The sequence below is a fragment of the Schistocerca gregaria genome, chromosome 1 (genome assembly GCF_023897955.1).
Source record: "Schistocerca gregaria isolate iqSchGreg1 chromosome 1, iqSchGreg1.2, whole genome shotgun sequence".
Classification (NCBI taxonomy): domain Eukaryota; kingdom Metazoa; phylum Arthropoda; class Insecta; order Orthoptera; family Acrididae; genus Schistocerca; species Schistocerca gregaria.
The window spans coordinates 1,042,149,363-1,042,221,451 of record NC_064920.1 but is presented as its reverse complement, the minus strand read 5'-3'; the positions used below and the strand labels follow the sequence as shown (position 1 = coordinate 1,042,221,451).

The following is a 72,089-nucleotide window of genomic DNA, read 5'->3' as shown; positions in this document are numbered from 1 at the left end:
ACACTTTTTTGATTATGAGCCACATGTCCTGTGGATACACACTGTGTGTCTTCAGTGCATTGGTTCCATTGCTTCTGCGTTGATCATTGCTGATTCTTCAGGGTTGGCTTAATCGGCGAGCTTCACTCCTGTAGTTAATTGAAACGTAAATATCATGTTCCGACAAAGGCTGATTCACAATCTTCTCACCTTTACAGCAATAAAAAACAAAATCGAGAAATAAAAGGTATAAAATAAAATTTTAAATGTTCCTCCGACTCCATGTGCCGAGACGAAGATCATTGTGGTGCGCTAACCCTTCGTGATATATAACAAAACAGAAAGTGTGTTTCTTCACGAGTCAAATTTTATAAGCGAATATCTTGACGCGCTATTCTTCTTAAAACCATATGAAAGACGAAGGCCAAAACACAATTAGTGGCAGATGGACGAATTACAGTCCGTCATAAGAGTTCAAAGCTTGCGGCCTTACTTGGTTGGCAGAAGGAAAACAAAATATTGACTGGACGCTGTACAAACAATAACAATCGTTCTCGAACTAATTCGCCGCCAACTTATAACAAATAATCGTTTCCAAATCGTAAACACCTGACGGAAATTAGCATAACCTTGTAGCAGACGTCCTCGCTGACATTTCAATTAAATGTTCACCTCCTGAAGTGACATCCTGTTGTAAAATAAAATGTGCCTTAAATAAAGGAAATAAAAGTTTCTTCGACCTGTTCTACAGGTTCAGTCTTAGGCAGTGTCATTCCGTAAACAATCCGCCTATCCCCAATACACAAGGAGACGTGTATGGGGATGTGCAAGACACCAAGCAAGTCCAGAACACTCATAAGACAAGGCTGTGGGTGACTTCTTATGCCGGAACCTTTTGGCCAACCAGTGCTGATTATTATTCAAAATTTAAGCCATGGTGAGGTTAGAACCTGGGACCGAGAACGTGTTGATTTCTAATGAAAGACGCTACTCCCCTTTCTTTAATCTCATTTTGTTCGTTATTGTCTGTTGCATTCGTTCGGAGTGGGCATCCTGTCACACTCGTTCAAGCTAATCGTTGACTCATTGACTAAGTTTTTTAATCACAGAGAGCAGCTAATTCTCTGACCGAAAACTGAGCTGCCGTCCCGGAAGCCCCACACCACGTGTGTCCTGTATTTGCAGAATATATTTTCTAAATTAGTGACAGTTATGTAAATACTTGAACGTAAAATTGACAGTAAAATTTCCAATTTTTGTAGTTAGCAAATTAAAGAAATTGCTAAAATGGAAATAAAATAGAAAATGTAATAATTTTTGGTATTTAGGCTCCTTAATAATAAACACAACAGCAAAGCATTGAAATCAGAAAAATAATTGTTACAGTAAAAAGTGCTTGTAATGAAAGAAGACAACAAATAATGAAGAAGTTATTTATTAAGGAAAAGAAAAAATAATTTATATGGACATTCTTCCGCAATGTGATCCTATATGGAGGTGAAGGCAGGGTGCTGCTGAAGTCAAGAAGCGTTAAGAAATTATAGAAGTGTGGATTTGGTGAAGGCTAACGAGGACCAAATTACGAAATTGTCAAGAAGAAAAATCAGTGGTTTTAATAGAAATCAGTGACATATATCTGGTAGCAGTTATACAGAGTGAACATTAATGAAACCGACAAACTGCGGGTGTGAATTCCTGACAAAATTGAGGAAAAGAAAGGTCCGATAAACACGTATTCGGGAATGCATCGTTGCCACGGCAGGTGGCCCTGACGAACGGAACATCCTTTGACCACTTGCCGTGTGTTTCTTGTATCGAGAGGCAGCGGGTACCCTCACAGATACCAACCACATCACACAAAATTTCAAGCCATTTTTGGCGTTTGCGTGATCATGGGTCCTTTCAGACCCACGAACGTGCAGAGAGTCGGCGAACTCTGCGTACCCCAGATTTGGAGGACCGGTTTCTGCCTCTCGAATGTTCCCAGATGCTTGGCCATACAAAAACATCATCTCGGCTTATTCCTGACATGAATACCGGACCATTCTGCTGCCTACAGAATAATGCGTCAATCACACGGCCTGCAAAACACTATAAACACACGGCACGTGGTCAGAGGAACTTTTATTCGTCAGGCCATCCACCATGGCAACGAAGGATTTCCGGACACATGTTCATAGGATTCTTTTTCTTAGATTTCTACTCGGGAATCTGAGCCTGCAGTTTATCGGTTTTATTAATGTTCACACTGTATAAGAAAGAAAACGAATTTTTTTTAGTGTTTACTGACGTGCAATAAGAAATTAACAAATATATCTGAAGATAAATTTTTCGGAAAGAAAACAGAGAGAGACAAAAATAAAACACTAGGCTATACATATTGGATACACAACCAAATTTTCTAGGAATGAACAGTGTTGCACGAAATGCATATACGGCATTGCCTTTGGAAGGCGATGATGCTAATTTAAAATCTTACCTACCATATCCTTCCCTAAAACCTCTAGTATTTTTATACAAACTATAAGACACGCTGTATAGAGGTCAAAGATGTGTACAAATCTGGAGAACGATACTATCTATAACATGTAAATGAAAAGCGCTGATATGAAGTTGCAAGTGTATCTGTTGGTCGAGGGTGTGAAGAACTCCACCTAAGACTCCTTTGACCGTTACATCACACGGTACGCATCGACATGAAATATTCGTAGTTGGCTGGGATCTTCAAACGCACTGCTGGGAGTAGTGGAGATGTCCGTAATATCTCTGGACACTATTGCACGTGTAAGACTGTGAGCTGACATGTGGCTGAGGCGCTTTTATTTTACAAGGTGTGAAAACAGTTGCATGTTGTTTTTGAAGGCAATGGCTTCAGGTACCATTAAAGCTGTTTCACAGTTATCAACAGCACGTGTACTTCTTGTAAAGCCTATGTTGTTGTTTCAGTCGAACCTTTTCACTTTTAGAGTTTGTTTCGAAGGTAGTGCTCTATTTTTAATTGACTTTGTAAGTGACTCACTTTGTTACGAACTGGTCTACCAAGATAAGTAGTTACAATAAGCCCTGATTTATTGATCTCAAGTCTTGCTATACATATACATATAAAAGACTTATATCAACAGCTATTAGTATTTGTTGCAAGTATAAAAGAGAGTTCGCCGTAGCGAAGATGAACAAGTGCTAATAGCTACTAAAGCATGCTTTTTAGAGTCCAAGTTTACTGGACATTTTTTCTTGTTTGTTTCACATTCGCACCGTTGAAAGATTTTCGGCAATGTTCTTGTCCATTTTGTAGTATATAAGCTTCCCGGAGAGAAAGATAAATCAACTTTGGTTCTATTTCTTTGTGTTTAATTTTCGTTACTCCCACTTCCTTCATCCTTCGACAGTTTCGTTTATTGTCTTTCTGGATCTATGTTTTTCCATTCTCAGACCTCTTTCTTTCCTGAAATCCTGTCTTTTGTCTTCCTTCTCTAAAAAGTATTCTGCTATCGATTACATTCGTTCTAATTCTATTTTTTTCATATTTTTGTCACTTTTTGTTGAACATGTGGGTTTGGTTTTGTAGCAGTTTAGTAAGTTGGAGTTCTGTTTTGTTGATCTGTATATCTGTGCATAAAACTGCAGCCTTCTTTTCCTGATGACATCAGTTAGTTTTTCTATTTTCAAATAGAGCTATCTGTTTGCTCCGCGTTACTATTACATGTAGCTCCCAGAATTTTCTTTAGAATTCTTGTTTCAACTTTGTCCAGTTTTTCAAGATGCCCAGATCTTGTTAGTTTAAGTGTTTCTTTTGCATTCAGTATACAAAATGTTTCTGCCCTTACCATTTTTTTACACTGTTCCATATTGTGTTTCAGAATAAAAATTTTTTGTTACATACATTTTTGAGGTATGGAATGCCTCTACCATTTTATATACTCTGTTTTCTATTGCTGTCTTGTTTCTGCTGCTCGTCATCCATTCTTCTAAATATTTACAAAAGTTTGCTTTAAATATTGTGTTTTTATGAATTTTATATATATATATATATATATATATATATATATATATATATATATATGTGTGTGTATGTGTGTGTGTGTGTGTGTGTGTGTGTGTGTGTGTGTGTGTGTGTGTGTGTGTGAGAGAGAGAGAGAGAGAGAGAGAGAGAGAGAGAGAGAGAGAGAGAGAGAGAGAAGGAGGGAGGGAGAGGGTGTTGATGGAGCCATTATAGTAAAACTCGGTGCTGTGCGGTACAAGTAGTTGTGGTACAGCCTTCTCCACCTCAGCCTTGGTTTGGAAGTGACGTCCCGAGAGTGCGGCTTTCAACACAAAATGCAGGGAACTGATGACAATCCGGTGGGGCAAGATCGGAGCTGTAGGCCGGGTAACCCAATCTCTACCATCTGAAACGACGAATCTGATAAGTGTGAGCCTTGCTGAGTGTGGTTTTGCTTTGTCGTCCAAGGGTAAAACAACTTCACGCAAGAACCATGGCATCTTTAGTCGAATGGCGGACCTGAGTTGGATGAGGGTGTCTGCCATCATGATGTGTACTCGAAGAACCTAGGGCACGCCGGTCTCTTGCTACTCTCTCTTCTCGGGCACTCTGCGCAGGCCTCATCCCTCCTCTGGTGACGCCCCTTCCGCCGTTGAACCAGCACCTGGTGTGGATTCATATAGCGTTTGTTTGTGTCATCTGTTTTGTTTGAAAAACAATGACGAAACTTACTTTTCGAACGTCCCTCGTATACGAGGACTATTCGGAAACTGAGGTCCAATCGAACGCTGTAAAAATCAAAACATCCTTAATTTGCAACTATTAGCTACACCTTCCAGCTACTTCTCCAGGTAGTCGCAGCTCCGTCTTAGACATCTTTTGAACCAACTTTCCAATACCTTCGTAACAGAAGGCAACCGGCCGTGCTTTCCGCCAATTCTCTACACTGACCTGCAGTTCGCTGTCTGTGACAAAATGTTGTCTCCATAGCCAGTGGTTTATGCGAGCAGACATCAAGATCACAGAGAGTCCCGTCCTGGCAGTATAGTAGGTAAGCAAACACTTCCCATCGAAAACGCTGCAGGAGCGTCCTCATGGCCCCTCGTGGTGCGGCCAAGAATTGTCACGAAGAAGGATCTGCATGACAGTTACGTTATGTGAGGTTGAAAAACAGGCGAAATCTCATGGCAGGGACCCATACCTGGCGAGAGACACTATTCTCTAGGCGTATTCTGTGCTCAATGTGCGCTCAGAGGTGGAAAGAGTGGCGTGACGTACTAGAGACACTGCCCAATTCATCTGCACAAAGCTTAATCAGGTTTTGTGACATTACAGCCTTTATCACTGCGATTTTTAACATGTAAAAGTTTTTTTTTTTTTGTATTCGCGTCAGTATGTGCGAACTTTTAACATATACCAATGAATGTTGTAACCAGATATCTTTGCCGCGCTCCTGAAAAGCGCAGAATATCACGATAGCTATAAACTGTTATACGCTGCTATCGATCAGTAAAAAAACGACGCACCTATGTTTCAAAATAACAATTGCCAATTTTTACTTCTGCAGGGAACCGCGCCGCTCTCTAGCTGTTCTTCTGTGAATGTGTTGCGAGTCGGACGCAAAAGTATTGTGCTCCACACTGATATAATCATTTTATTGTAACTTTAAGAGTTTAAGTGATTAAAAATATATGTAGCCACAAACAAGCGAGAATGTGTATCATGAAAATTCGCTCCACCGCCACAATGGGTGATTAAAAATATATGTAGCCACAAACAAGCGAGAATGTGTATCATGAAAATTCGCTCCACCGCCACAATGGGTGATTAAAAATATATGTAGCCACAAACAAGCGAGAATGTGTATCATGAAAATTCGCTCCACCGCCACAATGGGTGGCCATGTTAATATAAGTTTCCGTTTCATAATATAATACTTGAAGCCCTGAAGTTTATTTAATTTCAAAGAAAATCTCTCAACCTTATTTTCATTAATTATACATGTGATAATCTTTTCTGTTTAAAAGATTTATGCAGCTTATGATCCAGCGCGTGTTCTGTCGGAACAGGAGGCTCTCGTGACGACATCGTTATAGTATTTATTCCAAGCTCTTTCAGTTCCGTTTAAAAATCCAATTAGTTGGTCCCTTAGGTTTCTTTCATGTAACTCCTGTCTGTTTTCTCCTCTCGATCTTCCTCCGAAAAAATTTCTGTTCATTTTTTAGTAATTTTCGATATCGCGAATGAGAAAAGATAGCCGCCTCCTGCTCCGCACGGAACACCACGACTTTTCTAACATCGGAGAGTACCGCACGAATGTTCCCCTAAAACGTAATAGAATTTCTTAAAGCTGGATCAATTACACATGTTGCTGCTGTTCTCCGACAAATTTGGTGTGATTAATAGTAATTTATTCTGTCACGACAAAAAGAACCAATTTTACTTTTACCAAAGCAACAAAGCTTTCAATTAAATTACTAAAAAAAAATCATACCAGAGTTTCCACTGTTGTTTCCATTTCGCGCCTGATCGTACCTTAATTTCCTAACAGCTCTCATGTACGAGTGTTCCCCATAAGAGCTGTCAGTCGCATTTTCTCTGTCATTTCGACAGATATTTGCAATTTCGCTTTTGTAATGTGTAGCTGGAGTCAGCTCACTGCCAGCGGAAAGCGACTTTTCGTTTCCCGTTACAAACAAAATTAAGTTTAAACTGAATCTTACATGCCCAGTGGACGTAGAAGTCCCCAATTAGTCTGTTTTATCGACATCTGTTAACAGTGACAGTAGAAGAGGAAGAATAACCAGTACTCCAATAGCGACAGCATAGCCCGTGCTGACTGCTGCAACCATGCAGCCGCGCTGCTCACTCGCTGCCAGGTTACTGGTCATTCTCAGCGTTTTAGACGTGGTCCCACAGAAGAAAGTTGAAGATCACGTGGACTGAAAACATAAGGAATGTGGAGGTTCTCTGCAGAACAGGTGAGAAACGGGAAACGGAAGATATGGAAAACACTGACAGGGGGGTTGGGGGGGGGACAAGATAACAGAACATGAGCCAAGGGCATCAGGAAGTAACTTCAATGGTAGCAGAGAGAGCTCCAGAGGTTGAAAGCTGTAGGGGACGACAGAGATTGGAATACACCCAACAATTAATTCAGAATTTATGATGCAAGAATCAGTCCAAAATGAAGAGGTTGGCGTAAGACCGGAATTGCTGGTGGGCCAAGTGTCACTCCAAGATGAAATGGTTGGCATAAGAGAGGAATTTGTGGTTGGCCGCATCAAACTAGTCAGAAGACTGAGGAGTTAAAAAATACTGGAAAGCCATAGGCAGAATTTGTGTTAATGAAACTGATCTGACAATAAAAAGGGGGAAACAATTGATGAGAATAGGGAACACTGTATTTACACGGGAGTGGAAATCGAAATAATAACTGTAACGAAAATGAAATTGAGTTTGGTTGGACATTCACCCAGACAAATGGACAATAGAGGTACACAAAGCTTCTTACTGTACTGCAGATAAGAAAAGTTGATAATTTAATGGACAGTGGATATTTATTTATTTATTTATTGTTCTGTGGGACCAAACTGAGGAGAAGTCTCCATGGTCATGGAAAGAGTGAATACATGAAATTATAACACCATAGTGCAAACAGATAAAATGAAATATAAGAAACATATTCAGGCGACAAGTCGAAAGTTTAAATATAGAAAATCAACAACGTAATACTGTAATTTGCTTAATTTTTTAGCTCTTCCAGGAGCTCCTCGACAGAATAGAAGGAGTGAGCCATGAGGAAACTCTTCAGTTTAGACTTAAAAGTGTTTGGGCTACTGCTAAGATTTTTGAGTTCTTGTGGTAGCTTATTGAAAATGGATGCAGCAGAATACTGCACTCCTTTCTGCACGAGAGTCACGGAAGTGCGGTCCACATGCAGATTTGATTTCTGCCTAGTAGTAAGTGTGTGAAAGCTGGCAACTCTTGGGAATAAGCTAATATTGCTAACAACAAACGACATTAAAGAAAATATATACTGTGAGGGCAATGTCAGAATTCCTAGACTATTGAATACAGGTCGACAAGAGGTTCTCGAACTTACACCACATATAGCTCGAACAGCCCGTTTTTGAGCCAAAAATACTCTTTTTGAATCAGAAGAATTACCCCAAAAAATAATACCACACGCCATAAGCGTATGAAAATATGCGAAGTAGATTACTTTTCGTGTTGAACTGTCACTTATTTCAGATACTGTTCTAATGGTGAATAAAGCAGCATTTTTTCTGAACAAGATCCTAAACATGGGCTTTCAACAACAGCTTACTATCTATCCGAACGCCTAGGAACTTGAACCGTTCCGTCTCGCTTATAATATGCCCATTCTGTCTGATCAAAATATCGTTTCTTGTTGAATCGTGAGTTAGAAACTGTAAAAACTGACTCTTACTGTGATTTAGCATCAAATTACTTTCCACAAGCCACGAACTTATTTCATGAACTACATTATTTGATACTGTTTCAATATTACACTACAAAGGTTGTGCCATCAACAAACAGAAATATTTTTACCACTCTCAATATTGCGGAGAATTACCTTCTGCTTTCTGTTCTTAAAGTAAGAGGCGAACCAATTGTAAGCTACTCCATTCACTCAATAATGGTCCAACTTCTGCAGTAATATTCTGTGGTCAACACAGTTAAAAGCCTTCGTTAAATCAAAGAAAACACCTAGCGTTCGCAACCTTTTATTTAATCCGTCCAAAACCTCCCCGAGAAAAAAGAATAAAGCATTTTCAGTTGTTAAACCATTTTAAAACCAAACAATTTAGGAAGTTTTCTGAGCAATATGGATGCCTATAGCTCAAGCGTTATAAGCTAAAAGGTTCTTTATGCAGCTACAGATGTAAAACATCTCGTGTTAATGAATTATCCTCTAAACGTAATAGTAACGCATAAAATTACACTGTGAGTTATGAAGCATATCCATTCCACGAAGCTGCAGTCAGATACAAGCACATAAATGATAATGAAAAATAAGACACTGGCAGAAAAATATGGTGAGAAAGGTAAAGAACAGTGAAGAAAAAGAAATCACTTTAAGAAACAACCGTGTTGTGAACTAGTTCACAGTGACTCGCTTCATCTTGAACCGCCCCCTTTTTATACCAGCATTGTGCTCGGGTTGTCGTCAGAAGATAAAAGGTCAGACGACACGCACGAAGGACCGCAAGACCCCCATGCCTGTTCCAGGAGCTGAGCTGCCCACTCGGAGAATGACCTCAGAGCGAGGTCAACCACGTTCACCGTACCGTGAGCAAACACGTTTCGTCGAAGCGTACCCGCAAACGTTAACGCTATCTTAACGCTAATTCTGTTGCCTGACGTCAGTAAGTTCGTCTTTGTCTGAAAACATTGACCAACACTGCCTAGCAGCCGCAAAGAAATGAAACATTTTCCCGTCTTAATACATGTTTCGCATAGATGCCTTCACGTTTTTCTCACACTGTTATTTCCATAAAGCAGGGAAAAGTTTAAAAAAAGATCAAAAATTCCGTTTTAATTGTGTAACGTGAAACAAACATTGTCGACAGTGTATAATACAGGACTAAGAAGATGAAAACAGTCACCCGCAAAGGAATATTTGTCCAGAGATAAAAGAACGTAGCTGAACTATAAAAAATGATTTGCCAGTTTTGTACAGCCAGTTAAAAAAATATTTCTCTGAACAACAATACAACAAATATAGTTTTGAGTAGTGCTAAATAGGGGAAAGTGGGGTAAGATCGGGTAATTAATCCTCCAAGAAACTTTGGAGTCAAACTATTTAACCTGCAAATTGTCAGAGTGAGTAAAACATAACCATTGTTTTATTGGATACAATATATTATTCCTAGAAAACGGTAGTTTCAGTAATTTTAATGACTCTCCTCTAGCGGGATAAGAGCAGGTACACATAGTATCTTTAGGGGAATATAGAAAAACAAGATTTTCAGGGGAAAAACAGCAGAAATGTTTAATGAAATACAATTTAACTAACAACATTATTCACAAAATTCGCATATCAGGTAACAAACATTATCAGCTGCACTGCATCTTTCGTCGGCCTAGCAAAGACATTTTCCGCAACTGACTCGAACCAGTTCGTTCTAGCCATCTTCGTTTCGTCGTTACGATTCCAATTGGTTGCAAGATCGTCTACTCATCTAAGGACATCTTTCAAGTTAAACTAGAAAGCATAAATAAATGATCAACTATTGTCTTTATTGTTGCTCTGAAAACACAATTTAGCATGGTCATAAAGGTCTTTTAATTGCTGCTTCCCTAGAAGTTAGTTAATTTGTTCTACCTTTTTTTAATCTTCTAAGGTACTTTGGGAACATTGAAGGTTCTCGCAGGTTGGTTTTAAAAACGAAACAAAAGTACGCTATTGTACGCTATTGTATGGTAGTGTGATGACTAAGAAACGATCGCAGTTTAAAACAAAAGAATATTAGTCAGTTGATACCCTTATCTTATGTATCTTCACAGTCATCGTAAGCTAAACTGCAACAACAAGCCAATATGGTCTCTCTTTCTTCTTGACTTGTGGAGTGTAGTAGACTACACGCCAATACATTACAAAACCGCCTCTAGCTTTCTTCAGGTATACCATTCCCAGCTGAAGCGATTAACTGTTGATTGGATCCCGCCGAGCTACCAAACTGTGGATGTGCTGTTTTCTCCATTTTACAAGCTGTTTGAAATAGCCTCAGACAGTTCCTATGGGATTAAGATCAGGTGACGTAACGCAAACTTGCAGGTTACGCTGTTGTATTTGAGGGGGAAGACTTGTATGATGACGTGACAGGAGAAGATAAAGGAATAGATTTAGAAGAGATAGGGGATCCTGTATTAGAATCAGAATTTATAAGGTCGTTGGAACATAATTTCGAAAAATGCAGAAAGGATAGATAACATTTTATTACAATTTCTAAAATCAGTTGGGAAAACTGCAACAAAATACCATTCACGTTGGTGTGTGGGGTAGAATGTATGAGACTGGAGGTATACCATCTGACTTTCGGGCGAACATCATCCACACAATTCCACAAGTAGCAAGAACCGACAAGTGCGAGAATTATCGCACAATCCCCTTAACAGCTCATGCATCCAAGCTGCTGGCAAAAATAATTTAGAGAAAAATAAAAAAGAAAAATTAGGATGTGTTAGATGACGACCAGTTTATCTTTAGGAAAGGCAAAAGGTACCAGAGAGGCTGTTCTGACCTTATGGCAAAAAGACTAAAGAAAGCTCAAAACACTTTCACAGGACATGTTGACCTCGAAAAGGCGCTCGACATAGTAAAATGGTGCAAGATATTCGAAATTCTTAGAGAAATAAGGGTAAGCCGTAGGGAAAGATGGGTGATATACAACATATACAAGAGCCAAGAGGGAATAATAAGGGTGGAAGATGAACAACGAAGTGCTCAGAGTGAAATCGATATAAGGCCTTTCGTCCTTACTGTTCAATCTATGCATCGAAGAAGCAATGAGGGATATAAAAGGAACGTTCAAGAGCAGGTTTAATGTTCAAGGTGAAGGGACATCAATGGTAAGATTCGCTGATGACATTGCTCTCTTCAATGAAAGTGAAGAAAAATTACAGGATCTGCTCAATGGAATGAACAGTCCAATGGGCACAGAATATGGACTGAGAGTAACTCGAAGAAAGACGGAAGTAACGAGATGTAGCGGAAATGAGAACGGCGAGAAACTTTACATTAGGATTGATGAAGTTAAGGAATTCTACTACCTAGACGATACAATATTTCATGACGGCCACAACAAGGACATAAGAAAACTGACCAGTACTGAATAAAACGGCATTCCTGGCCAAGAGAAGTCTACTAGTATCAAATATAGACCTTAATTTCAAGAATAAATTCCTGTGGATGTATGTTTGGAACAAAGCATTGTATGGTAGTGAAACATGTACTGTGGAAAAACTAGATAAGAAGCGAATCGAAGCGTCTGAGATGTGGTGCCACAGAAGTATGTTGAAAACTAGGTGGACTGATGCGGTAAGGAATGACGTTCTCCAGAGAATCGGCAAGGAAAGGAATATGTGGTAAACACTGACAAGAAGAGGGGACAGGATGGTAGGAAATCTGTTAAGACAACAAGAAATAATTTCCATGGTGCTAGGGGGAGCTGTAGAGGGTAAAAACTGTAGAGGAAGACAGAGCCTGGAATATATCCAGCAAATTGCTGAGGACGTAGGTTGCACGTGCTGCTCTGAGGTGAAGAGGTTGGTACTGAAGAGGAATTCGTGGCGGGCCGCATCAGCCCAGTCAGGTGACTGATGAATCAAAAAAGAAAAGAAAGTTTGACCAGGTGCGATACCTACCCAATGTGTGCAATACGTTGCAACCGCCAGTTGTGGACAGAACAGTGCTCTGTGTAGTCAGTGCATTGTATCGCAACTACGTGGGTTCGAACGTTGGCAGCATGATGTTGCTCATAAAGAGGGTCCATCTGTAACCAAGACAGCCGAAATATTTGGTGTTTCAAGAGGAACCAAACCGAATATTTATATCGCGTGCGGGAAAAAAAGGAAAAACATCATCCACTGAGCGACAACACGGACGAAAGTGTGTGCTGATTGATCGTGACAGACGGTCTTTGACGATCATTGTAACGAAAAGTGAGAAGATTATAGTTGAAAATGTCACTAGAGGACTAAATGATGCGCTCGCGAATCCTGTCAGCACCAAAACGACACGAAGGGAGCCCCGGAATCAAGGCAGTGCAGAGCGAGGTGGAGCTTGAAAATCACTCATCAGTGATGCAAATGCCTGCAACAAGAAAACGTGCTACTGAAGCCATAGAGCCAAGACTACGGAGCAATGGAAGAATGCCATTTGTCGGAAGAGTCTTGCTTCACATTGTTTTCAATACATGGCCGAGTTTGTGTCCTTAGAGTGAAACACGGCTGTGGTTCGGCGATGATTAGGGCAACCGTATAGTGGTAATGGATGGGCCTCATGGGAACATTGCAAGCTAGCATTTACTACCAAGGATTACGTGACCATTTTGGCTGATAGGGTCCATCCCATGACGCAATGTTTGTTTCCCAATGGCGATATGCTGTGTTCCAAGACTATAAGGTTCCCGTTCACACAGCTCGCCACGATCAGCACTGGTTTTATGAGCATAGGATGAAGTGTCGAAACTTTCCCAGGCACCGCAGTCACCATATCTCAATATCATTAATGTCACTGAGCTTTTGTCGTCTGCTTTGGAGAGAAGGACGCATGATCGCTGACCTGTACATGCCACATTGTGACAGGGAGAATGATATAATATTCCCTTGAAAACCACACAGGGCTGTATTTGTCCACTCACAGACCAGTGGAAGCTGTTTTGAATGCCAACGGTTTTCTGCACGTTATTAACTTCATGATGTGTTGTGTTTTTGGTGTTTCCGCAATTTTATTCTACTCCCCGTAGGTTTCCTAGCCAAGTCCGCACAAGTATGGGAAGTGGAGTATTATTAACGCTTGTTCCCGGGAGATGATTGCTTCTTGACTGTCTGTTGCTGTCAACGCGTTCCGCAATAGCTTCGCAAACGGTTGTGGCTGTCGACCGGGTCGCCGTTTTCTATCCACAAAGCCTCAACGAATATGTGTGCATTTGCCGTTTGTAAAAGGTTGAACATCATGCTTACGTTGCTATTGCATTAAAGATAAAGCGCCTTATTAGCCCGTCGGTGCACTTGACGCCTTACGTCACTTGGAAACAGGCAATATCGCGACTTGCTGGAGCACACTACCTGCCGACAGTCATCTGTTGTCCAATTTCTGCATCTTTTGGTCCACTGAAGTCGTGCAGCTGTATGTGCCGTTCTGAGCAACGATCAAATTCGAGTTACGCGACTCCAAATGTCTACATCTAAGTGATTGCTGTACAATTCACAATAAAGTGCCTGCCAGCTTTCACTCTGAAAGTAGTTGACATGGACCCGTATTCACTTGCAGTAGCATGACGTGTTGGGTTTGAAACTGACTGCCATTGACAACTCGTGACATTGGTTTCCAGGCCCTGGAAACAGGCAATATCGCGACTTGCTGGAGCACACTACCTGCCGACAGTCATCTGTTGTCCAATTTCTGCATCTTTTGGTCCACCGAAGTCGTGCAGCTGTATGTGCCGTTGTGAGCAACGATCAAATTCGAGTTACCCGACTCCAAATGTCTACATCTAAGTGATTGCTGTACAATTCACAATAAAGTGCCTGCCAGCTTTCACTCTGAAAGTAGTTGACATGGACCCGTATTCACTTGCAGTAGCATGACGTGTTGGGTTTGAAACTGACTGCCATTGACAACTCGTGACATTGGTTTCCAGGCCCTATCGGCAAAGATGTTATCACAAGCAGTGTTCTTACGTTGTGTTACTTTGATGCGACAGCTGCACTAAATCTTGTAGACACAACGGACAGTCCGCACTGGTACAACAAGAAATTGGGCTTCTTTATTCAGAGTGTCACCACGGACAACGTAAAAACACGAGAGTTCTTTATGTCGTTGTATCATACCTACACTTCAGTCCAGCTAACTCCGCTGATTCCATAAAAAGACACAACTTCATTGTCATGATTTACAGTGTGGTCGTGTGTTATGCGTTAATCATATTAAACCTAGTGCACCTATCGCTCAGGCGTTAAGAAATTAGACCTGTGGAATCACAGTTCTTCGAGGAAACATAAGGCTCACAATACTTTCAAAGGTACAACATATGATATATACACGCTGCCGCTTCTGAAGGCGAATTTTGATAGGTGACAATGGGTTCAATCTAACCTATAAATAACACAAACATGTCATATAATAAATTTCTGATCCTTAACTGAAAGTCATCTACGAATATAAGGATTCTATCTTGATCTGCAGATCAGTGAATCTGACCGCGTGTTTATGTTTGATTATCGGTACGTACTGAGCTGCTCGTTTACGTACCTAATCTTTTTATCAACTTTTCTGCAATGAGTGGTCGATAATTTCACCCTTGTCTAGCATACCGTAGTTTCCATAGCGCCGCAGTACTATTTTTTCCATTGTACGACATCAAATATTACAACCGTGGACCTCGATTTCTCTTGGTTGTACCTTCTGGATGGCGAACTATTGGTCAGAATCTGTTTCCTCAGTCTATGAAAAAGTGCTGAGAGAAACTGGAATATTATTCGGAACTTACTGGATAGAGGAATACTGTATGGAGACGGGAGGGCACGAAATGGAAGCTTTTTTGGAAAAATACTCATACTGACCTTACACCAGATCTTACAATGCGCATTTGATGTAGCAATAACTCCTCATACCAGATCTGCTCCATCTATGGGCAGACGGCCATACCCATCATCTTTATACAGAATTAAGAGCAAAGTAGATGACACCTGAGTGTCCGTTGCAACACCTCCGCCGCCTTCCACACACCGCCCCCCCCCCCCTCCCCCGCCACATTCCCGAGCTAATAATGCGCCGCAATTACTCCCAGACACAGTTTTTAGTAACTGCAGGTTTGCCACATTGCACGATACAAATTCCACTAAAATCTGTTTTCAGTTACGTACCTCCGTTTGTCTATGAGGTAGTGTAATACAAATTGTGATATCCTGCAATGTACTCACATTGGGGGCTTGGTTCAACTACTTTGTTATTTGGAACGTAAGGAGAAATATTCATAGTATTACATCCCGTCGATGACGAGATCATTAGAGACAGAACAGAAGCTTGGATTGTTGTGGAAATCGTCCTTTTCAAAGGAACTATCGTGTCGTATTCCTCAAGAGATTTACAGAAACGACGAGAAACCTAAATATGGGTGGTCGAACGAAGATAGGAACTGTCGTCCTCTCGAATGCAAGTGCAGCGTCTTATCACCACGCTCCGTGCCATATTTGACTCGTAGAGGACGTGCCAGACGCTTAGCTGTACTGTCTTCCTCGAGCTCTTCACTTCACAGCACGTCGTAATAACAAATCTTTCATTTACCTGTGTGCTGTACTGAAGCCACTACCTTAACCTGCATTCATTCTTGTCATTTTTCTTATACGAGTGCACTTTCTGAATACGTGTATACAAATTTGGCATCCATCGTTCACTCCTTTCCTTTAACATCCTCCACAATCGTCATCTCCAAGCGGTTACTATTTAGATTCGGGATTGAAGAAAACCACGCTGTGCCAAGTCTGGAGCAAATGGCAGGACGGTGAAATTAATTCGAACTCCAACTCGTGCACTGCTATCATTGCCACTAATGACTTCTAAGTAGGTTTACTTTAATTGTTCTTGACTTTTCCATAACTGCGACCTCTCACGGTGATGTGGAATGAGTCAGTTTTACAGCTTGAAACGTTCGTTGGATGATCTCAGAAAATACAGGAGACAAGAGTTACAAACGAAATACCTTTACTGACCTTCAAAGTAATCACCATTAGCCACAGCACACTTCTGACATCGGCTGTAAAGCTGCTGGAAACTGTCAGTAAACGCTTCTTGTAGAATTGCTCGAAGCAAGCAGTCACGCGTTGTTGGATACCCGCAACGTGTGCGAAGCGTAACCCTCTCAAGACTAATCTAAGGCGCCAGATCTGAAGGTTAAGAGGTTATTGAAGAACAGTCACCTTGCGTTCACCGAAAAAGTTGAGCACTCAGATCGTAGTGGACGAACGGGCGTCGTTGTGCAAGAATTCCATTGTCCACACCAACAAAGTTCCGGCCGAACAGCCGGACTCGGTGCAGCAGTTGTTTCAAAACTCCCTGGTAAACTTAGTTCAAAACTCTCTCATACATTTCCACGTTAACAGTTTGACGTTCGAGCAGAAATTCATGACGTATCAAGTCCTTGCTGTCGAATATGGCGATCAACACCGCGTTAGTCTTCAATTTTATCAGCCGGCTTCTTTCGGGGGGCAGAGAAGACTTTGAGCAGCATGCCATTGACTGTCGACCGGGCTCCGGCTCATATTGTTAGCACCAAGTCTCGTCTCCAATAAAGGTTCTTACCAAAGACTGCGGATTCCAGCCAGACATGCTGATGAAATCTCCAGATATTTCCATCCGAGTTTGCTTCTGATCGTGTGTCGGCGTGTGCGGTACAAACCGGGCACAAAACCGCCGTTTCAAATGTTCGCGAACAATAGCGCTTATACTGTCTCTGTTTATCTTCATCTCTTCTGCTATCATTCTCAAAGATAGCCGCCGATCATCTGCAAGCATCCGTCGAACTCCATTCACGTTGTCTGGGATTGGGTTTGTTAAAGGTTGACGCGAGCGCGGCTCATCGTCGACACCTTCCTTTCCGTCTGTAATGTTTTTAAGACACTCAGACACACCACTCATTGCTTTAATCACCATAAACTTGCACTAATATTCCATGAATCTTTGCAGGCGTTTCCCATAATTTGAAGGAAAACGTCATGTTAAAACGTTGCTCCACAAACTCTCACACTGAGTCCGTTATCTCGATCGCAGCGTGCACCACTGCCTCATGTCGTAATTTGTACGATAGGGGCCGCTTGTTGATGTGTCTCCCATGCGTATGCGCGGAGTCTTATCCTAACCATACCTTCCAGACGCACCTTTTACTACATTATCTCACTGAAAAAATACCGCGTGCTTGTAAATAAAGTGCAGCTACTCACAGAGGTCCTGTGTGTAGTTATCCTAATGGCAGCGAAAATTGGTGGACACTGTAAAGCGTTATTGCGGAACCAATTGACGCTGGAAAAAATTAGTTCCAACTCTGACCACCAGGTGCAAATCTAGAGCTGTGTACACAAGAAAGACATACAAAAATGTTCCCACATGTAATCGGTTAGAAACTGGACGTGGGCAGGAAAGGTCAAACAAGTGAGAAAGGCATAATGTTGATATTATTAACCCGCACTTAACACAATTTGTTCACTATGAGTACCGGAGACGTCGACGAGACGCTGTACAGCGCCAGATTTGCACCTCCTTGCCAAAATTGGAACTGATTTTTTTTTCAGCTTAAATCGATTCTACATCAATGCATTACAGTATCTAATAAGTTGTTCTGCCATACGATAATTATAGCCCACAGTTGACCTTCGTGAGTAGATGCAGTTTAATTACAACCACCTACTATAAACGCAAGCTGTCCATTTACATCATTGTCTTTTTTTATTCTTTTAAAACAAATATAGTGATTAATATTTCACTAATTTCAGTCTCTCTCGCTCTATTTCTCAAAAATACACAGACCTACACACATACTACCACAAATTCCGACATTCTTCCGTGTAGTAGAATGCGTTGTCAAGTGTTTTAAATTAAAGTGTTGTCAAGTGATTCAAGTTAATTTTATTAGCTGCTATCTACTAAACATTGCTAGGTAGCTAGTCAAAGATATTTAGGCTGAATATCTCACTATTCTGTGCTGCAATAAGACTGAGTGAAATATAATGTAAATCAATTCTTCCAGTATCATATTTATAAAAGTTACTGTTTTCGAATTATGACTCATCGTTAACAACGAACTTCTTAAAGGGAAAAAATGTACTCTGAAGTATATTATTCTGGAGCAAAGTCCCTGTTTTGCATGCGAATCTCTGTCGCTTTTGCTTCAGCGTTCTACATCTACATCCATACTCCGCAAGCCACCTGACGGTGTGTGGCGGAGGGTACCCTGAGGACCTCTATCGGTTCTCCCTTCTATTCTTTGTAAACGGTCCAGTAGCACTAGGTGATAACTGTTACAGTCCCATCCGTTCCCTTCACTCACTGTGATCGCTTTTAAGTACCTGCATCTAATCCCTATTATTTTTCCCAGTTGAAATTTCATCTTCATTAGCGCATTTTTTGATCTGAAATCACTCAGTAATAATCGATCCACGATTCGCACCTTCAGTGAAATAACGATGTCACAAATCGTTTAGAATATTCTTCAAACTTCCCAGACGTGAATCCGAATGCGGCCTGCAGCTTCCGCCAGCAACGTAACACTGTCAAGTCCCATTATGTTGCCATTTTTCCTGCACGAAGTGTTACGTCTGGCTTTACGCAAGTAGGAAATTTTCATAGTCGCAATAATTTCGCATGTTTAAGAGGAGACGTAACTCTGGCTCCAGTAGAATAGAGAGCAGATTTTTACTTGCATAGAGACACGTCAGAGATTTCGGAACTTTTATGTAGTTTTTATAGGAGATAGAGATAGAGAGAGGGGAGCCTGCAGTCAATATTTCTCGGAACATCGGACCTTAATTGTTAGTGATGCCAACTCATTTAAGCGAGAGTATAGCGCGATTTAGGTCTTGAGTCCACCAGCGCAGTGTGACTCCCTGAAGCAACTTCTTCATATTCAGAACATCATTCAGGATATCTCGTTCCCGTTAATTCAGTATGCCTCATTTCAACAGTCTCACAAAAATGAATTAAACAGTCTATTATAGTAATATCATGAAATTTATCGAGAATTTGTTCAGGAGGAATGCCCGGTGACATTTAAAGGGTGATCAAAAAGTTTCCTTTTAAAAGCGTTGATGCAGCGTATATGCAACTTATCACGGCTCCGATGCGGGTACATGAGCACCGACATATAGGGAAGTGATTAAAGTGGTATTTGTATCTTTCCGACGAGCGCGCAGTATATGCGTAAGCGTTCGCTATGGCGAAGTTATTGTCAAATGCGTCCAGACAGGAGGAGAAACGCCGTTAGATATACAGGGTGTCCGAAAAGACTTTCCCTGATTACATAAATTGATAACTCTGGCTAGAAGTAAGATACAAATATGAAACTTGTGTCGAATTGTTTACAACTATCAAAGTTTTTTTTTCTGTTTTAGGTTCGCAGTACGTAAGTAGTGGATGAGGTGCAGTGCCCAAGAAACCATGTTAACCAATCAGGAGAAGACACAGTGTGTCCTGTGGCACCATGAACACGATCACCAACCACAGTGCAGAGAGACTTCCAGACAACATCTGGAAGAAATCCACCTGATGTCAAGAGCATTAAAGCCTGGTATGAGAAGATCAAGATCACAGGATCGGGTTGCTGACCTTCCGAGGTCTGGTCGACCAAGAACCTCAGCAGACAGGGTGGAAGCTGTAAGGCAGTCTTTTCTGCGAAGTCCGAAGAAATCGGTGAGCAGGGCCTCACGTGGATTACAGATGCCAAAAAGCTTTCTCCATGACATTTTACGCAAACGTTTATTGTTTCGTGCATACAAAGTGCAAATAGTTCAGGCCTTGTTGCCCGGTGACAGTACACGTCGATATGACTCTGCGGTCGAAATGCTATCACGTATTGAGGACAATGATGGTTATCTCAGACGAATTGCCTTTACCGACGAAGCGACCTTTTTTGTCAGTGGAGTATTGAATCGCCATAATGTGCGCACTTGGGGTTCACAACCCCCTGGTGAGGTCATGGAGTGCACCAGAGGCAGTCCAAAGAGGAATGTTTGGTGCCCGCTATTGCAAAATCGAATTATCGGGCCATTCTTCTTCGCTGAGGCTACCATCACGTCTGCAGTGTATCTGGACATGTTTCAACTGTGTGCTGTTCTTCAGCTGCTTCAGTATCACCCCGATGTCTTGTTTCAGCAAAACAGTGCACCGCCTCATTGACGTTTGGACGTCCGTGCCTATCTCGATATGACCTTTCCTGGGCGATGGATTTGTCGTGATGGGCCAACGGTTTGGCCTCCACGCTCTCCTGACATAATCCCATTAGACTTCTTTTTATGGGGTTATGTCAAGGACGAGGTCTATGGAACACGTGTACCAGATCTTGAAACCCTGCGGCAACGGATAACACAGTCGTTGAATCGATCCTTCAAGTGATGTTGGCTATTGTGTGGACGGAAATTGAATATTGCCTAGATGTGCTACGTGCTACCAAGGGTGCTCATGTGGAAGTTTACTGATGCGTGAAAACAACTTTGATAGTTTGTTAACAAATAGACACCAGTTTCATATTTGTATCTTACTTTTAGCCTGAGTTATCAATTTATGTAATCAGGGAAAGACTTTTCGGACACCCTGTAAATATGAGAATGAAGAAAGTGTATGAGGCAGTATGTCTATCGGAAACTACCATTGTGGAAAACTGTGACAACGGATGCTGCTGCTTTCTGATAACGCAAGTCTTCATACCGCAAATGTCTTAGCGCAGTAGCTACACCACTTCAAGTGGGAGACATTCGAGCACCCGCCCTATAGCCCTGATCTCTCCCCATGCGATTGTCAGGCCGTCCGTTCCTTAAAGGGCTCGAAGGGTCGACGATTCGTGCCAGACGAGGATGAGCAGCAGCCAGTTAAGAACTTCGTCTCGTAGCAGGATACAGTCCTTTACCAAACGGGTGTCTTCAACCTGGTGAATCGGGGGATGAACGCTTTAATGCTCTCGGCGGCTTTGCTTGATTTGCATATCTATTCTGGAGAGTACGGACTTCGAACTAAAATTTATTGACAGCCTCTTATAGTCGAAATAGTCGAAAGACAACGTTTAAATTCATTTCCTTTTTGGCAAATTGTCTTTAGTACTGGTGCCGAGTCTCCACGAATGTGGGCAGATAGCCAACCGGTGTGGGCGAGCGGTTCTAGGCGCTTCAGTCTGGAACAGCGCGACTGCTACGGTCACAGGTTTGAATCCTGGCTCGAGCATGGGTATGTGTGATGTCCTTAGGTTAGTTAGGTTTAAGTAGTTCTACGTTCTAGGGGACTGGTGACATCAGATGTTAAGTCCCATAGTGCTCAGAACCATGTGAACTAATTTGGATAGACATCATCACAATAAGTGCACTATTCATCTGTATCAAAATTGAGTAGCACATCGCCACTCCGGTTAACAAGTACTTGTATTGCCTCGTAAAATGTCTCCATGCACCTTAGAAATTTACCTAACTTATCAATGTAACATCATGCGTAGTCATAAAACGAATGGTTACACATGTTTTCAAAAAATACTGATCGAAACTTTGAAAAAGAATAAAAATAAACAAAAACAAATACAATACACTGCCTTCCATTAAAGATCTGAACTACCATACGTATGAAACTCATAACCCGTAAAGAAGTTTTTTACACAGATATGTATATTGAAGATTACCATTCACACTCTTTATTTCTCCTTCTAACATGTAGAAAATGAAACTGACAGATCAGTGCAAAAGTTTCTACACTTAACGAAAATTACGCATTAGTAAACGTATCACTGTCAACTATTCGCCTAATGGCTGTTCCATTCAATTTGAATGCACTTCTTAACTACAACTACCTTGAAGGAATGAAGCTACTGGGATGATAGCACGCTTGAATAGCGGCATACAAAAAGTTGGTAAACTGATACATCAAGAAAAGAACATTTTATATGTACTTGATCCTGCTTCTACTTGGGAGGCGATCTGAAACTTTTGTTATTCTTGACGAATCAAAGTAGTCGAGATCGCTGGTAATTCTTTTTGTCACTATGACGCTTTCGACAGATCTACGCTGTCATCATGTTTCTTGTAGCATTATTAGTTGTTGCATGCCTATTAAAATACTGAAAGTCACACAGTGATATTGTGCCAAAATGTGGCAAGGAACATCAGATTGTCACAAATAAAATAACACAAAGTTAATACCCGTTTCGCCTGACACCACAACGGCCATGTAATAGTAATAAAAAGAACTGCTAGTGATCTTGTCAAACTTGATTAAAAAAGAACATGAGCCGAGTATGGCTGACGGTGGAGAATACTCAAACGTTGAGGACAGCACCATTCAGTTTCTGTATAAATGCTGAGGCTGAAAAATTAGAGCAAGTTTTTTTTATTAAAATCGTCTAGTTCACTTAACAGATGTCTTTATTTATAACGTCGTTTCGGCTGCTACCACCATCAAATTAAAAACTTAGGAAATACGAAAGTTTTCTGGATGGTGAACCGCGTCATATTGTAAATAAGTATCACTAATGAAATCAACATTTCGGCCACGCTTACAGTAGCCTTCTTCTGCGCCTACTAGGTGTTCATTGTAACCGTAGGCGAAATGTTGGTTTCATCAGTGACAGTTATTTACCAGACGACACCGTATCATACCCAGAAGATTCTCATGTTTTCTAAGGTTGGACCTGATTATGGCAGTAACCGAAACTACATTATAAATAAAGACATTAATTATCAGATCTTAATGGTTTTATTCACAAATTATTCACAATAATCGGGGACTCATACAGGAGATTTATTTCCTGTATTAATAAATTTGCAGAAAATTTTCCATCAATCACAGAGTGGTAGAACGTCCATGGGACTGAAAAGTAAGGCTACCTCGTGTGACAGTCATTCTGGTCTATGCTAGATGTGAAGGGCAGCAGCTTCACACGTGGAGAGGACAGTGTTGCAGTGCTAATACATGCTAACGAAAGAGGAAGTCACGGCTGTCTGGGATCCCAGAGAACAGCATCCGGCAAGCAAGGTCGCTCAAATTAACCGTAGGAGCAGCATGTGAATAGTTACAGTCTGAGGGAACCGTGCTGTCTCTCCAGTGTACAAGAAAATCTGTAACAAATACCAATATTATTTGTATAGTAATGGACGACATTAACATAGGTGATGAGTCACTATCAATACAGTTACACATAAATAGCATTAAACTGTAACTGTTTTGTGTGTCCTGTTTCGTATACAACTTTTTGTGTGTATGTATTGCAATGTGAACATTCTGTCGATGGAACAATGCAATGGTTTGTTTACACAACCGCTTTCGTTAAATCTGTGTCAAATGGTGTAACTATATTCCCATTAACTTTTAATGCAAACAATAAGAAAACCTAAAACTGCACACTAAAGAAGATATCCTTGGAACTCTGTATCGCGCATTACAGTGAACAGTGCTACAATGCGTGACGTCACAGTATGTGTATTGCAATTCCAACGTGCAAAACCAACCGAGTAAAACATCCTGCATAAAATGCTTGTACTAAAATGCCCCGCAAATTTATGAACCAAAACTAAGCAACTCTGAACATTAAATAACTTACAGGCGTATATGTAACACAGCACTGTGTAAGTAAGAATGTCTGACCAAAAAAATAAGTAAAATAAAATAAAATTAGATCTGAACTACACTTTAACTGAATGGATCCTGATGATAACTTTGAAACGTAATGCTTGAGCGTAAATAATCTTGTGTCCTAAGGGTGATGTTAAGCAGGCGTTAAATAATATTGTGTCCTAACGGTGATGTTAAGCCGGCGTTAACATATTTCGTCAATTATCTTGTGGCAACGGAAAACTCGGTACTGCTCGAAAGTAGTGAAAATGCAGCGCAGCAGCAAACCAGCTAAAGAAAAACCTTGCCCCAAGCATAATGCAAGGGAAAGCAACAAGGCTAAGAACATCACATTTTGAGCTTGAGCGACTGTTAACTGCATTGCACTTGGAGGGAACCGCCAAGTGCAACGCAGTGACACACGATTACAAAATAAAACTTTTGTAACCGGACGGTGGACGAAACAATACGTACTGAATGATATAAATGTGTTTAGCGTTTAAAAACTTCATTATGAAACTGACTTTTGTCTAGTACAACAATCTTTACCGTTTCCATTTAGTATATAAAGAAATATAGGTCTGCCGTGTAATTCGTTAACGAAATGGTAAAGGAGTGGTGAATCTGTAACTCTGAGCCCAAGCCATGTGAGCAGAAAATTTTGCTTAATCCTGTCTTATTAATCAGACTAGCCGACCCGACACAATAAAAAGAATCATATTGAAAATTTACCTTTCACAAACTCGTCATAAATTACGAGCGAGCAAGCACTACAACGACAACATTACACTTTTAAATCAATCTTTACAAAACCATATTTCCAAAAATCAGCATCCTGTGTGTTTGCTTTTCTGTGTCTTGCTAGTTATTCCCAGACCAACCCCACAGTCTTTCACTTGATGTCGCGAAAGCTACACAGGGAACAACAATACTGGTGAAACCCAAAGATCACATTTCTTCTACTCAGAACCTCTGTGGACATATCGACTACCAAAGATCTCTGTCTTCAAAAAATCCAGTGTAGAAGTATGACGTACGGCTCATCGAATAAAATGAGATCTCACAATACTTCATCGAATACTAAAAATAAGCTAGGAACCTTACAAAATGATCAGCTGTAAGTTATTATTATTCTAAATAAACCAACTCAAACCCAGCTGCCTCGGAATATTCTAAATCAGCTTTAGTCTACTTTCAGTATCATGCCGTTGCCTTTCACCAGTGTTACACAGCGAAATAGAACGGCAGCATATTGTTTACCAGATATTTTACTGAGACTCTGCAATTACACAGTTTTTAAAGCAAATTTCGCTTTAGTTGTACCAATGAATTCAAGTAAGTCAAAAATCTGTGCCAGGCTTTCCGTGATATTTTCTTCAAACGCTTCTCGACGTATTTACTGAGCATGAAAGATTTCTCAGAAAAGTGCCTATTGCGACACAAATTTTCTCCTGTGCCTAGAAAGGAGGTCGACCTTTACATTAAACGGATGAGCGAGCTTTCCCATAACACGCAAAGTACGATCGATAGCTTGACAGTTATCATGGCTTGTAGAATTTTTTTTTTCAATCAACATATTGTGAAACTGTGTATTTGTCATTTAAATCCTATTCAGAGGATGGTGTGTATAAAAATGGGTGTCAGCGCTAGGCAGTTTTTCTTTAAGAAGCACCAACTGATCACAGGAACCGATTTGACGAGTACGATCATCATACTTTCGCAATTAAATAGTAGTAGGGTGTCGAATACAACTAATTTACATGTAAACATGGTGCATATTTTTGGATCACGAGTCCAGCAATTTATGGTGTTTTAAAGGAACAACGTTTAGCAAAACAGAGGTGTCGGTTGGTTCACGGCGTGACGACAACGCTGTTGGAGTACAAAGAATAGACCGCTGATATGTAGAACGGAATAACATAGTCTTATGAGTCATCTTTCTCGTTGTATCCTACGACACAGTAAATTCCAGAACACGAACTGTTCGAATAATCTTATGATGAGAACCACATCCTTGTAGTTGCACGGCTCGACATCGGAACTGCTTCAGCATTATTCAGTATCAGACTCCTTTACTAAGAAATACATGGACACAGAAATATCGTAAAATGGATGAAGGATGGAGTGCTTCAGTCACAACTATTAAATAATAAAGACAATGGCAATGAACTTCATCCTGTCCGGAGTGTAATAAAACGTACCAGCATGAAAGTCTCTGAATCACTGTAACCCATTTTAGAGATCAGTATTAGATTATCTTTTCCCACTTCACAGTACCACCTGAGTGGCACACGTCCATTAGGAATGACAATATTAGTTTTCACGAATCGAAAGCAATGATAATTAGGAAAGGCAGAATTAATTTTATAAATTGAGCGTTATATCCTTGCAGCTGTCTATCGAAAATGTTGTCATTCCAAGAACAAAGAACAGGATGTCACTTTGATTTCTGCTCGTTACAGTAGTATACGTTAGGAATTGGGAATTTAAGGAGATGGGACCTGGATAAACTGACTAAACCAGAGGTTGTACAGAGTTTCAGGGACAGCATAAGGGAACGATTGACAGGAATGAGGGAAAGAAATACAGTACAAGACGAATGGGTAGCTCTGAGGGATGAAATAGTGAAGACAGCAGAGGAGCAACTAGGTAAAAAGACGAGGGCTAGTAGATATCCTAGGGCACAGAAGAATTATTGAATTTAATTGATGAAAGGAAAAAATATAAAAATGCAGTAAATGAAGCAGGCAAAAAGGAATACAAACGTCTCAAAAATGAGATCGACAGGAAGTGCAAAATGGCTAAGCAGGGATGGCTAGAGGACAAATGTAAGGAGATAGAGTCTTATCTCACTAGGGGTAAGATAGATACAGCCTTCAGGAAAATTAAAGAGACCGTTGGAGAAAAGAGATCCACTTGTATGAATATCAAGAGCTCAGATGGCAACCCAGTTCTAAGCAAAGAGGGGAAAGCAGAAAGGTGGAAGGAGTATATAGAGGGTCTATGCAAGTCGATGTACTTGAGGACAATATTACGGAAATGGAAGAGGATGTAGATGAAGATGAAATGGGAGATACGAGACTGCGCGAAGAGTTTGACAGAGCACTGAAAGACCTGAGTCGAAACAAGGCCCCGGGAGTAGACAACATTCCATTAGAACTACTGACGACCTTGGGAGAGCCAGTCTTGACAAAACTCTACCATCTGGTGAGCAAGATGTACGAGACAAGCGAAATACCCTCAGGCTTCAAGAAGAATGTAATAATTCCAATCCCAAAGAAAGCAAGTGTTGACAGATGTGAAAATTACCGAACTATCAGTTTAACAAGTCACAGCTGCAAAATACTAACGCGACTTATTTACAGGCGAATGGAAAAATTGGTAGAAGCCGACCTCGGCGAAGATCAGTTTGGATTCCGTAGAAATGATGGAACACGTGAGGCAATACTGACCTTACGACTTATCTTAGTGGAAAGTTTAAGGAATGGCAAACCTACGTTTCTACCTTTTGTAAACTTAGAGAAAGCTTTTGACGTTGTTGACTTTAATACTCTCTTTCAAATTCTAAAGGAAAGCGTTTCTGAAGATGAGAAATTTGTTAACATCGGATATAGATTTAAGTGTCAAAAAGTCGTTTCTGAAAGTATTTGTATGGAGTGTAGCCATTTATGGAAGTGAAACATGGACAATAAATAGTTTGGACAAGAAGAGAATAGCAGCTTTCGAAATGTGGTGTTACAGAAGAATGTTGAAGATTAGGTGGATAGATCAAGTAACTAATGAGGAGGTATTGAATAGGATTGGGGAGAACAGAAGTTTGTGGCACAATTTGACTAGAAGAAGGGATCGGTTGGTGGGACATGTCCTGAGACATCAAGGGATCACAAATTTATCATTGGAGGGCAGCGTGGAGGGTAAAAATCGTAGAGGGAGACCAAGAGATGAATACACTAAGCAGATTCAGAAGGATGTAGGTTACAGTAGGTACTGGGAGACGAAGGAGCTTGCACAGGATAGAGTAGCATGGAGAGGCGCATCAAACCAGTCTCAGGACTGAAGAGAACAACAACAACAACGTTAGGACACTATCTACTGCTTTCATATGCCGCGCGGGGTAGCCGTGCTGTCTAGGGCGCTTTGCCACGAATTGCGCGGCTCTACCCGTCGGAGGTTCGAGTCCTCCCTTGGGCATGGGTACGTGTGTAGTCCTTAGTATAAGTCAGATTAAGTAGTGTGTAAGCCTAGGGTCCTATGACCTTAGCAGTTTGGTCGCATAGAACGTACCACGAATTTTCAGTTTTTACTGCTTTCATATACCACTCTCTATTTGAAGTGTTGAGCAAATAAGTAAACAGAGAACAATTCAGTAAATGTTTATGTCGTTTCAAATAAGGAGAGTTTTACGTGAGTGGTATACTGTATACACAAAGCTGATGGTTCAAATGATTCAAATGGCTCTGAGCACTATAGGACTTAACATCTGAGGTCATCAGTCCACTAGAACTTAGAACTACTTAAACCTAACTAACCTAAGGACATCACACACATCCATGCCCGAGGCAGGATTTAAACCTGCGACCGTAGCGGTCGCGCAGTTCGAGACTAAAGCGCCTAGAAACGTTCGGCCACAGCGGCCGGTACACAAAGCTGATTGAGCATGAATTAATAGCTGCTGAACACTAAAGTATATAATGAATTACTTCAGCCACTCAGGAAAGTGAGAGGTGTATTTATCTGTAACAAATTAACATACAGCATTCTATGAGCAAGTTAAAAAAAATCTACGTTTAGATAGCGTACGCCGTAAGTCAAAACAATAAAGAAGAAACGGTGAACTTTAGTGAATCTCTACTTCCTTGGCATCAGTTAGTCCATAGAGTACATCGTCCAAGACAGGTACCTGAACACAACATGGTGCCTTTAAGTCCCTAGCAACAAAGAAAGAAATGGCTGACATCTAATGGTAATCATCCCATAGACAAGCATATATCACCTACACAAAGTTGTCCTGGTCGGATGAAGACGTCACAGGATACTGTGAACTGTTTCCCGGTAAGTAATCATAAACGCTGATATTTATTGCTAATAACCTAGAGGCTTTGAAGCCGCATCCGAAGAAAAACAACAGAAATGACTGCGGCAAGTGCTGCGACAATACGACGAAGCACACATACAAACCGTTAGCATTATGAAAGCAGATACCAACGAGCTAAGGTAAAAAGCGATACTACAAAACCCGTGTTTTCCCCCTTCCCTCCGCCTTTCACCGTTTGACTCTACTTATTTTCAAGGAAACTCCTTCTGGTATAGAGGGGCTCCCTTAAACTGAATTGGAAAAGTTCTTCCTTTTTAAACATGCATGTTTATTGTGACGTGAAACAGAGAGACCACAATGTTGACAGTTCGTCACGGATCTCAAAGTGAAATTTATCTGTGTTTAATGTTTGCACACTACTCGTACCAGATAAAACGTCATAGTAGATCACATTTTGCATTATCTCTTATAATTATTTATAGCTTATAGGAAAAGCCGACGCAAAGATAGGAAATAGTTGTAAGGAATTACTTTGTGCAATAATTATGTTGTTACTAAAAATATTTGTTACCATCTTTAATGTTACTGATTCGCCGTAGTGCCTGCCGATCGACAGTAACATTACAAATTGGGTCGAAAAAGGAACGACGAAAGAAACTTTCGCATGACATTTTTGGACCATACGTGAAAGGCACTGCTACAATATAGCGCAGTAGGCAACGGGAAGAACTACACAATGAGACGAAGAGAAATGACACTTTGGTTCAAAGAGAATAATTAAACTGAAGTCATCGCGTTTCTTGATGCCCCCTGGACATTACAAAAGGAGGGACATGGTTCTTAATAAGGTGTGTAACCACCACGGGAGGCAGTACTTGCTCTGCAACGTGCTCCCGTGCTGTGCACAATGTTAGTAAGGAGGTCTTGCGGTAACACAGTCCATCACTCCACCAGCGCTGTTGACAATTGCTGGATACGTCTCCCAACACAATCCACACGTGCTCGATCACATTTAAGTTGGGGAACTGGAAGGCCAGTCCGTGCGCCGGGTATCTTCTCGTTCCAATGACGCATTGTCATCAACAGAAATGAAGTCAGAGCCGTACGTGTCCCTAAAAAGACACACTTATGGAAGGAGCACAGTGTTTCAGTAACACTGAGAGATGACTGTACGTATTCCAAGACTGGGAGGTCAGTACGCCTAAGCAACATTATGCTTATCCACGCCATAATACCTGGACCACTAAAACGATCATGTTCCACAATGCCGGACATACCCTCACACGGCGAGAGTTGGGATTCACGGAATGCACCTAGGAACACTGTCTCATCTCGGAAATGGCGACATACTCAGAAAAACGGCAAAAAGTGACAAAAAGTGATAATGATGACAGTGATTATTATTGCTTCTCTTTTCACTCTCGGTCTTTTAAGGTGCGCCGTCAGATCCCAACCTAATTACCACTTCGGAAATCTCTACAGACCACAAAAAAACGCACACCATACACAACGTAATAATGTCTCACTGCAAATCAGAGTTAGTATATTTTTTTCGAAATAATCTTTTTCTTTTTTCCTGACCTTATTCCACTATTTTGGGAGTCGGCGTGGTATTGTGGATTTGGCAATGTTAGTAGGAGACGTTGGCCCGATGCCCTTCATGTCACAACCCCATCTGCTCCTAGTGCTATATCCTCTGAAAGTGCGAGAACGTTTTTATCGAAATGTTTGTGAATCCTGTAACTGAGGCGGGACGTGGGTACCAGCCCAGTATTCACATGATCGGCTGTGGTAAACAACCTAAAAATCACATCCACGTGGGTCGCCACACCGCCCCTCGTCGTTAATCCGCCGGGCGGGCTCAGTCCGGGGCCTGCATAGCTCCCCGAATCTCGGAAGGAGAGTGACAACGCGCGGCTATTCAGGTGAAATAACATCGCAGCAGACCCCGTTTACTTGACGTATTTTTCTCAAGAGGTGCTACATCGTCAATGATTCGAAACTGATTCTTAGATTATCAGGTCGACGCGCTACTAAAGCTTTGGTTTTCAGTGGTTGTCTCATAAAGAACACCGGATGTGAAAAGCCCTTTGTTTTGATTCATTGTTGTTGATAACATTATTTTTTCATGTTTTGTCATCAGTGATCATTGAGGTTATGTGTTGACATTGTGCTTTTGATTTCAAGATCAGTGTTTGTGACGTATCGGCATGGGAAGATACAATGCGGAATAGCGAGTGTCGATTGCGAAAACTCACTACAAGAATGGTGGAAGTTCGCGGAAACCGTCCGAAAAATCTGAGCTATTCTTGGACACAAGTGTGCATCTAAGGTATCCATTGATCGTAATTTGACCAAGATATCCGAAAAAATCGGTTCAACACTAAACGTCAAAATCCGTGGGACGCCCTCAAAGTGGCCGAAGTGACGCAAATGTTGCCGTGCGTGATCCTTCTACTGTGAGTCCGAAAAAATCAGGTCGCCCGTGTTCGAGAAATGCGCATGTGTCTAGCAACAATGTACAGAATTTTAAGATTTGCACTTACACCTGTGCAGCTTCCAGTTAACACAGGAACTTAAGCCAGCAGATGTGAAAAACGACGGCAGTTTGTTCAGTGGATCCTGGAAAAGGAACGAGACAGCCATGGTTTCACAAAGACCGTCGTTTTCTCAGGTGAATCTCACTTCCATTTAAATGGCTTTGTGAACAAGTATGACAGTCAAATACGAGAATCACAGAACTCCAGGAATTCACGAAAAGGCATGCATTCGCATCAGATTACGGTTTGATGTGGCATTTGGAGTGAGGGCTCAATCGGGCTTCACTTTTTGAAAGCGAACAAGGAATAACGATCTCGCTGCACGGAGTTCGTTACTGTGCGATGTTCATTGCTATCCGTTGGACCAGTCTGGGTCAAATGAACATCCCAAGACGGCACAGCTTGTCATACTTCACGGCCCATTCTCACAAAGTTCCCAGACAGTCTAATCTCGTTACGAGGAGACCGGATCTGCCCACCTCGATCTCGTGTCCTGCGACCTTGTGACTTTTTCGTGTAGGGATGCTCTCAGTCACCAGTTTACCAGGACAAAACACGTAATCTGTTACAACTCAAACAAGAAATTCGACGTGTCCTCGGCGAAGTTAACTCGGAAATGTGGCCGAGTGATGGTTAATTTCATTCACCAAGTGATCGCGTGTACGGTTATTAGGGAGGATCGTATTCCCGACATTAAGTTTCGCGTTTAAATTTCAGAATCTGATGAGAAAGGTGTGTTCAGTTTGCTTCCTTCAAATAAAGAAATTCGATTTACAGTAAAGGAGGTACCTGGTAGCGGGAAGTAGGGTTATGAGATGCATAGGACAGATTACATTTGGTGGGTGGAGTTGTTCAATCAGAGATATATGAAAAGCGAAGTTCTGAAGGTTGGTACTTGGGAAAGTAAGTAATGGGACTTCGTTGGCTTCAACAAAGCGTTCAAACCACTCATCCATGCTTTCAAACAAACGATCAATGTGGGAAAAGGGAAGCATTATGGTTACACGAGAAAGACTGTTGCATTTAAGGAAAAATAAAATAAAATACCTCACTATCGTCCTGCCTCAACTATTAGTATGATTTTGACGTAGCGAATCAAGAGCAACGAGATCATGCCATCACAAGATTTAAAAAATAAAATAAATTATGAAAGAAGTGCGAACAAGAGTACTCCTTTCAATATTGTTGTTGTTGTTGTTGTGGTCTTCAGTCCTGAGACTGGTTTGATGCAGCTCTCCATGCTACTCTATCCTGTGCAAACTTCTTCACCTCCCAGCACATACTGCAACCCACGTCCTTCTGAATCTGCTTAGTGTATTCATCTCTTGGTCTCCCTCTACGATTTTTACCTTCCACGCTGCCCTCCAATACTAAATTGGTGATCCCTTGATGCCGCAGAATATGTCCTACCAAGCGATCCCTTCTTCTAGTCAAGTTGTGCCACAAACTCCTCTTCTTCTCCATTCTATTCAGTACCTCCTCATTAGTTATGTGATCTACCCATATAATCTTCAGCATTCTTCTGTAGCACCACATTTCGAAAGCTTCTATTCCCTTTTTGTCCAAACTATAAGTCGTCCGTGTTTCACTTCATACATGACTACACTCCACACAAATATTTTCAGAAACGGCTTCTGACACTTAAATCTATATTCGATGTTAACAAATTTCTCTTCTTCAGAAAAGCTCCTTGCCATTGCCAGTCTACGTTTTATATCCTCTCTACTTCGATCATCATCAGTTATTTTGCTCCCCAAACAGCAAAACTCCTTTACTACTTTAAGTGTCTCATTTCCTAACCTAATTCCCTCAGCATCACCCGACTTAATTCGACTACATTCCATTATCCTCGTTTTGCTTTTGTTGATGTTCATCTTATATCCTCCCTTCAAGACACTGTCCATTCCATTCAACTGCTCTTCCAGGTCCTTTGCTGTCTCTGATAGAATTACAATGTCATCGGCGAACCTCAAAGTTTTTATTTCTTCTCCGTGGATTTTAATACCTACTCCGAATTTTTCTTTTGTTTCCTTTACTGCTTGCTCAATATACAGATTGAATGACATCGGGCCGGCAGGAGTGGCCGAGCGGTTTTAGGCGCTACAGTCTGGAACCGCGCGACCGCTAAGGTCGCAGGTTCGAATCCTGCCTCGGGCATGGATGTGTGTGATCTCCTTAGGTTTAAGTAGTTCTGAGTTCTAGGGGACTGATGACCTCAGAAGTTAAGTCCCATAGTGCTCAGAGCCTTTTGAACCATTCGAATAACATCGGGGAGAAGTTACAACCCTGTCTCACTTCCTTCCCAACCACTGCTTCCCTTTTTTCAATAGCAAATTCAAATTCGGTTTTCTTTTTAGTTGTCTTCTGTCACTCGGTACGGACCAATAATGAAGTTCAACAAATAAATTTCTATTATGTACATTTCTATATTTTCGATGGCCTATTCTATCTTTGTGATCACTAGTAAGCACCAACGGAGAGGTGCTACAGCGTCGGACTCGTGTAATCGTCGCCGATGTGTGGAGAGCGGAGAGGACAATGGATATTGGCAGGAGGCGTGTGATGTACGGCCGCCTCCCGGCTACGGCTCCGCCTCCCTCCCCAGTACCCCGAGTCGCTCACCCGGCCTTCGGCTCTCGTGCCGGCGCCGACGGATTCCGAGGAAACGCGGATGGGCTGCGCCAATTGTGATCGCACCGCCGACAATACATTACGTCGCCGTGACCTAACAGGTGGTTTTATTTGCAGCGAGCGCGGTGGTATCGGCCGGTATATATAGTGGCGCACGGCGGACCCGACGCCAGTGCAGACCGCGATGCGAATCCCGGTGGTGCCTCTGCTGGTGCTGGCGGCGCTGGTGGCTTTGGCCACCTGCCGACCCGGTGAGTAGCCCGCGGCCGCTGTCTGCTGCGATGCGTCTGCTCGACGACGCCATTCCACAGCTAGGCTAATCAGACGCTTATTCACTAGACTTCACACAAGGTGCAGTGATCTGTAAAAGCTATGACAGCAAACCACGAGTACTGTCAATGAACCTCCAACAGTGCACCGGCCCGAGTCTAATGTACAAATCATCTCCCATGTCGTACTTAATTGGCAGTCCATCTTCTTTCGTCACGGCCTTGTAGGACCAGCATCATCGATTGAAAATGGTTCAAATGGCTCTGAGCACTGTGGGACTTAACATCTGAGGTCATCAGTCCCCTAGAACTTAGAACCACTTAAACCTAACTAACCTAAGGACATCACACACACCCGTGCTCGAGGCAGGCTTCGAACCTGCGACCTCACCGATTGTATCTTGCACTTCTCCTCCCACAATTTCTTTATATTTTACTTACTCACTTACTCACTGGTCATACCGGACTCGAGAGTCCATTACCGCACCAACGTATTTTCGCCACCTGTCCCTGTCTTGGGCTATTTCCTTCCATTCACCTTCAGTACCTAGGCTCCTTAAATCAGCCTTCAAATTGTCCTACCATCAACGCCTCGGTCTCCGCACAGGACGTTTTCCCTCTAGGTGCCCTAACAGTACTCTGCGCGCTGCCCTGCCCTCATCCATTCGAGCGACGTGACCCGCCCATAGCAGCCTACGTGATTTAATAATACTGAGTATGTCAGGGCGTGAATAGAGTTCGTGAACCTCTTCGTTATGCAGTTTTCGCCACTCTCCGCTAGTATCATCCCTTTTTGCTCCGAAAATTTTCTCTATAATTTTGTTTTCAAGTACGCCAAACGTCTTTTCATTTTGCCCAGTGAGAGACCAAGTCTCACACCTATACAGCATAAGTGGTAGAATAATAGTTTTGTATATTCTAATCTTTAAATTGCTAGACAATATCCGTGATGAAAGTAATCTATTCAGTGAGAAGTAGTACGCATTTCCCGCCCGTAGTCTCTTCTTCAGTTCGGATTCAATCTCATTTCTCGAAGTGATATCCACGCCTAGATACTTAAATGTGTTCACTTTTTCAAACTGCATGTCTCCAACTCTTAACATTTCCTGATCTACTGCTGTTGCCATTCAAGTAGTAACCAGGTATTTAGTTTTGTCTTCACTTATCCTTACACCTACATCTTCACTAGCTTCGATTAACGCATTCGCATTTGCTGTTACAGATTCTTTCCTATCGCTAATGATGTTTAGATCATCTGCATACCCTAATATCTTAATATTTCCATTTAACTCCACACCCTCTGAATTATCTGCTGCCATCCGTACATTATATTCTAGGACTAAATTAAAAAGTAGCGGAGAAAGGGCATCTCCCTGCTTAAGTCCTTTCTTTATTACAAATTCTTCTGACTCCAATTTCCCCACGAGTACTCTACCTTTTGTGTTTTTCAAACTCGCTTCTGTAAGTCTAACATACTTCTTTGGTATTCCAAGTTCCTACCTACCTACCTAGTATTTCACCTACTCTTTTACTCTTCTTTCGAAGACTTGAGTACTCCCTTATCTTCTCAGCTCCACCGGTTCTCTCCATTCGTTTCTTGTACCATTCTCTGCCGTAGATCCGAGTCCTATAAGTCAGAATGAACTTGCTACTCCAGTTTTCTTTCCCTTTCACCTCGATCGCTAATGTCGAACAGTTCTTCCTGAGTTTAACAATCTAATTGGTTCCTATCTCTTCTCTTGCCGTAATCTTTCGGCCATCCTGTCTGTGTTAATCTTGATCATATGTCTCGCAGACCTTTCTTTTTCAATCTAATTGCTCTTGAAATTTTTGTCATGCTCTTGTACAGTTATTCCCTATGTATTCGCAACCATCTTCCGGAGTCTCCTTTGGGCGTCAGTATTCAGTATTTTCTCATTATTTTTCTCTCTTATTTCTATTAATTGTTCCGCACTATATATCATTCGCATATAGAACCTCATTCTCCACCGTTGCCTCGGCGTGTGAGATCCTTGCGTCCGTAGAAATGCAATTTTTACGGTGTATGTCTCTGCTGATACAGAAGACTGACGTTATCTTCTTTACCTGTCCATTACTGATTCCACTGCTACTGTTTCTTCACGTTATACTAGGCAGGTCAAATGCAAGGACTGCCCCAAACAGCTGTTGTGGAGGCCTACATTTGACGTTATTTTGCACTATGACACAACTTGTTTTCTTCCACGAATCTACTAAGTTTCAACGTGTTCGGAGAAAAAACTCGAGAGTCACAGCGAAAATATTTGAATTTAGAGTCCAACACATCACCATACCTCCCCATAACCGTCAAAAGTTGCATGCAACTTATTTTTTTAAATTAAAAAAAACAACAATTAAAATGACGCTTTCGAAATTTCGTTGAGACACAAACTGCATAATATTCTGTAATCTTTTTGTAGAATCCTCTGACTTAGGTTCCTACATCGATCCGATGATGATTGAGTGTCATGTTTGCTCTGATACTATGCTTTAAAGAAGAGTCACGGAAAAACTGCTGTGAGACGTTTTAGTTAATCAGCATGGGTGAGAGTACGACATTTATTCTGTACTGCAGGACAATACGTTAATTACCACGGCTTCAAGCACTCACCCTCCAGAACGCCCACCAGTTTATAAATCTCTGACGTTCGACTACTTGTGAAAAATGTGATTGTACAAACCTTGTACACAACGTTGCACACTCTTAATAACAAAAATTTTCTGTCAGATTTATTTACTTATTTGTAACAGTAGGCTTCCACCCGTCTTTGGACGTTCATAATTTGATTTTGTTCTATTAGTACACCAGTAGTATCTTGTTTTGCTTACACTGTAGCAAGTTGCAACTGAGAAGACTGCTGCATGGATGTTCTTCCAGAAAACGACGACTACAGCTTTCGTGGCGCACTGGTAGCAACCGCAACTAATCCAGTCTGGAGAGCAAGCGCTTTGGGCGTTTCTCCGTTCAAGGAATCCTCCAGAACCTCACTGCACGTGTCACTAAGCAAGGGGGCAGCTTTAGTATTCGCTACGAAACACAGTGTCAGTTAGTCAACAACAGGATTCGTAGCTCTCTGTCGTGTCGTGTGACTAGGGCCTCCCGTTAGGTAGACCGTTCGCCGGGTGCAAGTCTTTCGATTTGACGCCACTTCGGCGACTTGCACGTCGGTGGGAATGAAATGATGATGATTAGGACAACATAACACCCAGTCCCTGAGAGGAGAAAATCTGCGACCCAGCCGGGAATCGAACCCGGTCCCTTAGGGTTGACATTCTGTCGCGCTGACCACTCAGCTACCAGGGGCGGACGCTATCTGTTGCAGAACGAAAAGATGAGGTATACAAGGGAGGCCTTCTGGAATCTGGGAGGTATTGGTAGATACAAAGTGAATGTGTCAATGAGTAGGTAAGCCGTGTCTGCATAGTTCAGGCGATAGGAGCATTTCTTCGTTTCTCAATAATTGCACGGTCGCAGGTTCGAATCCTGCCTCGGGCATGGATGTGTGTGATGTCCTTAGGCTAGTTAGATTTAAGTAGTTCTAAGTTCTAGGGGACTGATGACCACACATGTTAAGGCCCATAGTGCTCAGAGCCATTTGAACCATCAATAATTGCAAATTCTCTGTCACCACTCAAAAAGCCGTGCACACTCACCAAAAGGTTGGGAGTTACCTCTTCAAATCATCTGACGCTTCGTCCTTGGAAGTCCATTGGGAAACACTACTTGGAACAAAAATCATACGCCACCTAGAAATAAATTTTTGAAACATTTCCTCAAGGATTTGACACTCGGAGCAAGTCTAGAGACATGGAACCTTTCCGTATTTCGCAACGGTACACGTATTTCTTAATCGCGATTTTCCTACTTTTCGCAGGCAACATCCATATCATTATACTATTTTAATACAACTATCACGATATATTCATTACTCTACAGATTCAGTATATCTGAACAAATTGTACAGACAGCGTGTCATGTCATTGGGTCTTCATTGACTTCATCTGTACCGATCATTCACTTGAGTACATTTAATTCGTTTTGTATATACAGCCGTTTTCAATATAAAAGCTATGTTTGGTTCACTTTTGTATGTCTCGCCGCCGTACATTAGCACAGACAGACAAAGCAAACAATACTTTCTCTGACTAACTATGGATAATTTACCACTCATGCACAAATATTGCCCGATTGTTCACATGAATTCCTAAGGTAACATTTCTGTCCACAGCGGAAGACAGCTCGGTGCACGATGCTGTCCATTCGCTGCTCCGAAAGAAGAGGACAGTCTGCAAAATTTGCATCTCCGGAGAAGGCGGGGGAGGCGGTGGATTCCCTAGCGGAGGCGGCGGAGGAGGAGGCTTCCCAAGCGGAGGAGGCGGCTTCGGTGGCGGCGGCGGCGGTCGTGGCGGAGGAGGATTTGGAGGTGGCGGGCACGGTGGAGGCGGCTTTCCTGGAGGCGGTGGAGGTGGTGGATTCCCAGGAGGCGGCGGTGGTGGATTTCATGGCGGCGGCGGAGGCGGATTTCCCGGAGGTGGCGGCGGCGGCAATTACATCGGAGGCGGTGGGGGCGGTTTCCCCAGCGGTGGTGGCGGGTTTGGTGGTGGAGGTGGAAAGTACCCTGGAGGCGGAGGCGGTGGATTTCCCGGTGGTGGTGGCGGCGGCGGCGGCTTCCCTGGCGGTGGCGGCGGCGGCGGCGGCTTCCCCGGCGGGGGTGGCAGCGGCGGCGGAGGTCGTGGCTGTTCCAGCTGCGGCGGCAATTCGGGGTCGTACAGCTCCTCCTCCAGCCAATCTTCCAGTTCCAGTTTCAGCGGAGGGTGAGCTCAATTCTTCTACTTCCTAGTCTCACAGTCCCATTGCAAGGGATCGGTTCTCGTAATCTTGAGGCGTTATTTGGTTTGTTGATATGCAGTTTTGTCGAACATACCCTTCTTCTTCATGACCTTTTGGGCAACTGACAGTCAGATGACGACATATCTGACTTTCGATCTATTAACTGTTGTGATGGGAAAGCTTTTCTTGACAGCGAAGTCATCTGTTTGCTTAAAGTGGTTATACGAGCCTGGGTTCTGCAATCTTATGTCTCATGGGGTCTATTTTGAAAATACCCCTTGTGAATTCATGGTGGGCTTTATCTGTAAAGGTGACTTTGTATTCTTTACTGAATGCAAGTTTTTCTCACGTCTATTCTTTGCTGTTTATTCCTCAGTACCATGCCTTACCTTTCGTTCAGTTGGGTATTTCCAATACTTCATTATGCATTCCAAAGTATGGTTACCCAACCTGCGTCAGTAGCTCTGTCACCTGCTTCTGTATAGGTGAAACTATTAAACGTTGGTAATCTAGTTCATTCGGCGCCTAAACGGAGAGTGTCCATAAGCGACAAGGGTACTATCAGGAATGCCCCAGGGAAATTTGATACAACTTACACAAAATTTCTGTTTGGTGTGATGAATGGCAGCTAGCTCTGAATGTAGAAAAATGTAAATTAATGCAGATAAATAGGAAAAAACAAATCCAAAATGATCGAATATGGTAATAGTAGCGCGCTGTTGACACAGTCACTTCGATTAAATATCTGTGCGTAACGTTTCCAAACGACTTGAAATGGGATGAGCATATAAGAAATGTATCAAGGAAGGTGAATGGTCGACCTTGATATATTGAGCGAATGTTAGGAAAGTGTGGTCCACCTTTAAAGATGATCGCTTTTAGGACTCTAGCGCTATCCATTGTTGGGTTCTGTTCGAGTATTTGGGATCCTCAAGAGGTGGGATTAAAGGAAGACATCAAAGCAATTAAAAGGCGGCTGCTAGATTTGTTACCGGTAGGTTCGAACAACGCGTGGGTATTACAGAGACGCTTCGGAAACTCAAAAGGGAATCACTGGAGCGAAGATGACGATCTTTTCGATGAGCACTATTGAGAAAATTTAGAGAATGCCATTTGAGGCTGACTACAGAGCGAGTCTACCGCCGCCAATGTACATTTCTCTTAAGGACCCCGAGTGTAAGATTGGAGAGACTAGGGCTCATACGAAGGCACAGACTCGTTTTCTCCTCGGTTTATTTGCGAGTGGAACAGAATGGGAAATTACTAGTAGTGGTACAGAATGCCCTCCGCCAAGGGCCATACGGTAGCTTGCGGAGTGGGTATGTGGATGTAGATGTAGATCATCGGGTACGTTGGGACTATGAACAGGGTTGCGATTCGTGGTTGTTCTGTTGTAGTTTAGATGATACGCATGAAAGGACCCCCTAATGTGATTTTCAATTATTACAAGCTTGCCTAGGGCCGAGTAACAAAAAAAGTATGAAACCCCACTCCCATCTGCGTAAGCTGTCAAGACTATCAAGAAGCGCGTGATTAATCGTTAGTGAGATTATCATGCCTTCCCCAATAAACAAAGAAACTGATTTGGATCGTGCTGGGTGCAGAAATAACGATGTATATTTTCATTGGTCCAAATAAGCTACAAAATGAGTTTCACAGCCTGATACTTTTAGGGTTCTTTATTGTTATAATTCAAGCAAATATTCTATTTAAATAAAAAAACTGTCATGTTTATCCCAAATATAAGGTTGGAGCTCTATAGTTTTTGTACCTACCTTTCCTTTTTAATTTTCTGGTGCCATTCGCGTAATATAGTAATTTATTTACATACTATCTGGTGCTCGTTCCCTGAAGATTTTTTTAGCCTTATAACACACAGATTTTCAAATGTTGTGAATATCTCTGTCATTAGTCATTGTAACCTCTTCTTCACTCGAGGTAGAATGCCTATGTATGTTCCGTCTTCACTGAAGCCTTCAGTTTCTCAGTCTGCCTATATCTCTCTTTACTAATGATCTATAAAATATTTGTTTAACCATTTAGTCTTGCCCCACCCGCTTGATAAAAGGTTTCTTTTTTATATATGCATGATTTTTTTCATTCATACGCTGAATACGATGTCCCTTCTATCTTGATCATCCCAAATAACTGTTTGCCTAGAAACAATCGACTTCAATTAAAGGTTACTGAGAGTACAAGGTACATCAAGGAAGAGAAGATCCAAATGCTCGTCATCCACAGAGATTGTAAGCTGACATAACAGTAATTGCAATAGTGTTTTCTTTGTGTTTCCAGTTGTTTATTGTTAGTTCCAGCAAGTGGTGGAGGTACGTTACTTCTCGTTCCTGCTCTGGAATCTCAGTCAGTTCTGTGTTGTGTTTTTAATAACTTCAAGTTTAGGTGAATGGTATTCTGCGATATGTTTTTAACAGATCTTGCGGAGACGAAGTGGATTATCGAACAAAAAGTATAGTGCACTATTTAAGAAAAGATCTACTACTGTTCATATCTAGGTAACGAACAAAGTTACGCGAAAGACAGCCATGTTGGTTAGTATCCCACTAGCAGCTAAACATCTGATTCATACGTTTTTAATTTGGTTCTCGACAAAAAATAACTTGGGGTGGTCATGGTAAAATGGATCCCCTGCATACTTACTTCTTCCCTTGTAATGTTGTTGTGCATTAATTTATCTCTGAAAGTACACTTCTTTACTTCCCGTAAAAAATCCATTTCATTGGACTGTTCTCTTTTCTAACATTTATTCAGTGTCCAGGATTACCATCCGTATGTTATTATAGGAGCATCCATTATTTACAATTTCTTAGTTTGTACCCTTTGTCTTATTATCTGTTCTGTGCATTGCCCCAGAAATCTTTTTAAACTTATTTATTACTGACGTCGTTTTGAAATGTCAGAGCTTCACATCTTAAACAGGCGGCACGCATTCTATTGGTTGTAAATCTATTGCTTTTTGGAATGTACTGGAGATTTTCCTTTAAAGGTTATCACTAGGTAACCATTTTTTGTTATTTTTTTTAACTGAAATTTTTAGATGATAGTTCTTACATGTTCGATGCAGGCAATGAATAGCAAACTGAAGGTCGTCTTCTGACATTTGTGCCATCATTAGGTCGTTAGCGAAGTATATTTGTGTGTGTGTGCGTGTGTGTCCTCTCATTCTTAAGGTGAGCTAAAAGTCTGAATACAAGTTTTAAAGTATTTACGTTTTGTTCTTTTTTAGCAGACGATAATATCTATAGAAATAGTAGAAAAACAACAGAAAATCTGAGATTTATAGGAAGGTGGACTAATATACAAACGAAGTTTTACAACGTTTCTTTCTTATTGGGATATGAACATCGATATCAGCAAAAACATATTAAACTTAAATAGCTGTGATATTGCAGAATAATCATCCTGTTGTTGAAAATCTTCAATTTATTTTATGAGAGTAGCGATGACTTAGTAAATGACAAACGTTAAATAAATAGGCGGGAGAGAGTTAGGGACTTGGTCTCTTGAAGAGAAACCGAAGTTTTAGAAAGTATATTTTCCAAACACAAAGTTATTTCGTAACCTGCACGTAGGTACTGCCATAGAACTTACACAGAGTATTATACAAAAAGGAGGAAGTAAACAGAACAGCCTAAATTCTCAAAAAAAAAAAAAAAAACATTAAATTTTCTTGTCTGAATAGGCTGTAATTTTAAGTCAGGCTAGAGTATCATCATATAATATTAACGCATAAAGCCCCGTTGGACTCGAAATCATAAAGTACAAAATCTACTTGAGATTAAGAAAGAATGAGTAGAAGCAAATAGCCACTGGGTTTTTAAAAAACCAGTCCGTAATATACACGAAGTGATTTAGGTGAGCCGTGGAAAGGTAAAGCTGGATGGCTCCACTGGAGTAAGACCGCTCCCCCGGAACGTGAGACCAGCGTCACTTCACTTTCTAGGTGTGTGATTGTATTTTTGTTGGCTGTAATTGAAGTCAGCCTGTATCTCCATTGTTAGTAAAACTGTTCGTAATTCGACTGAATCAACGTACAACTTTTTTATTTGGGCAGGATGTAATATATTACGCAATGTATCAACAAACCATTGGCCTACAAGTTGCACTACTTGTACTGTCGTAAAGAATAGTGAAGAATTCTAGTGCACGTGTATAGTGTGAGAACACTGGAGTTGGAATACTTACTCAGGGACAATTGTTTGTCAGTAACGCAGATCGACAGGAGACAGCGCCCAGAGACTGCGAATTACATCCATTTTACTTCTTTTATTTCACATATTATAGATTGTGGTCAAGAGAAACAGGCTAATCTAAGTTTTAGCAGTTTAATAATCAATGGAAAAGTACTATTTTTAATAATAATTTTATTTGTTTCTGTTTCAACAGGCATGGCTAACCAACAACTTCTGCACTAACGTCGAAGATGAAACGACAAAACATAAATTAAGGAATATTTTATTTGTCATCAGATAACGAGTAAAACAATACATAAACTGTCTGTAAATGAAATCAAAATTAAATAAAACTCCGATTTATACATTCATATTCAAACCGTAGTTATGAATAAATTACACTGATGCCAAAGCTCTTCTAAGAAAGTTGACTCTGGCCTGTGATGCATCCCCAAACTTACCCTTTCCACAATGTCATACCTATATTATCACATTCTTATTATTATTTCAAATAAAGATGCTGTCAAGAGCGGGAAGCTAAACTGGCCTGACATAAGACCATCTAAAAATTCAAGAACCACCTGAGGGTGATCATTGCTTTCTGGATCATAGCATCAGTCTACAATCAATACAGCGGAAATGTAACCCACTGAATCGTTCAGATAACTCAAAAATACTGCACGCGCAGTTATAAAATAAAGAGTACATTACTTAGCAAAATGGCCTCTTGAAGCATCTAGATTTCAAAACATGTAGAATGTGACTTTGAAGTCATATTCCAAAATGTGAAAGAAAATACAGCTACGAAATATGTGCAGTGTAATCTACAAGTCGAGACACATTGTTATGAGCACCTGCCAGATGGAACAGGAAGCATTGAAATTAAGCTGGGGTGAATACAGAAGAGGACAGACGGACTATCTGTATGCATTGCGATCACTGCCACCGTGGCCACAGGAAGAGATTCATGCGCATTGAAAAAATGGATAATTGTCAGCCTGCAAGTCGAGGGAAGGAGTATTACTCAACTGGTGAAGTTTGATTCTTTCCCGTGTGTTTATGTGGTGAAACTGAAGCGTGACTCCAGTAATGTCATCGTTGTATCAACTGCGGAAACTCACTTGGTATTCACGTGACGCATAAAACTTGGCTACAACGGTATGGGAAGGCCAGCTACCATACTTCAGTGGAACAGCTTACAGTCCATATATGGTAGGGATTAACCTGACACAAGTCTACTTTAACAATTTAGTAAAACTTGTAAATAAAGGTTCTACGATGCCCACACTCACGTTAATGATGCTGCATTGACGGATAGAATTGAAAGTGCTCGAAGATATAGTCTTATTTGTCGGTGAGGTGTAATATTGCCCCACTCAAGTTTGTTGCTTCATAGGATGGTTGGAAGAGGTAGGAGAACCAGCACTCGTATCCCTTTCTGATAGATCGTTAGGCGCTCAGGGCAGTGATATGGTCCAGAAAATGTTTAATGGCATTCTCAGGGTCCATGTGGAAGGCACTCTTGACTTATTAACAGACTGAGTGCATTCCATAAGAGTAATAGAATATAAGATGATGTGTTTTACGACGCTACCTCTATTACAGGCAACTGGCTGGAAGAGGACTCTCAACATTTCATACTACTTCGCTGTTGTCTGTGGGACCACGTACTAGCAGTATGAATCCTCCGCAACAGCCCGTCCCCCTTCCCCCCCTCCCCGCCCCACCCCCAAGTAGCTGTTGGAGGCGTTGCTACACAGCATAGTTCCACAGACCACTGCAGTCCTATCAGCACTACGTTGCTGAATGAAATTGTTAGGTTAGGTTAGGTTAGACTCTGAAACGGAGTGTGTGCTGATATGAAACTTCCTGGCAGATTAAAATTGTGTGCCGAACCGACTCGAATTCGGGACCTTTGCCTTTCGCGGGAGAGTGCTCTACCATCTGAGCTACCCAAGCACGACTCACGACCCGCTTCTGTGAAGTATGGAAAGTAGGAGACGAGGTACTGGAGGAAGTAAGGCTGCGAGGGCGATCGAGAGTCGTGCTTGGGTAGCTCAGTTGGTAGAGCACTTGCCCGCGAAAGGCAAAGGTCCCGAGTTCGAGTCTCGGTCCGGCAAACGGTTTTAATCTGCCAGGAAATTTCATTACCTTACTGATAATGCAAACGCTGTGTGAGCTGCAGACACCAGTTACTCCATTACTAGAAGATGATCGTAAGAATGTGACTCGGCGGCTTACTTTCACCAGCCAACATGCGGTAATTGAATGAAACTCCCGGGTCTCTGTTTGTCTTAACTACGAATGCGGATGGAGAGCTGAGCCCTGGTGTACCGACATCATATGGGCTGATGAATCGGCACCTACTGTCTCCTATCTCTTCCGTTGTCTCGTGTGGTCTTGCACTTGCCATCGACGCACGACACGCCAGAGACATGTCCAGCTGGGTCTACAGCAAACGAAGTGGAGGAATAGTGTGTTTCAGGTCTGTTGACCGAGGGTAGTCCTCCGCGGTCAGCCAGCGGTACAGTTGCAGCAGCCGGGGGCGGTCCTGATGCCTGTCCACCGCTTTTGTCGCCCACCTTGTGGCACTTGCCATCAGTGCAAGAGACGCCACTCACTTCCCCTTGCGGATTAACCAGGTACGACCCCGAGGACGTGTGCGCCGGAGAGCCCAGACGGTCAACCACCTCCTTGTGGGACACTATCGTCCCCCCGCCGGGAGAAGTAGACGACGAAATGGAGCTTCCGTGGAACTCTCCCTGGACGGGCGAGCCTCCACCCGCAGTTATGATGGAGCCTCCCGCTGCTGCCCCCGAGAACTGCGATGAGGAGGAATCGGGCACATGAACTGTCGGCGGACTTCCTGCTGGATGGTGGACGGGGAAGGCGGTGGCACTCTGCAGTGTCTGCGCGAGCCTGTTCTGCAGCTCCTGCAGTTTCATGCTCAGAGCCTGCAGGGTGTTCAGCACGTTGTTCAGCAGTTCTGACTGCACAGCCTTGCCGGTGAGGTAGCCGTTGCGATCCGCAGCGGCGCGCCGCCTGCGCTCCTTGAGACGCTCCTTCTTGCACTTTTCATCGTAGCAGCTGAAGCCCGAGAGTCCTCCCTTCCGGTCGAAGAAGTAGGTCCCCGAGGTCCTGTGAGGTGACGACCCCGTTTCTCCCGAGACCTCCTCGTGCGATAGTACACCCTCGCCGTCCGAAGACGTCGCTAGAAAGCTGCCCCTGTGGTAGGTTCCGTGGCCTAAACTTGCAAACCTCTCTCCCAGTTTCTCAATGTCGTCGAATGAAGGCTTGCCTAGGGACGGTAAGGAAGACAGTAGACTATGTATTTGCTTGCCTATGTTCTCAAAACTGGTATCTACTTTAGGGCTCTCTCTCTTGAATCTTAGTGGAGCAGGACGTCCCTCTACGGGGCCCCTCCTTCCGGCGAAACCTGAAACAAATATTGAAGATCATTTCACTCTGTAAGTAAGCACAGATAGTAAGCTTAAACGTTTATTTATCCTTAATGACGCCGGAATCCTCCGACACATATAGGGGAAGCACAGATAATCATGGTCTGGAACGACCAGGAGACAATGTTCGACGCAATATACGATGCATCAACAAAGTAAAATATCAATGTGAAGTAAAATGTAGCGACCTCTAGATTTAGGAACTTTTTAAACAAAACGCAGATACGGAAATCTAAAAGGAAAAAAGTATCCCTATTGTTGAAATAAGAATATTATTAATACTTTTTTGCAAATCAAACTGCCTTTTCCTGCTGCTACTTATTTTATTTATCCCATACTCGTTTCCTCTTCTCCTTTTCTAAGCTGATCTGCGTTTCCTCCCATCTGGTCTGGAGGTCGCACTACCACTTTTATCACTGTTCTATATTTACATCTTTGTATTTTCACCATCCACACATTGTTCACCATGTTTCTCACTCTTTCTTGTGGAGGACTATCGTTCTTCTGTCACTTTATACAAAAATTTCGTCGTACACTTATTTTCACGGCGTTAAAGGCAGTTTGATTTGCAAAACAAATATTGATATGCTTGCTGCGGAGGATGACCACACAAACAAACTTGTTAAGAATATTATTACATGCTGACTCTGGTATATCATCAACAGAAAACCAGACAGACGTAGAAGATTGTAGAGTGAACGAGAAAGCAGCAACTGGGAGAAAGGGTTTCTGGCTCTGTTTAAAGCGGAAACGGTAAGAATATGTTACGATATTAATTTTCCCATAACTTATGCAGCTGACATGACCAGAGCTATACAAAGTATGACTTATCAAAGGTCGGTGAGATTGGTACTGATGCGGCAGCACCATCGTCTGCTAATGAGGTTCTCTGTGTGGTAGACTCAGGCTCGACGTCCGAGGTAACACGTGAGAGAGGCTGCAGAAAAATAAAAAGTTCGATAACTATGAGAAGACACGGCTGACTCTAGTATGTGGCTTCTTATACTCATTGTGCTGAACGTCCTTGTGGTGCAAGAGGAGAAGAACAAAATACAGCTAAAGTTTCTAGCTTAGGAAAGGATAGCGTCAAGTAGAAGAAACGGCAAAGACTGCGACAGACGTAAGATGATTGCACGTGTAGATGCCTGCAACATAATTTGTAAACACCGCTCACTCATTAGGTCTAGGCGCTACAGTCTTGAACCGCGCGACCGCTACGGTCGCAGGTTCGAATCCTGCCTCGGGCATGGAAGTGTGTGATGTCCTTAGGTTAGTTAGGTTTAAGTAGTTCTAAGTTCAAGCGGACTCATGACCTCAGAAGGTAAGTCCCATAGTGCTCAGAGCCATTTGAACCATTTTGAACTGATTAGGTCTCAGGCCTGTTCCGTCTAGCCGCTTGCTGCCTCCGAGGAGCGATCTATGATTGTGTGACACGTGACCCTCCAGCCGTTACTGCCAGCAGATAAATTCTGATGCTGCTGACGCTTCTTTGTTCAAACAGCTGCCTGAATACCGTTCCAGACCTCCGTACCCCAGAAAAAATTGGAGGAGATACCGGGAACCGAAACCAGGTCCTTCCGCAATGAAGGCAGCAACGATAACCATTTTTTTTTCTGTACAGGTCTTATATCATTACTGAATTATTTACAAAATGGTTCAAATGGCTCTGAGCACTATGGGATTCAACTGCTGTGGTCATTAGTCCCCTAGAACTTAGAACTACTTAAACCTAACTAACCTAAGGACATCACACACATCCATGCCCGAGGCAGGATTCGAACCTGCGACCGTAGCAGTCGCACGGTTCTGGACTGCGCGCCTAGAACCGCAAGACCACCGCGGCCGGCTGAATTATTTACACAAAAATTATGTTAATTAAAGATGCAGTCTGCTTGTCAGACGCATGAAGACGAAGCATTCCTCTAGGTACGTATTCACACCTGTACCAGTTTATATTTTTTATGTTTTTTTTAAATATTTGTGACTACATTACACTGAAGAGAAAAACTGCAACACCAATAAGGAGCTGTGTGGCGTAAATTACAGCTGGCAGGCGTGTTTCTACATCACAATGCGATCTCTATTCAAATTTCGCACCAGTCACGTAAGAGTATCGCCAGTTGTGCCACAATGAGGAGGCAAATTAGGTTGCTTTAAATACACGTTGTAACGGTCGTGAGAGCTAGTTACATTTGAGACTGGATGTGGTGTGATGATGTTAGTCAGGAATGCCTTGAAGGCGAGAAAGACGCCATTATCAGACGCCGTTACCAACACCTCACTTAATCTGAACAAGGTCGTTTATGAGGCCTGCGATAATGCGGAAAGACTTGGCAGGAATGTTGCCACAGTACATGACTGCTGGCAACGGTGGTGACAAGACCGTACGGTCGCAAAAGACAGGGTTCCGGACGGCCACGTGGCACTGCCGAGAGGAAAGACCATTGTGTTCGGAGTAAGGCTCTGGTGCATCACTCTGCATCTGTAGCAGCAATCTGAGCAGCAATTGGCACCACAGTGACACAATGAACTGTTACAAATCGGTTACTGCAAGGACAGCTCAGCACCAGACGCCCTGTAGCGTGCATTCCACTGAGCCCAGACCACCGCCATCCGACGCCATCAGCGACTACAGTGAAGTCGGGCGAGAGCTCATTGGAGGACATCTCGCACATTGGAGAACAGAGTGAAGGTCTGTTTGGCTTTCTAATGGAAGCTGGTTGTGCCTTAGTGCCAATAATGGGGGTGTTTTTGTTAGGAGATCAGTTGACGAGCTGCAGCCAACCTGTCTGCATGCTAGTCACATGGGGTATGGTCTGGGGTGCGATTTCATATGAGAGCAGGAGCACAATCCTGGTGATCCCACTCACCCTGGCTGCAAATTTGTATGTCAGCCTGATGATTTGATCTTTTGTGCTTCAGTTCACTAGAGGTCTTTTCTCAAAGAATAACTACCGCTATTGTAGTCCAACATGCTCCACGGAGTGTCGACATGTTTCCTTGGCGTGCTCTATCACCATATCTTTCTCCAGTCAAGCACATCATCATACAACACCTCCAGCGTCGTCCACAAACACCATGACCGGCCAAGTACAACAGGCTTGGGACTTCATCCAACAAACTGACATCCGTTATCTGTACACCACAACACATTACAATGATCATTAATGTAACAGCATTACATATTTGTAATGGATTATCAAGAACCTACATTAACGTGTGATCTTGCAATTTTTTTTTTTTTCTAGTCAACAGTTTTCTGAGTGGTTTTATGCGGCCTGCCACGAATTCCTCTCCTGTGCCAACCTCTTCATCTCGGTCTCGGAGTAACATTTGTAACCTACGTCCCCATATATTTGCTGGATGTATTACAATTTCTGTCTTCTTCTACAGTTTTTGCCCTCTACAGCTCCCTCTAGTACCATGACGTCATTCCCTGATGTCTTAACAGATGTCCTATTAACCTGTTCTTTCTCCTTTTCAGTGTTTTCCACATATTCCTTTCCTCCACAATTTTGTGCAGAGCCTCCTCATTTCATACTGTTGTGGTTGGCAGGAGAGCCAACCGGGTTTTTCTAAAGGAGGCCGAAATGCACGCGTTTTTGCTCACGCAGGCTGGCGTGAGATCTGGAACATGACAAGGGAATTAGAAGTGAGAAAAAAGGACGTAGCTGGTGGAATACTTAACTTTAATCCATTAATGACGAACGTCGCTCTTTATGGTACATAATTCACAATATCAATACTACGGATACTGGCGCCTTGCTAGGTCGTAGCAAATAACGTAGCTGAAGGCTATGCTAACTATCGTCTCGGCAAATGAGAGCGTAGAAGTCAGTGAACCATCGCTAGCAAAGTCGGCTGTACAACTGGGGCGAGTGCTAGGAAGTCTCTCTAGACCTGCCGTGTGGCGGCGCTCGGTCTGCAATCACTGATAGTGGCGACACGCGGGTCCGACGTATACTACCGGACCGCGGACGATTTAAAGGCTACCACCTAGCAAGTCTGGTGTCTGGCGGTGACACCACACTTACCTTATCAGTCCACCTAATTTTCAGTATTCGTCTTGCTATGTTAACCATGTAAATACACTACTGGCCACTAAAATTGCTACACCACGAAGATGACGTGCTACAGACGAGAAATTTAACCGACAGGAAGAAGATGCTGTGATAAGCAAATGATTAACTTTTCAGAGCAGTCACACAAGGTTGGCGCCTGTGGCGACACCTACAACGTGATGACATGAGGAAAGTTTCCAACCGATTTCTCATACACAAACAGCAATTGACCGGTGTTGCCTGGTGAAACGTTGTTGTGATGCCTCGTGTAAGGAGGAGGAATGCGTACCATCACGTTTCCGACTTTGATAAACGTCGGATTGTAGCCATCGAGATTGAGGTTCATCGTATCGGGACGTTGCTGCTTCCGTTGGTCGAGATCCAATTACTGTTAACAGAATATGGAATCGATGGGTTCGGGAGAGTAATACGGAACGCCGTGCTGGATCCCAACGGCCTCGTATCACTAGCAGTCGAGATGACAGGCATCTTATCCGCATGGCTGTAACGGATCGTGCAGCCACGTTTCGATCCCTGAATCAACTGATGGGTACATTTGCAAGACAGCCGGCCGCGGTGGTCTCGCGGTTCTAGGCGCGCAGTCCGGAACCATGCGACTGCTACGGTCGCAGGTTCGAATCCTGCCTCGGGCATGAATGTGTGTGATGTCCTTAGGTTAGTTAGGTTTAAGTAGTTCTAAGTTCTAGGGGACTGATGACCACAGCAGTTGAGTCCCATAGTGCTCAGAGCCATTTGAACCATTTGAACCATTTGCAAGACAACAACCATCTGCACGAACAGGTCGACGATGTTTGCAGCAGCATGGACTATCAGTTCGGAGACCATGGCTGCGGTTACCCTTGACGCTGCATCACAGACAGGAGCTCCTGCTATGGTGTTCTCAACGACGAACCTGGGTGCACGAATGGCAAAACGTCATTTCTTTCGGATGAATCCAGGTTCTGTTTACAGCATCATGATGGTCACATCCGTGTTTGGCGACATCGCAGTGAACGCACATTGGAAGTGTGTATTCGTCATCACCATACTGGCGTATCACCCGTCGTGATGGTATGGGGTGCCATTGGTTACGCGTCTCGGACACCTCTTGTTCGCGTTGACGGCTGTACCCTTCATTCGATCCCTACGAAACCCTACATTTCAGCAGGATAATGCACGACCGCATGTTGCAGGTGCTGTACGGACCTTTCTGGATACAGAAATGTCCGACTGCTGCCCTGGCCAGCACAATCTCCAGATCTCTCACCAATTGAAAACGTCTGGTCAATGGTGGCCGAGCAACTGGCTAGTCACCATAAGCCAGTCACTACTCTTGCTGAACTGTGGTATCGTGCTGAAGCTGCTTGGGCAGCTGTACCTGTACACGCCATCCAATCTCTGTTTGACTCAATGCCCAGGCGTATCAAGGCCGTTATTACGGCTAGAGGTGGTTGTTCTGAGTACTGATTTCTCAGGATCTATGCACCGAAATTGCGTGAAAATGTAATCACATGTCAGTTCTAGTATAATATATTTGTCCAATGAATACCTGTTAATCATCTTTCATTTCTTCTTGGTGTAGCAATTTTAATGGCCAGTAGTGTATACTACCTACATAAATGTATCACCGAAATTTCATTATTCAGCATTAATTATTTTTTTGGTGTTTTGTTACACTAAATACTGTCGGCAGTAAATATCTGTTCCTTAGCTACAAGTAGATAAGCAGACTGTATAATGGCAGCCTAAGCAGTGGTGTAAGTGGTGCAGAGGTCGCCAGCTCTAGCTGGGCAGAGAGCACTTCTTTACTGTCTTGAGTTTCACATTCCCCACCTATTCTACACCACTTTCTTCACTCTGAGAAAATAGCACCATTTACAGGTCTGCGAAGATGTGAAGTTCGCCACTCTCCGGTGTCGAAACACCAACTGAAGTGAGTTAAGTAACTGCGACCTCTGTGTTACATTCGTGAGGCTTCGTTCGTTTTATTAACAGCTGATGAAGAGAAACGTGGCTCATATGATGCTTCAGAAACATATGTTTTTGTATGGACACCAGTTTTACACCGCCCCTCACTTTTGCTGATATTACCACTAGCTGGAAAGATGCCAGAAAGAAGTCACGAACGCTGCAGCTTAACGTCCCGTCGACGTCATACGAGGCAGATCATCGGCTCGGATAGGACGTCTATGTCGCAGGAAATCGACTACGAACTGTTATTGTAAGGAAGCACATTAGTATAAAGGACACCATGAGAAATATTGGACGGTAGAAAGAAGGTTCGAGCTCCGCTCCTTCCAAATATGACACTCGCGCTACGGTGGTGCTGGTTTAGACCCTTGTCCAACCATCATGAAGTAGATTTTCTGTGGTTTCCCTAAATCATTTCAGGAGAATTCCAGGGTGGTTCTTTTGGAAACTATATGGCTAATTCCATTTTCCAACCTCGTCCTACCTCAGTTCGTGCTCCGGTTCTAATAACATCGTCGTTGGCGGCGCGTTAAGCCCTTCTTGTCCTCACCCTTCCACCTTGCATCAGCAAATCGTCTTAGCCACTGCGCTATTCTCTTCACAGAAATAACAGGCACTGTATCAGAGGTCACAAATTTAGTAGACACTGTTATTGAAATAAATATTACAATAAAATTTTTCTTGGCATCAAAAAACAGCATCGTTAAGTAACTCCTTCAAAATAATTGTGTAACGACAAGTAACACGCAAGTTTCCAGAAAGAGATTTTCACTCTGTAGCGGAGTGTGCGTTGACATGAAACTTCCGCTCTGATTAAAACTGTGTACCGGACCGAGACTCGAACTCGGGACCTTTGCCTTTCGCGGACAAGTGCTCTACCATCTGAGTTACCCAAGCACGACTCACGCCACGTCCTCACAGCTTTACTTTTGCCAGTATCTCGTCTCCTACCTTCCGCACTTCACAGAAGCTCTTCTGCGAACCTTGGAGAAGTAGCACTCCTGGAAGAAAGGATATAGCGGACACTCGGCTTAGCCACAGCCTGGGGGAAGTTTTCAGAATGAGATTTTCACTCTGCAGCTGAGTGTGCGCTCATATGAAACTTCTGCAAGGTTCGCAGAAGAGCTTCTGTGAAGTCTGGAAGGTAGGAGACGAGATACTGGCAGAAGTAAAGCTGTTAGGAGGTGGCGTGAGTCGTGCTTGGATAGCTCAGATGGTAGATCACTTGCCCGCGAAAGGCAAAGGTCCCGAGTTCGAGTCTCGGTTCGGCACATTATTTTAATCTGCCAGGAAGTTTCAACACGCAAGTTAACTCCCTCCAGTCTATCTATGTCTGTGAACAATTATCTCTAAACAGAGATAAAGTCCTCAGTTCGAAAAGACAGCACGGGATGTCAAGCTTAGTTCTGCAAACTGTTTACTGCGAAAAGTCTGAAAATATTCTCATGAATTGTCGGCAAAAAAAAGGAACTGCCCGCTTCATTGTTATTGACGCAGAGAACAGCAGTGTAAATCTAGCACACGAAGAATGCTAAATAGCAACAGAACGAGGTCCTGCAAGCTACCAGTTATTTGGCAGCTCTTTTCCAACGCAGTGTCCGTACACTTTTGGCTGCATAGAGTAATAAGAGAGACTCTAGGTGCTGAAGTCTGAAGGGAAGTCCTCGAAATTTTCTAAATACTGACAGCACCACTTAACTGAATGAAAGTGATGATGTAGTAGTTGTAGCAAACATAGCACAAAAACAAACCTAAGTAAGACAAATAAGATTTCCTAACTCTTTTAAAAAATATGTGGAGCAAAATAAAATTTGAAAAGTAAGATTAAAGTTTAATGGCCTGTCGATGATTGTCTCACTGGAGACGGAGTACAAGATCGGGATGAGGAAAGACCGGAAAGCAAATCGGCCGTGCCCTTTACAAATGAACCATCCTTGTAACGCTCTTACAAGATTTAGGGAAACCGTGAGGAACGTAAATTTTCATCATTTTTTACTTGAAGGGTATCACAGCCGTAAATTTGTTAAAGGGCAGTGTCCTGTTTCACCTTGAATGTTGCCTAATTAACAATTATTTATTTTATTACGCTTCACATTATAGATAAATCTCAGCTTTACAGGCTGTCAAACGCTATAGGTACCAACCAACTGCTGTTATACATCCGACTACAAGCAGCGGACATGGTACATTCGACAGCGAGAACTTGCAAGTGCATACACCAAGTTTAACACAGAATATTTACTGAATACTGTGGTGGCCTTCGTTGCTACTGGCATGTTCCTAGGCGTTGTGTTTGCTGACTCCCGTGATGACAAAAAAAAAAAAAAAAGAACCTGGGCGAAATTGGAAATAAAGTAAATACTAGTCAATTAATCAACAGCCCTCGTGGGTCAATGACACTGTCCTTTAACTAAATCTGGAGGGCTGTGTGTGGATTTCAGTCGCTTCCCTCCCAAACCCCAGCCCAGTGCATTACTAAATGATTACGCCGTCAACCAAAGTGTCACCAAAAAAGCACAAATGTGAGAACTACACCCAAATCAGGGTGACCTGGCAGCTACTCTTGTGCCTAATAGCATTTCCTTGCCTTAATCATCGCAATACCTCAAGTGTCTACGAGACACAGCTGTGCAGAGCAGTTCACGATTTTAATTAGTTCCATATACATCAAAATATATAAGACTCTGATCGATTAGTCGGGACTAACGTACGGTTACGCACTGGATTCAGCTCTGCAGTGTCCTGTTGGCTGAGTTCAACAAGCGACACGTTGATGGTGATCCGGCTGCTCGGTGGAGGGATGTTAATCTTGGCAGCTCCCTTTGTGTTATTCGTGAACTGTAAGCTATGCGTCAGCAACAAGTTCCACCCTCTCGCTCCTCACAACATCAACAAAAATGCGACACTACGTCATGCATGTGCTCATCATCCCCAGTTATGTGAGAAACTTTCGCTAAAGATACTTGACATGAAGCCGCCCAAATACGCCAACTACACTGCGCAACAGAATTAGAGGATACTTTTTCCGAACACCATAATCGTCTCCCATTGAAACGCAGAAGTTTGAAATTTGGCTCAAGGATGGCTACAATCTCTCTCTGTAACAGTGCCATACCCCGGGCTCGGGGACGCTTCAGACTGTAATGTGTCGACTCAGGCGAAAACACGTCAGAACACAGAAGTCCATAAGGTGGGTTCATTATGTCACATTAGCACCATGCTTCACCACAATTCTGCCCAATGCTGCTGTGGACGTGTCATAGGAAGGGAATGACGTCACAGACCCTTTTACTCACATATCAGAATGTAGATGAAGATGAAATGGAAGATATGATACTGCGTGAAGAGTTTGACAGAGCACTGAAAGACCTGAGTTGAAACAAGATCCCGGGAGTAGACAACATTCAATTAGTACTACTGACAACCTTGGGAGAGTCAGTCCAGACAAAACTCTACCACATGGTGAGCAAGATGTATGAGACAGGCGAAATACCCTCAGACTTCAGGAAGAATATAATATTCCAATCACAAAGAAAGCAGGTGTTGACAGATGTGAAAATTACCGGACTGTCAGTTTAATGAGCCAAAGCTGCAAAATACTAACACGAATTCTTTAAAGACAAATGGAAAAACGGGTAGAAGCCGACCTCGGGGAAAATCAGTTTGGATTCCGTAGAAATGTTAGAACACGTGAGGCAAAACTGACCCTACGACTTACCTTAGAAGATAGGTTAAGGAAAGGCAAATCTACATTCCTAGCATTTTAGACTTAGGGAAAGATTTTGACAATGTTGACTGGAATACTCTCTTTCAAATTCTGAAGCTGGCAGGGGTAAAACACAGGGAGCGAAAGGCTATTTACAATTTGTACAGAAACCAGATGGCAGTTACAAGAGTAGAAGGGCATGAAAGGTAGGCAGTGGTTGGGAAGGGAGTGAGACAGGGTTGTAGCCTCTCCCCGATGCTATTCAATCTGTATATTGAGCAAGCAGTAAAGGAAAAAAAGAAAAATTTGAATAGGAATTAAAATCCATGGAGAAGAAATTAAAACTTTGGAGTTCGCCGATGACACTGTAATTCTGTCAGAGACAGAAAAGGACTTGGAAGAGCGGCTGAACGGAATGGGCACGGTGTTGAAAGGAGGATATAAGATGAGCATCAACAAAAGCAATACGAGGATAATGGAATATAGCCGAATTAAATCGGGTGATGCTGAGGGAATTAGAGTACGAAATGAGACACTTAAAATAGTAAATGAGTATTGCTATTTGGGGAGCAAAATAACTGATGATGGTCGAAGTAGAGAGGATATAAAATGTAGACTGGCAATGGCAAGGAAAGCATTTCTGAAGAAGAGAAATTTGTTAACATCGAGTATAGATTGAAGTGTCAGGAAGTCGTTTCTGAAAGTATTTGTATGGAGTGTAGCCATGTATGGAAGTGAAACACGGACGATAAATAGTTTAGACAAGAAGAGAATAGAAGCTTTCGAAATGCGGTGCTACAGAAGAATGCTGAAGATTATGTGGGTAGATCACATAACTAATGAGGAGGTATTGAATAGAATTGGAGAGAAGAGAAATTTGTGGCACAACTTGACTAGAAGAAGGGATCGGTTGGGTAGGGCATATTCTGAGGCATCAATGGATCACGAATTTAGTATTGGAGGGCAGCGTGGAGGGTAAAAGTTGCAGAGGGAGACCAAGAGATGAATACACTAAACAGATTCAGAAGAATGTAGGTTGCAGTAGGTACTGGGAGATGAAGAGGTTTGCACAGGTTAGAGTAGCGTGGAGAGCTGCAGCAAACCAGTCTCTGGACTGAAGACCATAACAACAACAACAACATTCCTTCTCTTGACGCGTCTGCGAGGGAGATCAGAACCGCGATTACCAGCGTTGAAGTCACGCGGTTTTCGTATGAGTGGACAAGGATAACATTTCAGTCACACTGCCGCTCAGAATCGACACATAAAGGCCTCAAGAGTAGCACAAAGGATGCATATGAAACCACAGCTTTCTTTGGCATGTTGATTCCCACACATTTCGCGGCTGAAAATAACAGCTGGCAGTGTGATTAGCCGCAGGACGAAGTTCTTGGTAACCTTTGACACTGCTGACAATTTCTCGGACGATTCAGTCCTTTTCTAAGGACACAGTGGGCCTGCAGCGCCATTGAACGTAATCAAACACCTTTGGGTTGTAGCGCAACTGAAGTTTTTGCTCTGGTGTACGGAGTGGAATCACTAGGGACCATTCAAAACCATTCGCGGAAAACTGAAAGTCATCCAAAGTAGCAAGCAGTGTTTATGCTTTTTCAGCCCTCCTGTTTCGCACCCTCCTGCGGCTTGGTGTCGGGGGTTACGATATTGACACAACTGTAAATAAAACTGCAACAATTTCGACTTACCTCATCTGAGTAGCGCTAGGTCGCTGAACTAGCACCTGTTCGCCGCATGTGACTGGGCTGTCGGAAGGGATGCCTGTCTTGGTGGCGTCTGGAATCAGTGAATGGCGGTCTCCGTACATGAAAATTTTAAAGTGCGGCTGACACCGAGGGTGTGATACATGTGTCAATGTCGCAGGTCCCACTCCCATAACCTACCAGCCCCTCGGCAGTGATATCCTGCCACAGGAGGGAGCAAAACAGAGGTGCTGAAAAACATTAACACTATTTGCTGCTTCGGATCACGTTCAAATTTCATGTCAACGTTTCCATCGTGTGACACGTTCACGGTCTGTCTCGGCAGAATATGGTAATAAAATATAGTGCCAATGTGACTTCTTTAATCCACCATACACGTCACATGAACCTCTGATCCTTGGCCTTTGTTTTGGGATGCATCGACACCTTGCTGTCCGTAGCGTCGTCGACACCGACGCTGACGTTGCAGGGCGCCACGTTTTGTACCGTTACAGAGCAATATTGTAAGCACCTTTGAGCCAAATTTCAAACTTCTACGTCTTCATGGGAGATAATTACGGGGTTTCGAAAAAATGACCCTTCAACTGTGTTACAAGTGAAGAAAGGATGCTGAAGCTTTTCACTGTGTAACAACTCTGCTCAACAAGTTTTTTTTTACTCCATCAAATAAACCTTTCACGGTATTGCAGATTGCAGACCTATTTTGGTAAACACTGTGCCTGAATGTGCCACACAATCGGCTGACTTCCAAGGCCAAGAAATTAGATCTCAGATATTTACTGTTAAAACTGTCGATTACGTTACTAGTGGCATACACGAAACTTGTTAACGTACACGCACCGCACAACTTGGTTCATAGGTCTGATAACAAAAATGGTGATTCGCAATATGTCCTTGCGGAAGAAATATTTAACACAGCGTCGCTAACAAAAACGGTACAGCTTTTTGGACTGACTTATCACAAGGAAATGCTAATAATAATTTAATGTATCAGTCAAGAGACGACAGTTAGAAACATTCCTCGTTTTATAAAAAATACTGATGGTTAGTGTTTAAATTCTCGTCAACGTTGAGACCATTAAAGACGGTGCACTAATCAGACAAGGACAGGGAAAGAAAACCGTAGTGAGCTTTTTGAAGCAACTATTAAACGAAATATGCTTCCAACTTTATGACTTAGATCCATTCTCTGGTGCTCAGAGAGATACACAAATAAATTGCTCTAATGGAACTATGTCTTAAGAAACTTTGTGCTTTGTATTCAGAGCCAGCAACAACATATTTAAAAGTCCATTTCCGGATAAAAATTGTACAAAATTTTCATATAATCTAAAAGAAATCAAAACATACGTTGTACATGCGCAAGTACTTTTGAATTCGTCTTTTCCTTCACGTGTCTATTATTAGTTAACAGGCTTAAAATATGAAGACTGCTAAACTATTAATTTTATAAATAAAGTCTCAGGATAACACTTGTAACAGTCGAAAAAAGATCCATCGCATTTGTTAAAAGTTAAAGAACTGCTTAGCAGGATATCAGTCACATATATCCCCATACACATAAGACAACGATCTCGGAACATCAGCCTCGACGATTTCCTATTCACATCACATCAAGAGACGTTCTCCATACATCCAGTACAACAGAACTTTTCTTATGCTTGACGATTCAGTTTTTTTCATGTGCAATGATGTTTACAGAAATCTATACGTTTACCAGTTTGTTTACGGAAAAAAGTTGTTAAAAACCGCAGACAGGGCACTAAAATCGTAATTATTTGTGCTCGAGTACCAGTTGTTGTACCTGTAATGAGTACAAAACAGTATGCTCCCATTGTGCCCAAAGATTATAATGTGCATATTTAAGTTCTTTTTTTTTTATTGAATGCGTTACTGGCAAATAGAATGAAAAGATACGTAACTCTGCACATGTAACTGTTATGTGCTAACAAATAAGCAAGAAGCCGTAAGTAAAATGATTATATGACATACAGATGTTTTCATGTTTCATAATTCACGAATAATCTGAAGCATTTTCTCAACTCTCGATTCCAGAAACAGACCGTCAGCTTTCGGTTGTCAGAAGAACACATATTACTTCTGTTATTGCCGCCATTTCTCCCTTTAAACTCATGCACTGGTATTTTTTGTGGCAACAGGTTTCAGCGAGATCATCTTCATGAAAAGACTGTAAGCTTCTAACAAAAACACAATGTCTTATTTCCCTTGCTTACTTCTCACTTCCCACCCCCCACCCCTCTCTCTCTCTCTCTCTCTCTCTCTCTCTCTCTCTCTCTCTCTCTCTCTCTCTCTCTTTGTCTCCTAACAGAGATGCATACTTCGGGAAGATGAACGCTTATGTCATTTTACTGTCCATATTTCTAAGAGGCGAATTTCTTACAAACTACTGATTGTAAATATTTGCATGGCATCAATAAGACTTTCTTGCCGTGATCTTGGTAATGCAGTGATTATCCACTTCACACATGTAGAAGTAAGCTGTTAGGCGATTATTTTTGTACCTGAATATGAATTCTGTACGAAGTAAATTTCTGTAACCGTTTCTTTGCAACGACTGTTAGTAATCGACATCAGGTGTATTAAGTTTTTTTTTTCTTTCATCTATAACTTAGTGCCCAAACCATTATTTCGTTTGAGTCGAGGCAATACCTTCTGTAATCTTGTAAAGGAGTAAAACTATTGCAGTAACGTGATTTCAATACTGAGAATTAGAGCATAGGGGAAATGACTTAATATAGGTCACAGTGGTGGTCACCATAAGGCCTTCCCTCAGTCGCTGAAATAACAACAATCTCAAATGATGCAGTAAAAGATATGATCTTCAGCAAAACGACTGTACTGGCGTAAATGTGCTTCACTTCATGTATTACCACCAAATAAAGGTATATATTCACACAAATGTGCAATGTTACCGAGCGCGGCTCCATTAAATAGATCTCAGTGAAAGTATTAAGGCCGCTGAGTTACTGGTGGTTATTTTTTACCCCCATAGGTTCTGTTAAGCGTCACTCACCGGGCACAAGTTGTCTAGACGCTTTTGGTTTCAGGAGAGGCGAAGTTGTTTATTGTATATTGGTCATAAGTTGTTTCAAGACTCCGTGTTTATCTGAAATAAACCCATTTAGTTGCCCGTCTCGTCTTCAAAACACTTAAGCAATCGTCACGAAACAGACGCTAGAATTTTTCGGTGAGAGTCCTCTTCTGAGAACAGCACTCGGTGCTGGCCGAAAGCTGCTGTAGTTCAATACTTCAAAAATAGATACCCGAGAAACCATACAGGATTACAGTTCATACACTGTTTCTGGCAGTTATTTAATCAAGTCGTAAAATTACAATTTAACAACGATACAACGGGGCTTTATGTTTATGAGTAATCTGCTGCATATAAAACCTTTTCATACTAACTAAAGAAAGAAAATGCTGCAGCAAAAAATTTCTTTCCGATCATCTTACTTTCATACATCTTTTCACACATTTCTTACATCCTTCGTATAAATGACAACTGCAGGCATCGTTTCTCTGAGCTATTTTGTTGGTTGAAAAGTTTACATTCTATAAAATAAATAGAAATCAAAGATCAGTGAAGGAAAAAACTGATTTTTTCTGACTCTTCCTATTGACCTCCAGCCCTCATAGGAATATAATTACCGTTTTGCACTAGCTCCAGAATAAGCTGAGGTCTCCCTTGTTTCCTAGTAGCTTACACAGTATTTTCAACGGGTCAGATTGTTAAAAGGTGCCACACAACGATCATTCATTTTCATACGACCGAAATAGATGAACTAGGGGAGTCTTCCCCATGAGGGTAACACATCGTGTTTCGAGTCACATTCCGCTATGTGGAAGAACGCTTTCGTCTGTAAGAAACAACGCAGTCTTAACTTTCGTTTCCTACCCCCAAACTATTAGCACGATTCTCTTCCAAATCGCGTCTACCGTCTTAGTGTAGTACTAACCCATATCTGAACACAGAAATGGCACGGTAATCGTTTAGTAAAGTTGCAGCTATAAGCTGCTCATATTCTCCTACACAACAGCAGCTCGATCTGGCGTATCACTACTTTACAACGAATGACAGCATCAAATTTAAACACAACGCACCTGCCATATAAATAAAAAGGACAAATTTGTATAGGAGTCTCCCTCTGAGGGTTGCGCACAAACTTAATTACATTTATATATAAGTTCATCCACAGGTTTTGATGAGTGAGTTTGCAAGCACCGAAACATGTGGCATCAATCAGAGGCACGAGAATTTAGCTGCGCTAGGGTAGAGTAATTGGGGTTTGTGCGAGTATGGGGCCATAATGTACTAGTTACACGTTAGCATCTCTCATCAGATCTCGCCATTACACAATTGTAAGTCTCAGAACATCCACAGTCTGCCATTCCTTATTATATTAGAATATAAGGGGTGTCACAATTAATGGTGAAAACTAATTTGGGTGAAAGTATGGGGTAACCGAAGGGGCAAAGCTCTGTAGTAAATAGATTGCAGTCCTGCCGCTTGCGAGATTTTAGCGAATGCGCGGTCAAATGTAGACGTGGTGTGACTAGCGCCTCCCGTCGGGCAGACCGTTCGCCGGGTGCAAGTCTTTCGAGTTGACGCCACTTCGGTGACTTGCGTGTCGATGGGGATAAAAGGATGATGATTAGCACAACACAACACCCAGTCCCTGAGGGGAGAAAATCTCCGACGCAGCCGGGAATCAAACGCGTGCCCTTAGGATTGACATTCTGTAGCGCTGACCACTCAGCTACCGGGCACGGATGCAGAAGCGCGGTTACGTGTTGATACTGACTTCGTTCTGAAACAATTTAACAGTAAGTAGCAATGCATTTGAATTATAAACTTTTCCAGAAGTCTGCATCTAATTGGTCTCAAGTTTCACCTATAGACTACCTTAGCAGGGAATAAATAGTGCTCCAGTAAGTCAGGTTTTCTGATCACTCACTCAGCGGCCGCTTTCTTCGCATTTGTTTTTAATACAGTACTCATACCTGCGGTGTGTCAGGAATTATCTGAGACACCCCCGTATCATTTCTTAATACTCGAAAAGACTGTACAATTCGCTCCTCCTGTTCTGCGACCATGTTAATGAGAGTGCTGTCACTTCACGTGGAAAAATGTAGAAGTCAGGTGATATGTAGGCTACAGTACAGGCCTTGCTCAATCTATCCATGTGTAGCATTTCGGTGTGCTACTCGTAAACTTACATCAGCAGCAACTTGTGCCGATACACCATGTAGCACATACCACATTCCCCCCGATTATGAGCTATGAATGAAATATGAGTCCAGTTAAATAGGAATTAACCTAAAGCTGAAAATTCCAATACGTTTACACTAATATTTGTGACACTCTGCAGTGTGTGGCAGATCGTAACCAACCATTGTCCCGGAAATGGTTCGTATAGTGGAACATTTTTGCTTCTTTTCTGGTATACTTTCACTCGTGTCAGTCTTCTCTGTTAATTTCTATACGTAATGATGTAGGCCAAAGCAATGAATTAAAATTTTTACCAGCGCCAGGACTCGAACACGGGTCTCGTGCCCACTAGGCAAATGCGTTACTCGCTGCTCAACACTGGTTTCTGCCTAGTAAGTAGAAGACCTGCGTTCGAATCCTCGTGCAGGGCCGGCCGGAGTGGCCGTGCGGTTCTAGGCGCTACAGTCTGGAACCGAGCGACCGCAACGGTCGTAGGTTCGAATCCTGCCTCGGGCATGGATGTGTGTGATGTCGTTAGGTTAGTTAGGTTTAATTAGTTCTAAATTGTAGGCAACTGATGACCTCAGAAGTTAAGTCCCATAGTGCTCAGAGCCATTTGAACCATTTGAACCTCGTGCTGGTACAAATTTTAATACATTGCTTTGGCTTACATCTTTATCGTAGATAAAGGTGAGCCCAGTCTGTCTAAGGAACGTCAACTTTGTATGACTAATTACGATTGAACCTGTAAATTAGCAATCACATAACCTGGTACAGTGGAGCTCGTAAGGGAAATTTCACTTGAGATGCGGTGAGAGGCACAGTATACCAGGTATTGTTGTGAACGTCCTGAGGCCAGGGCGTCAGGAAGGGAGGGAGGGAGGAGCGGAGAATATAAGGGCGAGCGACTCACCGTCGGCGCAGCGCGGGGTGTGCGCCAGCAGCACCAGCAGCAGCGGCAACAGCAGCCTCCAGGTCGCCATGGCCGTCTTAGGCGGGCGCACCTGGCGGCGCCGATTTAAAGATGCAGCCGCCCCGTAACGAGGTTGTTGTGGGGCCCAGGGGGAAGTCTCCGGAGCAGGCCACCGCCTCCAGCCCGCCGACGATATCGCTAACGACGCCGCGGCAGCAACGCTACTTCCCGCTAGCTGACGTAATGGGAACCGATAAACAAGCCCTCCTGTCGACACCAGGACGTTCCCTGCCACGCGACTGGAAACAAGGATTCCATACACTGCCGTCACCACTCCAGTATTCCGTCTATTTACTAACAAATGCCCCTCACTGATAGATCAATATTAGCGTCAATTAATGAAAGTGGATGATCGTAACGGTACGCCCTTCCGCGTGTGATTCTGTATACTGCCACTAACCATGTGAAAACGTTCTCCTTTCGATTGTTATTATTTTCTCTAGCCATTAACAGATTCTTCCCACTATGTTTGTTCATTAGAGTTCAGGAAGTCTCAAATGCCCTGCTACGTTGTCAGTGTATAACTGACCTTCAAAAGTCAGCTTACAAGATGAGCCCAAGGTAAAGTCACCGAACTACATTTAAATCATTTGTAATGTGTTAGGAAAAACATGGTTAAAAAAATTAACAACATACATAATAAAATTCGGAAAGAGTCGGGAATAGAGCACACAGTAAACTCTCCAGTTCCGAAAGTACACGTTTCACGCAACCTTACTGCATTGGGACGAATGGTATGGGTTCTCAGACTGACTATGGCACCTTCTTCACAAATGAAATAATATTTATATCAATACCGTCAGCTGCTCACGGCGTTAATATATATAAACGGGGGCAGGTGAAAACGTGTGCCCCGACCGGGACTAGAACCCAGGATCTCCTACTTACATGGCAGACGCTCTAACCATCTGAGTAACCGAGGCGACTGAAGGGACAATCCCGCGCACGCCTCCCTTGAGACACACTCTCACCTTGTATGTCCACACACTACATTCGTAGTGTCCGACCCCAACACACTCATTACTCGTGGAAGACATTCTTACCAAGTCCCGTAAGAGTTCTGGAAATATATGTGCGTCCGCACAGAAGAGAAAGGTCACGGCCGGTATTGCCAGAACTATATACTTATATCGATATGGTGTCTGTTCTTTCGGACATGTCCGATAGAACAGACACCATATCCATGTAAGTATATATTCTTCACAAATTGTGTACGTACCGTGTAAAGTGGGAGGCCTCAAAGTAATTCGATCTTCAAACTTATTTCCCCCTAAAACCCCTATAAGCCTGTAATAAAATAGTGAAACGCCAATGATAAACATTTAGAATTATTATCTCTATAATGTTTTATATTCTATCCACATCCAAGCATTCTTATCAAAAACCATACAAATGTAGTTTATTTAACAATGAAATTCGCCAAACGGCAGTGCAGTTGATATATTGTTTATTTTCGCTGCCACTTTCGGCATTTTATTATGCCATCTACAGGCCCCATTTGCAACTCCCAAAAATAATTTTCATGCTGGGGCATATGATTCTGGATGTCGTGCTTCCTTCGAAGATTTGACTTGAAATGGTGCAAATGGCTTTAAGATGTCAGTCCCCTAGACTTAGAACTACTTAAAACTGACTAACCTAAGTACATCACACACATCCATGCCCGAGGCAGGATTCGAACCTGCGACCGCAGCAGCAGGCCGGTTCTGAACGGAAGCGCCTATAACCGCTCGGCCACAGAGGCCGGCGAAGACTTGACTGTAGTTAAGTCTTCGAAGGAAGCACTTGAGCTAAGAATTCACAAATCAAGAATTCACAAATCAAAAATCAGTATGCCAATATAGATTATTTTTGGGAGTTGCATAGCGGGCCTGAAGATGGAATATTGAATTTTCGAAACTGGTAACGAAAACAAAATAAAATAGCGTCCCAACTGGACGGCTGTTTGGTGAATATCTCCATTAAATATTTGACCAGCCGCTGTCCCAGGTCCACAGTGAATCTACAGAAACTGAACGTAGTTTAACTTTCACAGTATGTTCTAATAATTTCCAACTATCACTATTTACTTCATCTGTCTCGACGACTCTTTCACCGTTTTCAATACATTTGTAGACATTCTTCGAATGAGATACACAAGCATTGAAAAGCAGTGATATCGTTTTCCACGCCGTCTTACAATTTTCCATCAGACTACGAAGCAGAAAATTTTATTCTGCTCCATTCCCTGTGCAAAATATCTTGTGTAATGTCTCGAACTCTTGCATTCTTAATCACATTCTAGGAAGTAACTGTCACTGGCCTAACAACAAAGACAATGAAACACAGATACTTAATCTGATACACGACTGCTACGGTCGCAGGTTCGAATCCTGCCTCGGGCATGGATGTGTGTGATGTCCTTAGGTTAGTTAGGTTTAAGTAGTTCTAAGTTCTAGGGGACTGATGACCACAGATGTTAAGTCCCATAGTGCTCAGAGCCATTTGAACCATTTTGAACTTAATCTGGTAACCAGGTACAAAATAGATTCTGTTACATGCTTGTTTGTTGTTGTTGTCGTCTTCAGTCCTGAGACTGGTTTGATGCAGCTCTCCATGCTACTCTATCCTGTGCAAGCTGCTTCATCTCCCAGTACCTACTGCAACCTACATCCTTCTGAATCTGCTTAGTGTACTGATCTCTCGGTCTCCCTCTACGATTTTTACCCTCCACGCTGCCCTCCAATGCTAAATTTGTGATCCCTCGATGCCTCAAAACATGTCCTACCAACCGATCCCTTCTTCTAGTCAAGTTGTGCCACAAACTTCTCTTCTCCCCAATCCTATTCAATACCTCCTCATTAGTTACGTGATCTATCCACCTTATCTTCAGTATTCTTCTGTAGCACCACATTTCGAAAGCTTCTATTCTCTTCTTGTCCAAACTAGTTATCGTCCATGTTTCACTTCCATACATGGCTACACTCCAAACAAATACTTTCAGAAACGACTTCCTGATACATAAATCTATATTCGATGTTAACAAATTTCTCTTCTTCAGAAACGCTTTCCTTGCCATTGCCAGTCTACATTTTATATCCTCTCTACTTCGACCATCATCAGTTATTTTACTTCCTAAATAGCAAAACTCCTTTACTACTTTAAGTGTCTCATTTCCTAATCTAATTCCCTCAGCATCACCCGATTTAATTTGACTACATTCCATTATCCTCGTTTTGCTTTTGTTAATGTTCATCTTATATCCTCCTTTCAAGACACTGTCCATTCCGTTCAACTGCTCTTCCAAGTCCTTTGCCGTCTCTGACAGAATTACAATGTCATCGGCGAACCTCAAAGTTTTTACTTCGTCTCCATGAATTTTAATACCTACTCCAAATTTTTCTTTTGTTTCCTTTACTGCTTGCTCAATATACAGATTGAATAACATCGGGGAGAGGCTACAACCCTGTCTCACTCCTTTCCCAACCACTGCTTCCCTTTCATGCCCCTCGACTCTTATTACTGCCATCTGGTTTCTGTACAAATTATAAATAGCCTTTCGCTCCCTGTATTTTACCCCTGCCACCTTTAGAATTTGAAAAAGAGTATTCCAGTCAACATTGTCAAAAGCTTTCTCTAAGTCTACAAATGCTAGAAACGTAGGTTTGCCTTTTCTTAATCTTTCTTCTAAGATAAGTCGTAAGGTCAGTATTGCCTCACGTGTTCCAACATTTCTACGGAATCCAAACTGATCCTCCCCGAGGTCTGCATCTACCAGTTTTTCCATTCGTCTGTAAAGAATTCGCGTTAGTATTTTGCAGCCGTGGCTTATTAAACTGATAGTTCGGTAATTTTCACATCTGTCAGCACCTGCTTTCTTTGGGATTGGAATTATTATATTCTTCTTGAAGTCTGAGGGTATTTCGCCTGTCTCATACCTCACCAGCTGGTAGAGTTTTGTCAGGACTGGTTCTCCCAAGGCCGTCAGTAGTTCTAATGGAATGTTGTCTACTCCGGGGGCCTTGTTTCGACTCAGGTCTTTCAGTGCTCTGTCAAACTCTTCACGCAGTATCGTATCTCCCATTTCGTCTTCATCTACATCCTCTTCCATTTCCATAATATTGTCCTCAAGTACATCGCCCTTGTATAAACCTTCTATATACTCCTTCCACCTTTCTGCCTTCCCTTCTTTGCTTAGAACTGGGTTGCCATCTGAGCTCTTGATATTCATACACATGGTTCTCTTCTCTCCAAAGGTCTCTTTAATTTTCCTGTAGGCAGTATCTATCTTACCCCTAGAGAGATAAGCTTCTACATCCTTACATTTGTCCTCTAGCCATCCCTGTTTAGCCATTTTGCACTTCCTCTCGATCTCATTTTTGAGACGTTTGTATTCCTTTTTGCCTGCTTCATTTACTGCATTTTTATATTTTCTCCTTTCATCAATTAAATTCAATATTTCGTCTGTTACCCAAGGATTTCTAGCAGCCCTCGTCTTTGTACCTACTTTATCCTCTGCTGCCTTCACTACTTCATCCCTCAGAGCTACCCATTCTTCTTCTACTGTATTTCTTTCCCCTATTCCTGTCAATTGTTCCCTTATCCTCTCCCTGAAACTCTGTACAACCTCTGGTTCTTTCAGTTTATCCAGGTCCCATCTCCTTAATTTCCCACATTTTTGCAGTTTCTTCAGTTTTAATCTACATGCTTGTTAGCGCGTCAATTTCGTCGGAAGCAGAAGAAATTCGAAATGAGAACATAATATGAAATGTCAAAGGACGATCTGTAGCTGTTCATAAGTCGCAAAATGAATTTTACCACAAAACTTCAATGTCAATTTGCATAATTGTATTTAATTTTTTCGAGAGACAATCTCAGTTGTGACTGTGTCTAAGAGAAACAGAAAAAAAGTGTAATACAGGTCAGTCACTTTTCTCTACGAATAGAATTCCCTTCTTTCCAAAACAATGAGAAGGACTTCAAAAGAACTGAAAAGATAAAATTAGTAAAAAGCAGAGACAGTGAACCGACGAAGGAAATACGAGAGTGAATAAGAGGTGCGGACACGTAGTCACGTAATGCTGTTTAGCATCAGTACAGTCTGAAGAAAGATATACACAGTTACATTTGCGCGGTGATTTTAACATGTCCGTTCTTATAACAGAGACGACTGATGAGTGCGCGAAACACCATACCTAGCTTTCTCTTACGGTATTCTCACGAGCGTGCTATCCCAGCGCTGTAATAAAAATGGTACAAATGGCTCTGAGCACCATGGGACTTAACTGCTGTGGGTTCTCAGTCCCGTAGAACGTAGAACTACTTAAACCTAACTAACCTAAGGACATCACACACATCCATGCCCGAGGCACGATTCGAACCTGCGACCGTAGCTGTCGCGCGGTTCTAGAGTGCAGCGCGGTTCCAGAGTGTAGCGCCTAGAGCCGCTCTGCCACTTCGGCTGGCCGTGCTGTAATAAACGTACAGGAAAGTCACAGCAAATTCTGCTTTATTTGTAACGTGCAGTACTAATACTATGCACACAACGGTTTACCTTTTACTTCCGAAACTTGTCTTAAGTGTACTGCCTACCGTAGACCTTGTGGAAGACTTCTCATTTAGTTGTTGTTTTGCTCAGTATAGCAACTGCTTTTTATGGCTGTATAAACTAAGCATCTTCAAAGTCACATTATTTTTAAACACACCTAAATGCTCGACTGACTGACAATGGACAAGAAATTAATTCTTTGTATGGTCCAAGACAGTGGAAAACCCACATCGTTCCAAACGCTAAGAAATGAACATCCCAACAGTATAAATGGCACATCAGTAATGGCTAACAATACACCTACGCTCATGAACAACTTAGAAAGCTAACGTATGACATGTGAGAAAATACAGCAATGTAATTTTCAACCATTCTAAGGGCTGTACGAGCTCTTCACATCACGCTATTAACACAGATTTTGCTTTTAAAATAAATTATCAATCTATTGCTTTGGACTGCGCTTTGTTGTGAGAGTTTTCACTTACTTTTGCGAAGAATTCAGTAGCTATCGGAGATTCTTTCCTGATGTAACAGTCCTCCTGAGCGTTCTAACGGAGCACACACAACAGTTCTTCTGAACTATGCTGGACTGGGTTCCTGGTAGCGTACGTAGATCTCAGGAGGAACCTTATTGACTCTGGGCATATGAAAGTTTAATGGTGTTGACAGCGGTCGCCGTTACGCACAGCTTTTACCTCAATATTTCCGTTTACTGGCGGGAAGGAGAGTAGTGATAGGGATCCGAAAGTGATGATAACCCTGACAACCTTCAAGCACCTCAGCTACTCGTAGATGTAAGGCTGACATCAACCTGAAGGTTGGTTTAAACACCACGGCACTTTATTAGACACGGTTCTTTTGGAGGTGGTATGCCTCGCCCTTCCCTGACTGTGCTGATTTACGGAGTCTGTTATCTGCGGATCTACAGTTGAACGCCGACTCAGAGCCAAGGTGTAATATGGCTAAAATATTTCACACTAACAAACATTCCCAGATGGAAACGAAGTGACAAATGACAGACAAAATTCCTAAGTCTGATCGGGCATCGAAACACAGACCTTTGCGTCAGTCTTGCCCCCTTACCCAATAATCCTCAGCTATTGTCTACGCGTTAAAAATGCGTCAGCAGGAGCAGGTTGCTTCAGTCTAGCTAGATCACCACACAATGCCTTCTTTGACATTTATTGCTCTTTGCATTGCACGCAGAAATCTGCACACTGGACGTTAGTACCTGCCTTACAATCTACGAGACATAACGTAGATATATGGTTATTTTACTGTCCAATAAAATGTAGCATCCTTGAATCCAAATAACAAACCGTTCACGAGTTCTAAAACAAAAATTCAATTCTCCAGATAGCTATTTATGGACACAAGAGTAACTGCAAATAATATAAACAACAGATGTATTGTAATAGAGGGTGAAAGATGCAACAGGAAACGGGTAAACTAAGATAAAGAAGGAATGATCGAATAACTACCTTACCAATAAACACAATAAGTACACAAAAAGTTCTTGTCTGCTCGGCGTTCTGTTTTTATTATATTTGTACAACATAAAGGGCAGTCAAAGCAAATAATCACAATACAGATCCTCGTATCTGAAGCATTGCGATCCACATGCGTCATGGACGCTAGATACAGAGTGAGCCAACTCTTTCGGTTCAATTTATACACAGGGTAGCGCATCCTAAACTTCGTACAGTGACATAAGTAACAAACTATCAGAACTGAATACTTGTTTTTTTTATCGACATCTTATAGGAATAACTTAGGCTCATATAAACAGTTCAACGCAACGACTTCCAGTCGCAGCGCGTGGTATTACGACATACTCGATTGACAGAACTGAACTCGGTTTCAAACTCATTTAGTACTCCGCCAGAACTCGTCATACTCTCTTCTTTGAAGATTTGTCTCCTT

The 72,089-nt window shown here is 42.4% G+C and overlaps 2 protein-coding genes and 1 non-coding gene across 3 annotated transcripts; 2 read left to right on the top strand and 1 right to left on the bottom strand.

The window, feature by feature from the left end:
• Window positions 1-34,358: 34,358 nt before the first annotated feature.
• On the top strand, window positions 34,359-43,895 carry LOC126280362 (uncharacterized). The gene is made up of 3 exons (XM_049979760.1): window positions 34,359-34,465; window positions 38,731-39,316; window positions 43,737-43,895. The coding sequence occupies exons 1-3, from the start codon at window positions 34,399-34,401 to the stop codon at window positions 43,744-43,746; spliced, it is 663 nt and encodes a 220-aa protein (XP_049835717.1). The 5' UTR covers window positions 34,359-34,398; the 3' UTR covers window positions 43,747-43,895.
• Window positions 43,698-64,686, bottom strand: LOC126280330 (uncharacterized). The gene is made up of 2 exons (XM_049979758.1): window positions 64,580-64,686; window positions 43,698-46,958 (listed from the first exon to the last, which is right to left on the bottom strand). The coding sequence occupies exons 1-2, from the start codon at window positions 64,647-64,649 to the stop codon at window positions 45,886-45,888; spliced, it is 1,143 nt and encodes a 380-aa protein (XP_049835715.1). The 5' UTR covers window positions 64,650-64,686; the 3' UTR covers window positions 43,698-45,885.
• On the top strand, window positions 45,568-45,642 carry Trnas-cga (transfer RNA serine (anticodon CGA)). The gene has a single exon. It is a non-coding gene; the product is annotated as a tRNA-Ser (tRNA).
• Window positions 64,687-72,089: the final 7,403 nt, after the last annotated feature.

What these genes read in the sequence shown, in the direction of transcription:
- LOC126280362 (XM_049979760.1), top strand. Translation starts at nt 34,399, where the DNA reads ATGCGAATCCCGGTGGTGCCTCTGCTGGTGCTGGCGGCGCTGGTGGCT. An exon ending in TTTGGCCACCTGCCGACCCG is followed by an intron (nt 34,466 to 38,730) that starts GTGAGTAGCCCG and finishes TTCTGTCCACAG; the next exon opens with CGGAAGACAGCTCGGTGCAC.
- LOC126280330 (XM_049979758.1), bottom strand. Translation starts at nt 64,649, where the DNA reads ATGGCGACCTGGAGGCTGCTGTTGCCGCTGCTGCTGGTGCTGCTGGCG. An exon ending in CACCCCGCGCTGCGCCGACG is followed by an intron (nt 46,959 to 64,579) that starts GTGAGTCGCTCG and finishes TATTTGTTTCAG; the next exon opens with GTTTCGCCGGAAGGAGGGGC.